Source organism: Lepisma saccharinum, chromosome 13 (genome assembly GCF_977018435.1).
Source record: "Lepisma saccharinum chromosome 13, izLepSacc3.1, whole genome shotgun sequence".
NCBI lineage: Eukaryota > Metazoa > Arthropoda > Insecta > Zygentoma > Lepismatidae > Lepisma > Lepisma saccharinum.
Window position 1 is genome coordinate 82,386,068 of NC_139241.1, and position 72,089 is coordinate 82,458,156.

The 72,089-nt window shown below is 38.4% G+C and overlaps 3 protein-coding genes across 5 annotated transcripts in view; all 3 read left to right on the forward strand.

Moving 5' to 3' along the window:
* Positions 1 to 1,667: 1,667 nt before the first annotated feature.
* Positions 1,668 to 45,638, forward strand: LOC145997088 (uncharacterized). 3 transcript variants are annotated; one of them, XM_083133708.1, is made up of 11 exons: positions 1,668 to 1,885; positions 15,797 to 15,863; positions 17,053 to 17,181; positions 29,846 to 29,881; positions 30,320 to 30,376; positions 31,594 to 31,659; positions 34,124 to 34,195; positions 37,161 to 37,211; positions 38,224 to 38,346; positions 42,037 to 42,546; positions 45,392 to 45,638. In XM_083133708.1, the coding sequence occupies exons 1-11, from the start codon at positions 1,880 to 1,882 to the stop codon at positions 45,421 to 45,423; spliced, it is 1,149 nt and encodes a 382-aa protein (XP_082989834.1). In that variant the 5' UTR covers positions 1,668 to 1,879; the 3' UTR covers positions 45,424 to 45,638. The 3 variants fall into 3 exon arrangements, with proteins under 3 accessions (XP_082989834.1, XP_082989835.1, XP_082989833.1); XM_083133707.1 differs by having other exon boundaries at positions 1,670 to 1,885; positions 30,320 to 30,403; XM_083133709.1 differs by lacking the exon at positions 31,594 to 31,659 and having other exon boundaries at positions 1,669 to 1,885; positions 30,320 to 30,403.
* Positions 45,639 to 52,105: 6,467 nt separating this feature from the next.
* On the forward strand, positions 52,106 to 59,287 carry LOC145997089 (uncharacterized). The gene is made up of 3 exons (XM_083133710.1): positions 52,106 to 52,149; positions 52,965 to 53,022; positions 58,313 to 59,287. The coding sequence occupies exons 1-3, from the start codon at positions 52,141 to 52,143 to the stop codon at positions 59,020 to 59,022; spliced, it is 777 nt and encodes a 258-aa protein (XP_082989836.1). The 5' UTR covers positions 52,106 to 52,140; the 3' UTR covers positions 59,023 to 59,287.
* A 5,732-nt stretch (positions 59,288 to 65,019) lies between these two features.
* Positions 65,020 to 72,089, forward strand: part of LOC145996835 (uncharacterized) — an 11,735-nt gene continuing 4,665 nt past the window's right edge. The window contains exon 1 of the mRNA XM_083133367.1: positions 65,020 to 65,117. Coding sequence (XP_082989493.1) covers positions 65,109 to 65,117 — 9 coding nt within the window. The 5' untranslated portion in view covers positions 65,020 to 65,108. The remainder of the gene's footprint in view (positions 65,118 to 72,089) is intronic.

The following is a 72,089-nucleotide window of genomic DNA, read 5'->3' on the forward strand; positions in this document are numbered from 1 at the left end:
CAAACCCAACGGCCAGTGATCTCCTTTGGCGCACACATACATCTCTCTTTCGTTAAAAAAAATGTTATTAGTTGTATTCTCACCTATACAAAGTTTAATAGACTTATGTAGCCACGAAACCATTGAAAATACGAATGCAGACCACACAAATTTTCACGTGAATGCTCTAGAAGTAATTCCTAGTTTATGTAATTTTTCAGATTTTGGAGTAGCATAGCTGTTTCTCGAAAGGAGAGGAGACGGCCTCAGTGGCGGAGTGGTTACCGCAGCGAGCTACGTCGCCAGGGGTCCCGGGTTCAAATCCTGGCCTATATTCCGTCCCAGCTAACTGTGGAGCAGGCAAACGAAAACAATTCTTTGCGCAAGTAGTGACGCGAGACGGCTCCACCAATGAACACGTGAGAGGGAACGGGATTGCGTGGAGTGGGGGAAAGCGACTAAAGTTACCAGCCATCCTATCTGTGTCTTCTGCTTCGCTCTGGCCAATAGATTTCCCTCGCTTCTCTAACAGATAGCTGGGACAGAGTATAGGCATGAGTGTCCCTTTATCAATTTCATATCATCATTCGTCCTCATCTTCGCGATTAGCCAATTGTGATGGAAAGGGGAAGTAAAGTAAACGAAATAAATCTATCATACATTGACGATGTTGTTAATGGTGATCATGCTTGCAAATAGATGCATAATCTGCCCACCTCTGTGGCGAATGGTTACGCTGCGACGCCAGGGTCCGAAGTTCGAATCACAGCCTGGGCATGGGTGTTCTGTGTGAGTGTTCCTTCATCATATCGTTAGCCAAAACAGGCGGAAAGGATAACCCCTCTGCGCAACAGCCCATTGAGGACCAGAGCCTACGTACCGACTCCCACCGGATCCTACTCACTGACTCAACCTTGGGCCTCCCCGATGGCGTAGTGGTAACGTCGTCTTGTAATGAAGCGGTCCCGGGTATGGTGGTTCGGATCCCACATTAAACTGTAGGTCCAGTCGCGACTAGCCTTTGTGTGCATAAAGTGGACTTTTAAAACCACAATTCAATCACTCTCACTCGAAGTGGGAGATCATCTAATCAGTTACGGGGTGACGTGTGGTCAGCACGAGGAACCCCCAGTCGTTGTTTTCATGATATGGTTACGCTACTCATTCGTAGCTCCCTAATTTCCTCACGATGCTGGGTGGCCACCGGTCCCATACACTGGCCGAAATCTAAGGAGGAACGTTGTTACGCTTCCCCTAAGGAGAATCGAACCCGCGCGTTCCTAGCCGGAGCCCAAAGCATAACGCCTTGGCCACGGTGCGGGATAAAAGTGGCAGAAAAGTAAAAATAAATCAATAACCATTAAATAGAAAACAGCTGCCCAGGTGTCGGCCAAAGGCCCCGCACAGGGAGGTCCCTCAGAGAGCGAAGACGAAAAAGGACAACTTCCTGCAGAAGACGAAATCTTTGCACGGATGGAGACGGGGGTCCTTGAAGAATTGAGCGCACAGATCCGGAAGTGACGCCTGGCTGGTTCTGCAATCGCAGGAGATGCGGCTGGTTTGGCGAATATTCAACCCCAAACCTCCTCGATCAACCCTCCACACCCACCGCCACGACGCTTTCTATCTCGTCTTTATTAGTCTTACCTTCATATAAACAAAACGAGCCATCGACAATTTCACATACGGCACATCTCCCGGCGTAAACTTTCTCTCCCGCGAAGATTAAAGGCAAGGGCCCCCCCGAGGGGGGAAGAGGCTCCCACGTATAAAAGCATGCTTCGGTGGCAAAGTCGTTGCAGACGCGGAACCACGACGTAGGGCATCGCGCTCAAGAGACACGCTGTGGAGGTTTCTGTTCAGAGTTCTTTGACTGAGAGGACGGTTCCAGTTCTGTAACATGCAGGTGAGTACGTTTCAGCTACTGGAAGAACTCCAAATGCATCAAATTAATGTTGATACATTTTTTTTTAACAATTGAACGTGTTGTTTTGGTTTCTTCGAAATTGTTATTCTGACCTGATGCATTTTAAAAGTAGCTTTTGATGTATTTCTGTGTGTGTTTTGATGCACCGAAAATGCACTTTAATGAATTACTGGAGTAAACATATTCGTGTCGTTTGACACGTTCGGGTTTTGTGTATGACTAAACGACAGGTCAGTTTTGACAAATTATGTCTCCCGCAGATAAACTTGATTGTTTTTTGTTTTTGTTACAAGTAAATTTCATTTACAGAAAGTCTAATCGAGACTGCACCTATAGTTTTAAGTGCGATCCGAACCACTCTGTGTGTCCATCGAGTATCGAACCCGGGATCTCTTGATTACAAGGCGACGACGTCACCACTGCGCCATCGGCGAGGCGCGGTCAGGGAGATGATTGATTGGTTGATTTTATTTTACGTCGCTTTTCTCCCCATTTTGGCTAATCACGAAGATGAGAATGAGAGATGATATAAAATAATGGTGAAGGGACATTCATCAAGAACACCCATGCTCGGGCCGGCCGGTATTCGAACCCTGAATCTCTGGGTCTTGGCTTGATGTGCTAACCACTCCGCCACCGAGGTAGGCACTTAGTTGCTTGAGTTTGTGTTTAAGTCCACCTTATGCCGAGAAAGGCTAATCGGGACTGGACCTACAGTTTAGAGCGGGATCCAAGCCAATGTGTGCCTCCACCGAAATTTGAACCCGAAATCCCTTGATTAGATTGTTTGATTTGGTTTACCTTGCTTCGCTTTTCTGCCACTTCTGGCTAATCGCGACGTGCTACGCTAACCACTCCTAATATACATGCATACGAACATACACGGGCGTCCGCAGGATTTTTTTCAGGGGGCTACAAACTAAGCACATTTCTCCCCATAATAGTGTTGTCCCCTCAAAAAAATCATTCATTTTGAATTTATCATGTACATGAAATAATTAACATATTATTGTGGCTGAAATAAAATTATATGTGTGAAATATATAATTTTTGGCTAACTTTCATTTTCCGGGGGGGGATGTCTCCCTCTCGTTGCTAATTTGTGGCTGTTGTAGGAAATTATATGTATAATTTATATATAATATCCTTATCCTTTAAGAGTATTTACTAAAATCCCCCCAGGAAACTTCTATGTGTTCGTGCGTGTGTGTTCGTGTTGCAGAGAACGTGTGAACTGTGGTCCGGATCTCAGGCTCCAACTTGAGAATCTCTGTAATTGTGTATTTTCCTTTGGGAAATTACAAACAGATCATGGACTCCATATCCTTGTGCAAGGATTTAATGTAAGAAGGACACAAGAAACCTTACACGTTTCAATGGTGTACTTTTCTTCAGTCTTCTGGATATTTTGCAGTAAATTTATTAACTTATTGCAAACTTATAGTCAATAATAGCAAGTTATTAATAGTTTCTTGATGAGAAATGGGTAAGTACAGTCAGTTTCGCATTAGTCAAACGTGCTATCATTGATTGCAGTAATGACGTTGCAAAGGAAGTAAAGATCTGCCTCCGTTTGTGAGACGTTGGTGTTGGAATCATGATGGCAGCATCAAGGGTCCCAGGTTCAAATCGTTGCGTCCGAATGGCTAGTGGCTAGCGACTGCTTTAGCAACTTGGGAATTTTACTGTCAGCAGTTATATTATGACGTCACGTATTTGTCTAATGAACGGATTACGCTAACTGTACTAAACCTAACCTACGTAACCTATTAAAGTGTTTATGCGCGTTGGATTCATAGCTACATAAGTAGGTTAGGCAGGTGAGGTTTGGTGCTGTTTTAGCATTTATCTACAAGTTGATATACTGTAGCTGTCGCTAGTGGCTCGCGTCCGCATGGGTGTTCATGTAACTTAACAAATTTCATGTAAACATCAGTCATCATCGTCGTCGCGATAAGCCTAAAGTGGCAGAAAAGCAGACAAGAAAAATAAAAATGCGGGGAGAAAATTGCTACATAAATAACTTTACAATTGTGAATCTATAAAATCATCCCTTTTTCGGATGAAAATATTTCTTTCTTTAATATTTTCGTGTTTCTAAGTAGGTCCGAGGGTTTGTGCTGTTGACAGATCAAGACAAAATAAGTTTAGCAATCATCCTCCTTCCCCCTTAGCGGTTGAATTGAGGGAAATCCATTCGTAGTGGGTACTTACGCCATACTAAGAAGATAGCCCTAAGAGTCAGTGAGTGGAGCACACAGGCACCTTTATTTATTTATTTATTCTAAGCAGTATTTACAGTGTAGTATGCAGAAAATTCCAAAGTACAGCACTTTTAGACGTACACTCATGATAAAATGTCGCAAAGTAAAAGAGGAAAATACAAAATGTTGGACAAGGACAAGAAAGACATAGAAATCTGAACAGAAATTTAAAATAGTTAATGTGTGAATTAAGCTTTTTGCTTCGGAGGGGCTTGCCCACTCAGTGGCGTATTTGTGATTTCATTTCGGGAAATAGTTTTTTTCATATATACTTATGCAAATTTGTGTATATATGTTACCAGTCAGTAATCTAAACTATTGCCTTGCGGTTCCAAGTATCTCAGAACATTGGTTCTAGCCTACGTCATTAAATCTTATGATAACATTCACATGTAATTTAGAAACATTTAGTACAGGGGTTACCAAATTTTTCGTATCACGGCGCCCTCAGTGTTTCAAGATTTTCCTTCGGCGCCCAAGTCAGAATGAAGGCCTATGTAACACTTGCAACGCTCAGTTAGTGTGGTTAGATCGCTTGCCCTAAGTTGAAAAATAAGCACGTATTTCCAATTCAGAAATATTTTACACATAAAAAGTACGAAATAAGCTCATACATTGGGATAATTGTCATTTCTGTGAACACTTCGGGAACCACTGGATATTTACATTCTAAGAAAACCCTAACTCATACACGAAAAGATTTATCGAACCATGAGCACCGAAAACTTGAGCAAATGTCTATTGCCAGGTTCAAACTTAACGTCCACCTAACCAACCAACAAGTTTCTCGTGAACACCTTAATACATGTAAAATACCAGCACTATGCCATGAAAACTTAAGTGGAAAGCAGCCTGCTGTTGTCTCGGCTCGGTGAGGTTGATTCGTTGCAGAATGGTGTCCTTCTTTAATCCACAAGGCTGCATACTTTCCCGCCAGAAAATCTTTGATGACTGGGGCATTAATGGACACCAATATTTTCTACATAGTTAACAAATGGTATACCATACGTTTTCTATTCCATTTTCTTTGCGGGGGATAAAATCATCTCTGGCATGGATAAAAATAATTTTATTTTGCAAGGGATAGAATCTTTTGTGGGTGGAAATCCCCGGCATTTCCCCCACACCACATTGAAACTAAACGCACGACCATGACATTGGGCGGGTGGCAGATGTTCGTGCTGTTACCACGTCGGAGCACAACCCCGGGTGTTCAGAGGTTTAAGAAAATGAAAGATCTTGTTGTATAGTTGGTCTTTGTAATCCATGTGGTATACAAGCTGACAGTATTTGCCAGAAAAGTCAGGGACACAAAAGTGTCCCGGAGAGAGGTCGGTCTGACACTCGAACCGCTATCGGAATAAAAATTATAGATACTCGAGTTTGGATCCCAATTAAAAATTAACCAGTAGACCTACAAAGATACGAGTTACATCAAAATTTAGCTTATTCAATTCTGCGTTAATCTATGCTAAACATTTTTTTTAAGAGTAAGCCTTATATTTTTTATCGCCTTGAGAGCAAAAAAAGGGGGCAGTTTTTTTAGTTTTGCAATCGATCGATCATGATGAAATTTTGGTATGGTGCAGGCAGAAAGGTGTTAAACAAAAACCTTAATTTTCAGATTTTTAAAATTTGTCGATAAACCGTTTTCATCAATTTTGCGAAACAACTTTCTCTTAGTATTGGATAGTCCTACAAATACAATATTGGTCTTGGTTGGAAGCTCTTTGAATATGTTTTGAAAATCCATTATCGTTGTCAATTCACATTGAGAAATCGATTTTATACAGATTTTTATTCAGCGGAGTAAAGATGAGCGCGGAACACGGCAACACGGCACACAGCAATCGTTTGCAAAACTAAAAATAAACGGCCCCTTTTTTGTTCTCACGATGCTGAAAAATAGAAGGAATACTCGAAATAATTTTGGTTTGCATAGATTAACGCAGGATTGAATAAGCTAAATTTTGATGTAACTCGTTTTGTTATAGGTTAACTGGTTAATTTTTAATTGCAGTCTAAACTCGAGTATCTATAATTTTTAATCCGATAGTAGGCAACGGACCACACATTGGGCGGGAACCAGCGACTTTTGTCCCGCCCTCGCTTTGCTTTTCCTACATGTGGCACCAGCGCAATTCCGCCAAGCCGCCTCTTTTCATGGCTGTGTCTTTAGTCCATATATTGACATGGTGTATAAAAGGGGAGAACCCCTGAAAACGCCCAACCTCCACCTGCAAACATTCTTACACCAGGCGTATGCGCTGAATGTCCTGGTGCCTTTAAAATGATCCAGGGCGTCAAATCCACGGAATTTTGGTCCCCCCCCCCCGTTTTACTGGCATCGTTTTTTTCCTTGCAGACCTGGTGCAAGAATGTGCCTTCCTTTAATTCAGTTCGCCAACAAAGATTAGTCCGTTCTATTGTTGTGTCCCTGGGCAAAAAAGAAAAGGTTCTCTGTGCATTGTTGACGTAAGGATCGGGTGTCTTTGGATATTTTCTGACCTTGACCGTGATATGTGGAATCTGTTAAATCAACTGAGCTTTCTGTTTGCTGCCCGACTTTCCATTTCTCCACTTGAACCTCTTCATGTTCGAAAGTTGCCCATTGCTCGCCTAAAGTGTCTCGAATCCCCTGCAAATCATTCTTTGATGCAGGTGACGTGCGCTGATTTGAGAACTGCATAATTTATATTCATGTCCAGAATTATTAAATCAAGAAGACTTAGTTGGGCAAGCCATGTGACACGAATGGGAGAGGAAAGAAGAGTTTACAGGATTCTTGTTGGGAAACCTGATGGTAAGAGACCAGTATCTCAACGATAATGTTGAGATGGACCTAAAGGAAATTGGTAAGGATGGAAAAAGTATATAGATCTTGCTCAGGATAGGGACAGATGGAAGGCCTATGTTGTTTCAACCTTCGTGTTTCAGGATAGTTAGTTAGTTGTGGAGGAGTTAGGGCACAGGTCTTCATGAAATATTATCTCACGTAATTCGTCATCACACGTCCAATATTTTCACTTGATTATGAAGTGTGCGAAATCCTGGGTGGACAGTGGAATTTTCTTCTACCCACAATTCTGTCCAAAATATGCACTCCATCAAAAATTTCCAGAAAAGAGAGTTCCTGTTATAAAAATAAGATAAGCAATTAGTTTTTACTTCAAATATACTTTAGTAAGGGTAATATCGAAAACACACACGAAGGACAATTTCTGTCTTTGTGTGCTTGTGAGTGTGCTCTCTCTCTTTCAAGATACCCTATATATATATATATAGAGCACACTCACAAGCACACAAAGACAGAAATTGTCCTTCGTGTGTGTTTTCGATATTACCCTTACTAAAGTATATATATAATACACGAATAATAATTCATGCACAATAAAAGTAAAGCAAAAGCTGAGTAAAAACTTATACTTACATAATAAATCCATTTCAAATATTTTGTAATTTACTGCCATTTTTAAACAGTTGGTAAAAAATTAGTGTGCTACCTCATAAACACCTGATATAAGTTAAAGTAACAAATACATTTCTTTGAATATACTCAATAGTATATATTTTTAATGTTTATTTATTTAGTTTTTGTAATAACATAATAAATACTTAGGTAATGAATCATATATATATAAATATATATATATATATATATATATATATATATATAAATATATATATATATATATATATATATATATATATATATATATATATATATATATATATATATATATAGTATACATAGTATACATAGCATTATATGAATTCAGTAGTCGCACGCAGCACCAACCTCTGTGGCTGAGTCGCTTGAGATTTCACGAATTCAACGCAGTTATAACTGACGGCACGCTTCTCAACCACCTTACTTAATCGAGCCCTACCCTTCGTCTTCTGACGTCACGCTAAATACATTCGTTGTCAGGTTAAGCACGTTAAGTTTAGGGCTCTTAGCATAAATACACTGCAAATTTTGTGACACCACAAGTCGTTGTACGGAGCTTGATAAAGACGGTGGTTCAGAATTGTGCTATAAGTGAGATCATCGAACGCAGGACTGTCATGCTGCTACGGTTTGAAACGTTGCTGGTGATTGGCTCGTTCCTAAGTGACATGTGTCGCTTCGGTCTGAAATATTCTTAAGAAAAACGATTTAAACCTTAGTTTCCTTTAATGAAAAGTATGGTTTGTAACGATGTCAAAATGTTAATCGCTAAAATTTGTCCGTGATGACAATTGAAGGTGTCATGTCTATGAAGACTACACGAGACGACAACCTCCCGTTAGGTTCATGCTCTTCCCTTTGTCCCGCCATTTTACTGCCACTTGTTTACGTTCCAGAAAGTTTCGTATGATGTCCCCCAAGAGGACGAGATTATGTCCTTATGCAAATTACCGTGAAGCTGCTCCTGGAAGCATGCAGGGTTGAAGGAGCGCTATGCTTTCTGCGGATGAACCAACTGGAAACCTTGGAGATTCGTTATGTACCAAAAATCCTCACGTTTTCCTCCTCCCAACCTTGCATGGCCGCATATACAGGGTGATTCAGTAAATGCGTTAAAAAGGAAACCAGGAATAGGTGATGCACCATTGAACAGTTGGAGATAGAGAACCTATGGACGGCAGATTTTTCTAGTCGATCCACCAGGCGCGAGCAATATCGAACACAACAGTTTTTTATTGCTTTTCATATTTCATAGAGTTACTGTACTGAAATGCATGCATAGTTATTATTCTGTTTTGTTATTACCTCGTTCAAGAAATAGCTTTAGGAAATTTTAATCATAAAATTCACCTATGTTGTTTGAGCTCTTACATAAAACTCTATTTCTTGCAATCCAGTGACGTGCACTGAGGAGTAGCTAGTCTAGCAGAGATAGATCAATCAATCTCACATCTCGAATTTTATTCAAATCACAATATTTATTGTCTTGTTAAAGCCACAGTTCACATGCAACACTTTCTTTTCCACGCGCTTCTCGTCCATCGGTGTGATCTGCGGGCAAAGCTGGCTGGATACCCTAGCTCCCTCTTCCTCCGCCTGACCAGTTTCCAGGTAGAAACGGCCCTCCCAAGGAAAAGGAAGATTTCTACTTCTACCTCCCTTGCCCCCTCGCACCCCGCTGCAATGTTTGAAAAGCCCAGGCTTTCAGGTCCCCTAGTCTATCTCCTATAGGACAGATGGGGGATTGGTTTTTCATAGATTTTTTGTAAATCCTCTAAAGAACTCAGGGTAAAATTTTCTGCAGTACTTATGTTCTCTGTATTTACACAACCTTTTATACGTTGTACAATATGTACGTATGTATAATATGGGATGTAGTTTTATTATTTATGAAATGGGAACGTGTGAAATCAAATCATTGATTGATTGCTCGATTTGGTTTATTTTACTTTGCTTTTCAGCCACTTTTGGCTAATCGCGAAGATGATACGATAAAATTGATGAAGGGACACACATAAAGAATACCCATGGCCAAGCCGAGTTTCGAACCCAGGATCTCTGGCTTAGAGTCAAATCAAATCGTTTTTTATTTTCGAATGTGGGTGGGGATTACGTGTACTTTTTTTAGTACTCATTCATCATTTTGCAATCTTTTCCTGTCTTTGACGTTCTTCTTTTAGGAATACTGGGCCCTAAAGGGGGGAGGGGTGTGACCCACACCAACCCCCCTTGAGCACGCCACTGACTGCTACCCCAAGTGTCGACGTCACCGCACGTCACTGTTGCAATCTTGACAACTGTGTAACCATTTATTCTTTGGATTAAATGATGCAATATGAAAAATACAATCTGGTCTCTGTGTTTTACACTTAATTATTTTCGATTTCAGTTCTGATCAAGTCTTTCTGGGTAGGACACCTAGAGCGCTCGAAATACGTCGTTGATATTTAAATATTTATCTGTTTATCTTATACTTTCTTTCAGGGGAGGGTGGGAGGGAAGGCTACACTGGCCACTTCTAGTCCGCTGCACTTTTTAACTCTTGATGCAGTGCAGGTGTATCCCGGTGTCAGATTGGTGGAAGGAAATGACGTTGAACCAAGTAGACGGAAAGCGGTGTTCAACTTCGGAAGATTCAACGAATGCCTGTGTGCTGATTTAAACGTTCATTTGATTAGTTATCACACACCACGTGACCATACACCACAGATTACACCGCTCCAGAACGTAGTGCAAACGGTGCAGACGCCAAATACACTACTTGATACCAAATCAACGAAGTAGACGAGTCGGTGTTGCACCTTGTAACCAACTAAAGACCGAGTGGCCAAAGAATAAACTTCAGGAAACCCAGACTCTTCGCCTCTAGATGTGGGAGTTTCAAGGGAGGAAAAGCTGTGTTGTTACACGCCTGATTTTTGTCCAGTCGTACTCTTGGGCCTCCCCGATAGCGTAATGGTAGCGTCGTCGCCTTGTAATCAAGGGGTCCCGGGTTCGATACCCGGTGGAGGCACATAGTGGTTCGGATCCCACTTTAAACTGTAGGTACAGTCCACAGCCATCTTTAATAGAGGCCGGAGCCTTGAATTTGGCAACCCTGTAAACCGTGACATCAGCCGGCCGATGTCTCTCGGAAGAAACATTAGAGAATGAAAGTCCAAAAGTAAAAAAAAGTAACAATTTTATGTAGTCTATTCATCCCGTAATAACTTCATTCGCTCAAATTGTATTCGCTAGTGTATTGAACGTTATTTTTCCTACGTAAAGCAATATGTTATCAAGTTGTTAAAAATATACATTACGTGTTTGAGCAGCATATCAGCATTTCATGAGAAAGTGTACTTTCGGCTAACCGGGGAAGACGAAACTTGGGATTCCGGTAGAGCCGGACCTCTTCTTGGAGACGGTAAAATTTCGTAACGATCGAATGAAAAGAAAATACAATGTCCTTCTCGTCCCCTAAGGAGCGCTTCTCGCCCCCTTAGCCATTTTTTTAATTTTCGAGCCAGGGAATCGAAATTCGGCACAAAGGTAGCCCACGTCAAGGGAATAAAAGTTGCGAATGCGATTTTGAGATTTCTCAAAAAACGCGGCCGCCATCTTGGAAAATGGTGGATTTTCGCCCCCGCGAGCTGCACCTCCGCCCCTAACACCAGTCGGGAGCGGCTCCAGCCGCCGGATCGCGCTAACCCCTAACCCAAGGTGAACGGGAAAGGGCCCGGGTAGATAACCTGACGGTAACGTAACCAGGAGGTCGAGTGTTCGAGTCATGGGAAAAGTTGATTCTCCACCTGAAATTCGGAGGAAATGCTAAATCTTAACGGATTTTTAAGTTTGAATAGAAAGTTCAATTTTGGCGGGAAAGTTACAATATCTTGTACGAACCAAGCTGCATCATCATTCGTCTACACGAAAACATGCAGGGCGAGCCAAAAGCAAAGTCGGAAGCGTGACTTTTCTAAGCAAATCCGCGAGCCTGCGTCCTTCTCGCCCCCTAAGAAGCACTTCTCGCCCCCTAAACCGCCATTTCGGATAGAGGCCGAGAAAGTGTACTTTCGGCTAACCGGGGAAGACGAAACTTGGGATTCCGGTAGAGCCGGACCTCTGCTTGGAGACGGTAAAATTTCGTAACGATCGAATGACTTTCCCTCGCGGTACTTGTTCGCTATCGGTCTCGTGGTGATATTTAGCCTTAGGAGGAATCTACCTCCCACTTAGGGATGCATTCCAGAGCATCCCGAATCCTATGGAAGGCGCCCAGCCCGACTCGGCAAGGCGGGTGTTCGGTTCGCACGGGCCTAGCACCCTCTGTGGGATGTTGGTCCTTTCAAGAACCTACAGCCGAGCGGGATTTACGGACGCTCCCTTCCACCAAATCGCATATCAGAATTTCATGGAGCATTCCGTACGTTTCACATGTGGTGAATCATCGAATATAATAAATATCCCATATTGATGTCATTAATATTCTTAATTATCATGTGCAAAATAAATTAGCGACGTCGAAGAGCTATAACGATGACATAGAGGCTTAAAACATGTTTACGCAAAAAGCAAATTCCACGCTGACGCTGAGAAAAGTTGTGTGCATGAGGCACCACACGCTAAGCTTTTACTTGTATTAAGTACAAGGGTTAAACAACAACACTCAAACAAGAATTCGGGAAACAATACAGAGTCAAACAAACCTCTAAGAGCATAAAATTGCCTAACGTAACAAAAACTGCAGATCAGAAAATCACTAATTCCTTCACTGTAACATATCTCCGCAAGAGAAAAACAACGGAAATGTAGCACCTTCTAATTTCTAAACCATGCAAAATTATCCACTTTCTTGCAGGGACTAGATAGTCACCAGCAGTCGGCATTATTTTAGCCTTGTACATACATCGGCTATATGCAAACAAAACAAATATTTGTACATATGCACATCGTAATTACAATGTACTGTCTGTTGAACAACATCTTGGCAATTAAATCATGGACTGCTAAAATGATGACGTTATACAGAAATATGTAGGCTACATAAGATTTATTTAAACTCTGAATGTAACACTCGTTCATGCTGGTTTATCACATCCACAACTACTTTGTACGTATTACTTTTAGAACTTTAAGTCCAGTGTGCTAGATCTTCCATCATTTAAATATTTAGTTGTTAGATTCGAATGTCATTCCGAAATGCTAGCAAATTAAATCAGGGCAAGCTACACATTATTGGAAAGTTCCATACTTGATACTGCGTATGAAATGCAAAGTTGGCATTGTATTTTCTGCTAATTTCAAGTTATTTAACGGCAAATTTATATTTCAGTTGTTAATGTATGTTTTCCACTTACATCGTAATGTCAATCTTCTGTTCAGATTTGGAAAAAGGAAAACATTTTACACAGATTCCCGTGTTTCTTTAAGAGTCAACATCAATTTTGCTATTCGCGCCCATGCTATGTAGCTGGATGTTTACATCGTTGCCACATTTCAGTATTCCGGCCTTTATAATGCAGGCCGTGTCCAGTCCCGATTAGCCTTTTTGTGCATAAAGTGGACTTAAAGCAGCAAATCGATCAATCAATCAACGACACCTCTTCACCTCTTGTTGTCAACATGCACTCTTCGCTTGCTACGCGGCGGCAACCATTAGGCTTCGCCGTGCTTGGCCTTGTTGAGGGTGACACCTGTTTCAGAAACGACCCGAAACGAAAAATTTGGCAACGCAGACCACCATGAAAATTTCCTCTCACCACGGCAACTGGACAAAGTCGATTGGTTCAGCGGTTCATGTGACCCTCTCTGGCTTTCAACGGGAAAGACAAAACTAGAAGTTTGAAGTTTGTTCTTTCGCCGAACAGGCTTTAGACGAGTGAGTGCAGACGCAGAGTCTAAAAGTGTAGCGAATTAGATGGGCTACTAAAGAAAGCAAATTTGAATTAACGCACTGCTCCACAACAATCTCACGTCTTCCAAAGAATAGGCCATCTTTTTTCACAATGGAGCAGTCCGTAAGATCTCTTGAAAAAAAAAATTCCTTTGAGAGAGAAGATGACCATGAACCAAAACGTACCTCAAGCGGTTCCCTAACGATATGACGTGTCTGTCGTTCGCATGGGAAGACATCGCACTGCATTGTCACGTCAGTTCTTTTGTTGGGCTCTTATCTCGCCATTATTGAATGCTAAGCACGATGGCGGTACAAGGCGCATTGCTGCGGGATTTTTATTTTCTAGGCCGACCGTGTCATTACAAGCAAAAGGATACAAGTTGGTTCGCAGTGTATTGTGGGAATTGAGTTGCAACACGTGGTACTTGACAAGGATATTTTGATGTGACAACTTTATGATCGTTAATGGCTTTTTATCCACGAAAGCGAGTTCTATGCCAATATTGAATTCATTACGGATTTAGTTTGAATTTGAATGAGACCATGATGTGAATAGTAGTATATTATTTACATGCACTTGTAAGATATATTTTTATACACAGTCAACGGCAAATATAATGGTAGGCACAGTGCCGCATCTACAGTCTTGCAGCCCCCTGCAAAATATTATCAAAGGCCCCCTCTACTTACCCCACACAGACCCACCCAACTCAAAACTTTTAAAATGGGAAGGAGGTTATGTGATATATATAGTACACTGTTTTCTCACACCTGGAAAATGATACATTTGGTACAAGAATGCAGTCGTAACTTTTCCTGATTAAAGATAGGTTGAAGAAACCTTCACCACTGCATTTCTCGTGAAATTCTAGCCTCATTTGATTCTAGTCTGACTGCCACGCGGGAAATCTGGGGTGGGTGAATAAGGTCGGAATTTTTCCGGCTTTGTCTCCACATAAAACGGAGGTCCCATCCAGCCTCAAAACAAATGGTATCGGGGGGTTAAGGCGACCGCAGCGTGGTGCTGATCACATCACATCCAAGATGACCGACACTGAAATATGTGGGGCCCCACCCCCACATTCCCTAAATGTGCCTTCATGGTACGGTGCTATGTGCACATGGAATTTAACTTTTCATTTACCTGTATATATTGTATTCGTTCCTGTACTCCTGAGTAACTAAGTTTGTTTCTACTATTACGTCGTCAATGGCTTAGGGCCCCCTAAAGGTTTACTTATCTCCGAGCCCCCCTTCCCCCCGCACTGCGGGGTTTTGCGGCTTGTAGATCCCGCACTGGGTAAGCAAATTGTCCACCGCTATTTTCATTACTTTTTTATTATACATACTGTGTTGTAGGAATGAAACTATGTTGGTTCGAAGCAGGCATTGCCCTCTGCTTACTGACGTCATTATTTCAATTAATTATCAGCACATTGTGTAATATAGATCGAATGAAAATGGTGATGGATTATTCGCCTGCTGTTTCTTTAGCCGTTGGGTGCACATCTTTTTTTCATTCTCCACACCATATCTCACTTTGGAACCTTGAAATGACTTAGATCAATAGAAACTTACGGATAGCAGTTATAATTAATAATAGTTAATCTTTATAATTCTTAATACATAGATTTAGAGTTTTTCTATGATAGTGATAATATATTTTCGTAAATTTAAATAAACTTGATCATTGATTGTGACAAAACAAAACTAAGTATATTGGGGCTTCATTTGTGTACGAAAATTGTTTTCCTTTTTATTTGCATGGGTTATTATTGTATTACGCATAATGTATCAAATCGTGTTTGCAATTTCTATGATAATTATCTGACTGATATAGTTCACTGATTATAATCAGTCAATAAATTATATCATTTTTAAATATGTGTTTTATCTTTTATTGACGAGATGAAGAAAATATTTATGAACGAATTATACAAAATGTATAATAAATAATAATTCGTTGTGAAACAATTTTATGAAAATGATTGAGTTGCTTATATGTGCAGCTTGTAATGCATATTTTGCTTGTAATGCTGAATAATAGTAACACATTTTGTGCAATTACTAACTTGAAGTACATGCTTTCAATTTATGTTACTTGCATCATATCAAGTACATAATAATATATTTATTATAAAGGTTAATCTTTTGAGGCTTCTTGCAATGCATAAGTTGTTGCAATACAACACAGTCAAAATTTTACAGCGTCTACATAGCAGTCTATTTGGGCATAAAGTGCACTTAAAAAAAAACTTCAAATTTGCTAGTTTTTACTGATTTTTCTTCCTTCACAGGCTGCCGTGTTGGCGCTACTGCTAGTCAGTTCCTTGAGCAATGTTTTAGCTGAACCACCGGCTGCGGGTAAGTTCTCATTTTTGTTACTCTAAGCAATAATTATTCGTTTCAATACAATGTAATGAGATCCTTCCACTCTACATCCAATGTCAGTTATAACTTTTAGTCCAATGTTGACGCACGGTTAGGTATATTCTTATATTTTTACTGCCTTTATTACAAGTGATTGTTAAGGAAAAATCTATGGAGACAATTTGGTGAACTGAAACTTGAAAGTAGTTCAACAGTTTAATTTTTTCTTTGAGAATTGACGTGGAATAATTCCAAACATTGTTTAATGAGAAGGTAAGAAATTATCTTCAGAATAGATTTAGTTAATCTTCAGGATAGTTAACCTTTGTTTTTGCTTATGAATTAAATATAGCAAATTTTGTTCCTGATGTGAAGTGGAACACTTCGGCACAGAGAAAAATCAATTCTGAATAAAGTAGTTCGTTTTCAAATATTTGAAAGAGAGAACACAATAACCATTGCATAGAGAGAGTACAAATAAGATTATGATAATTTGGAGTATGAATTAAGGTAGACTACCATTCCTTTCCTAAATATTGGAACACTTTTTCCACTTCGTATGCATTAAAAAGGCTAGGATCGTGTTTGCAGACGGACCATCTACTCCCTCGGTGAGTGCCTACTTAAATAGTGGACACATGTCCACGTTTTGGTAAGAATAAAATGGAGTACGTTTTCAGAAATCGCATGGTCACTAACTGCAAGGGCTGGGCCCTCCGATGTGTCGTGTCTGTAATGTCATTTTATGTTTTCGACATATTCTCATTATGCCGATTTTGTTTGCATCAGGCAAGACTTTTTTTAACCTTCCCAACTGATTTTCATCTTTGTTGGGAGATGAGCCAGTGTTTTAACATTTTTTTTTAGCTTTTTGAGAAGAGCTGGTCTCTTCCACTGTCTATGAGGAAGTTCTTAGTGTTTTTTTTACATTTTTATGTTTTTTTTGTTTGTCGTGTGCAGGTCCCTTAGAAACCTTGCACTTTTAGCTTTTCCAAGGGACTTTTATAGCCCTTTTTTAACTCTTAGGTAAGGATTTTAGATAAGAGGATATTTCCTTGTATACATTGAAGGTGCAAAATGGCCACAACACTACACACAACAATTTTACTTAATTAATTAATTCAGAAATCTATAATTTTAAACCAGCAACAATGTTACGAAAGGTTTCCTCCTTTTCTTCCAGGAGGCTACGGTGGCGGCCATTTTGGAGGAGGGGGAGGAGGAAGCCACCACGGAGGGAAGCAGCCCCACCACGGTGGTGGTCATCATGGAGGAGGGGGTGGCAGCTATTCAGGGGGTGGAGGGAGCTTCGGTAAGTATCTTTCATGGACCTTAATTTTTATATTAAAAGGAGTGTGTGGTGAATCGGGACTTGTTTATCCCGTTTCGCCACATTCTTCGGCCCACCAGGGACGGCGACAGGGGTGGGCACGGGTGGGCAAGCGCCCACCCAAAAATTTCTGTGCCCACCCGATTGCCCACCCAATCAAATTCAATAAGTACATATACTTGGGGATATGTGAATGACTCAATACATAAGTGTATTCTGGTGTTCATAACATGTATATTTTACTAGTGAATATTATTTATGCTAGAAATATTCACATATTATCAACCCATAAAAGGCCAATTTTGCCATTAGAAAGTGAAAGAGCTATTGAAAAAAAAAACTGATCAAATTAATACTTCTATGATTGAAAGCAGCTAGTAGGCTTAAGAAAACTCAACATTATGCAGGGTATGATCAAGATTAGAACAGAATTTAGGGTGAACTTGAGGACTGAAGCTCCAGGTCTTCACTGGAAAAGACTGCTTTGAAAAGTACCACATAATTAAAAAAAAAAAAAAAAAAAGAATGTACTTCGGATGTTGTCAGGAATACAATAACAAACCACACCATGTAACTTGGCGAGAAGTTATAACTGAAACTGTGTAGAGGGGATTTGAGTGAGGTCTTGGTGCTGTAAGCTCAGGGCCTCCACATACGTACATAAATCGCGGCCTGAGTATGACTAAAATAATCTCCAATTAAACAAATAAAAACATCATCTTAGCGTTACTCCCTCCAACAACACAATAAATTATTTAGATTTTTAAATTATTATTAGAATAATTCAATCAAGAAGACTTAGATGGGAAAGTCATGTGACACGAATGGCAGAGGAAAGAATAGTTTACAGGATTCTTGTTGGGAAACCTGATGGTAAGAGACCAGTAGGAAGGCCAAAACGAAGATGGAGGGATAACGTTGAGATGGACCTAATGGAAATTAGCTCTGCATTGAAATTCCAGAAGTGTCCCTTTCTTTATTTCATTACAACTTTTATATACCTGTCATCTTCAAATACCAATATGGTATGTGAAATATCAACTTTATATTCGTTCTATTAGTAAGAAGTAATCACAATAATCACTACAATACCGAAGTGAATAAATTTTGATAAACCAGTTATGTATGGAAAAAGCTGCAGAATTATTCAATTGCTATTGAGTGGCTTATCATATTTAGAAATCCTAGTTCGACACATGAATTTTGCCACATGAACCATTCGAAAATATCGACAGAATCTGTAGATGCAGCTGAAGTAAAGGAAAAAGTTGTGTCACGAAATATCCAGAAGACGTTTTTGTGATTTTGTTTTTAAGCCCACTTTTATGCTCAGATAGGCTAATCGGTACTAAACCTACAGTTTAACGTGTAGTCCGAACCAGTGTGCATTGTGCTTCCACCAGAGGAGAGGGTGGTGAACACAGGACCTCTTCATTATAATGCGACAACTTTATGCCATTGGAGAAAAAATATACAGAAAGAACTCGCGACATTTTACCACCACAGAAGATGAGTCTATTTTAAGAGCGTGTATTGCCTGAGACAAATATTTGAGACTTTTAGAAAAGAACGTCATTGTTCACGGAATTAGCTGCCTTGATCTAATAATAAACACTGATGCCTCATTAGTAGAAACTACCACCTCAACTTTCTAAGAGCTATGAACTAATGAAACTCCATTTTTGGAAGAGTAAGTTGTGGATGATTTGTTTTATTTTAAGTCATCTTTCTGCTAATTTTGATAATGACGACGATAAAGTTCAATGGCGAAGGGGCAAAAACACACACACGTGGACACTCAAAATACAAACCCCCATAAATTATTATTTCGACTGTGGTTCCAGGCGCCAGGGACTCGTTGCCCTGCAAGAATAAAGTTTGCAGGGTATGCTGTACATACAACCCAAGTCATATATGAGAAATAGATGGATTATTCCTGGTACGGTGATCAACTTCGATGAATTACTTGTGTCCGAAATAATTTTGTTACCTCAAAAAATATGTTAATGTAACCATACATGTATTTCTTCTCCCGCATGAGTAACATGACTTAGTTCAGAAAAGTACTATCATAGAATAGTTAGGTAATATTAACTTAGGTAATAATCTCTTCAATTCTGAACAGATTTCTCAATCTTACCTGCTTATTTCTTATGGGTGATATTTTGTCAAAATTGCCTTTCATTAGCCTAGGAATACTTCATGGATAATGAACAAAGAATTGGTTTTCCGTGTGTGTTTTAAATCATTCCTAATAAAACGTTAATTTTAATCCAAACATTCAGTGGCGGCGATTAGAGGGAGCGGGAGGTGCGGGATGCAGTCCCCCCCGGCACATTTTCCGACTTTTTGCCATTTTTTGTCCCCGCACTATGACCTCTTTATGCTAAGCCTTCTCTACAAAAATAAAGTATGATGCCCCTCAAATGTTGGCACCCAATCGCCCCTACTGCAAACATTCAGATAGATTTGTCAGTTGTACAAACCTTGTAAGCTAAGAAAATTGACCCCCAAGGAGTAAGAAAACTCTTTCAGTCAAAAACTCATACGATGAAAATACTATGCTCAGGAACATGCCTTTAAATTACGAGAAACATGACAATTGTCTACCATCGCACTTTCTATCACTGTCGCCGAATACATAAAATCAAGTATGTGCCTTATTTTTTGTTCTCGAAGGGCAAAATGTTATGCAACACAAGCTTAAACCCAATTCACATTTATTTCATTATATTAACATGTATGAAAGAATGTGACTGTGAATGTATGGCTGCGCATGGATAAACACTTCGTTGAAATAATTGTCATCAGAGACAACGCGAAAGGAAATAGAACAAGTTGCGAGAATAGATTAGAAAAGAATGAAGAGGAAAACAAGAAAATGAAAGGGAGAAGAAGCAAGAAGAAAATCGGGAGTGTAAGAGGGAGAGAGGGATACATATACGTCTTACGTGCACATATATGTGGTCTTAAAATTATACTGCCCACCCTAATCTATCAATATGGAACTTCTGCCCACGCTGTCGAAAATTTCTGGCGCCGCCCCTGCGGCCCACCCTGTATACAGGAATTGGACCCGATGCGTGGGATTGTCAGTTCGCGGAGAAACTTCGTTTGTTTCCCAAGAGACTCGCATGGGGGCGACGAGACTGCCACCTAGCGAGCTTCTCGGGGTTCACGTTTTCCTTGTTGAGCGAACCAGTGTTCTCTCCCAGCCGTTCCCGATAACATCAACTCCAGCAACGGTGCTCCACGACGTGATAGCCGCCTCAATGTGGGCGTGACTCAGCACATATCTTCCCGTACACCTGGGACCTAGTAGAACGTGGAACCTTTGTGGACATGGAGTTAAGTATTTTTTTTTTTTTTTTTAAAAAAAAGGGTTTAGTTTACCGCGTTACTTAATTGATAATTTTGAATCTTTCACCTCCTCTTCCCCCTTTTTTTTACTTAAAAGTCTAGAAAAGTTCGTGACTTCAGTTGCAAATAATTTTTCTATCGCCGGGCCTAATTCCTGCAGAAAATATGTAAGTTAAGTTAAAAGAAGGAATGATTATGGACATAGTTTTTGTAAGCACAAGTGTGGTAAGAGATAGTGGGAACAAAAAAAGGTAAATGAAATAAATGGTCGACGTTGATAGTCATTGTAAATGTTTTTGGTAAAAATCTGTCAAGGGGGGTAATTGCTAAGAGATTTCTGTGTGAGGCCACCAATTTATAGAGAACACGTTGTTATTATTGTTGTAAGAAGTTAAATACACTGCACTTGTTAAGGAAATAAAACCATCATTGAAAAAATACCCAATCTTACTGTTCACGTAATTAAGCAGAGCGCTGGGCGCCCTTTACGATAAGTTCACCCTTCCCCCATATAATTTCTTGGGTAGCAGATATATATATATATATATATATATATATATATATATATATATATATATATATATATATATATATATATATTTGGAAGCCCAAAAAAAAACAAAAAAAACAAGCAGTTGGATGTTTTCAGTCATATACACGTTAGTTCGTCGGGAGTGGGACTAGACGAGCCCGCTACAAAACTCCGGACCAGCTGGCGGTATATGCGAGAAGGCTTGGAGCGACGCACAATTTAATACCTTAAAATAAACTGGGATTTAGTAGTTTTGACTTTTGCCCATTTTGACTGTTTGATCCTTGGTTTTTTCTCCCTACAGGACGCGAACCACCTGTGATAGAGTTTGGTTTGTTTGAGTTGAGTTGGTGTTTTAAGTCCACTTTATGCACAGTAAGGCTAATCGGGACTGGACCTACAGTTTAAAGTGGGATCCGAACCACTTGTGCCTCCACCGGGTATCGAACCCGGGACCCCTTGATTACAAGGCAAGCCTGTGATAGAGAAACTAAACATATATATATATATACATATGTATTTTGGGGGGGGGGATTGTGTTGTTCAGTGGCGTGGCGTGGGATTTTTAAAAGTGTTACCGGTTATCAGTAGGACATTTAAGGGAGGAGCCGTAAGACTTGGGCGCCTCCCCACCTCATCCCCCCCCCCATGTCTTCCAAGTAGTTCATATAATATTAATCTGGCACGTCTGCAATTCAGTACTAGATTTTGGTAAAGTTATTAATCAGGAGAAAAAAAATGTTGACATAAGGACTGAAGTGAAATCGTAAACATTGGTTGTTGACACAATAATACGTAATTTGATACTTACAGAAACATCGAAGGCTACTTATAGAGCAGATCAATCCGACGAATCTTCTTTGAAAATAGTTATATGATGCTGTGGTCCCAGGTTCGAATCCTTGCTTAGACATGGGCGTTTGTGATGTCTATTCATCAATTTCATCATATCATCACTCATCCCCATCTTCGCAAATTAGCCAAAAGTGGCACAAGCGAAACAAAATCAATCAAATCAAATCAAAAAAGTTCTATGATATCCACAGACGACTTGGTTTTTAAATAGTTCAAAATAGGCTTTGGCCTCCCTTTCGCCACAATTTCGCTTTATTCTGCAAAAGAACGAACCAAAAGATTGCTTCAAAATATCTTCTATCGCACAATTACACACACTGTTCAGATAGGACGAACCCGCCACCTCGGAACTCGGAGCAAGCTCCATTCCACTTGTTAATTAATTGACAACGCCCGAAAACAACATAAAGACGAAAGACACCACTCACAAAACTCGCACTGCACAGTCCCTCCCGCCAACAGTTGTTTACTTTTGTAACACGTGAAGCACCCTCCTTGCCCCCTCCCCTCTCAGCATCGGCGCTTCCCCAATATTTCCTTCGGAACCTGCAAGAAGTCCAGTTCTACTACTGTTGCCATCTTAGTTCTTTTGAAACCAGATTTGCCCAAATGGCGAAACTTTTCGTTTCAAATAAGACGTATGTATGTAGAGTACATGTAGTCTTCATCTGTTTCCTAACTACTCCCACTCCCATGTTTCGCTAAATCCACTGAAATCTCATTTCTGACACCACTACTATTTCGTATATTTTACGTCCCTTGCTACCTTTAAGGCTTTCGCTTTATAGGATAATCGTGACGATGAGGATGCATGGTGAATTATTGAAATAAAATTATTATTTCTTTGTGTATGTAATTATTAATTTTTATAATTATGTAAGTAAAATAATAACAACAAACATTGAAATAACCATTTCTTGCTGAGGATTCGAACCTGCGACACCTGACACTTCAGAGCGTGCTAAGATAACAATCGGGAAATTATGCTTGTAAGTAATGTTTTCACCCAAAAGCAGTTCTACCACCTCAAAAACATTGCTTCAATCCGAAATTATCGCATTCCTGCGACAACGTATGTCAATCTCAAGCGGCCCTTTCAACAATTATCACAAATTCCTGTAACCGAAATAATATTATATGTGTGAAATATAGAATTTTAGGTTGACATTTTAGAAGGACAGCAGACCCCTTGATCATACCCATCCCTCTCCTCTCCTTCTCGCCCATGATGTCGAAGAAGGACAAAGAGGACTTTCGTAATCGCTGATATTTAGAGTAAATACAAAATATCACTTGGTAGTTTGATTTTCCACCAGTGTGATTTGATTTTTTTAATTTTGATTTGGCGATTTAAGTCCACTCATGCACAGTAATGTTAATCGGGACAGTTTAAAGTGGGATCCGAACCACTTGTGCCTCCACCGGGTATCGAACCCGGGATCCCTTGATTACAAGGCGGCGACGCTACCACTGCGGCATCGTTCCCCAGTGTGACTGGACACCTTCAGAGTAAGATAGAACCGATTAGGCGACTTAGCTCTTTTCTGTCAATTGAATATGTCAACACTGGTATGTTTCCGGTAAGTATCACCGGCAACTGCGGCGGCTAAACAGTCATGCCTCCTCCTCCCGCCGAAACAGTCTTTGCCGCGACGGAAAGTCTTCCTTGCGTGGGCTCAGGGCCCTTTCCTCATGTTGCCTGTGGAGGGTACCGGATCAGTCCTCCTCTTCGCTTTTGCCGGTGTCAGAAAAAATGTCAGTCTGCAATGTTTACTTTACGACAATATTACCAGTTTATGTACGTAATAATATTTTAAGACAGGTTCTTCAATTCTTTATATTTTGGTGTTACCTGCGGTAACAGCGGCTACATGCACGCCACGCCTCTGATGTTGTTCCTTTATTTTTTTTATTACAGGGGGATAACCAAGGAAAATGCACGTACTTCCAAAATAATAAAAAATGGGTTGTGACGGATTGTCAAGGACAACATCGAATTTGAACAAGACGTCACAAATGCCAGAAGTTCAGTAGTTCTATTCTGTTATAAAGTTTTTATTTTTATATATTTATTCTTATTTTCATTTCGACGTTATTTATCAGTAGAAACAGAATTATTCTATATTTTTATAACTCATGGATTAGGTTGCTCGTATTGAAAAACAGAATTAAAGAACATACGCCATTAAGGATAGGCAGTATACGAAATTCTCTCTCCTCTCGAAAAACTGCTAGGTATGGTATTGCAAAAATCTGAATAATTAGATCTGCTTAGAACTCCTTCCAGAATATTCACGTGAAATTTTATGTGGTTTATGCTGTATTACCAACCACGGTAATATAATAATGTACGCAGGTATGATTTTATATAAAACAAGAATTCAATTCATACCTGGGAAACGTACAGTGGGATCCATGAGTATTACCGTGCAAATTGTCCATGACTATTTTCATTAATTTTTCTCTTGCATCCTATGTGTTTTTAAGCGACGGATTTTTATGTATGCTGGTGCAGAAGTTGCCAACAGTTTGTTTTGAGTTTTCTTTAAATTCTTGAAGCTCTTATTGGGTCAAATAAAGAGCACGAACATGGTGATGGACAATTTGCAGGGTAATACTCATGGATCCCACTGTACAACTTTACATATCTCCATACTTAACGAGATCATCTACATTCAAAGATATTATAACATTCTACATGTTTCACAATCGGTCTGGTTTGGGTACCCTTGACCATCTATGTATAACTCCCTCTATAAAGTGAAATATTTGGCATGGTTTATGAAGATTATGTTGTTTATGAAAGTTTTCAGTAGTTTTTAGCTCGCGAAAAGTGTTACTTGTTTTGAATTTTCTTTTAATTCTTGAAGCTCTTATTGGGTCAAATAAAGTGCACGAACATGGTGATGGACAATTTGCACGGTAATACTAATGGATCCCACTGTACGTCTGTTACCTTAGCGTGTTACCTTACCGTGAAGCAGAACAGCCCGAAGGCTTGACGCAAGTGAATATATAGTACCCAACACTATGTTCCACAACAGCAACTATAATTTTACGTCGTTAGGTTTGAAGTTGATAGCAATTTCCGACGTGTTCCTTCGCTATTTGAATGTACATACAAACGTTTTTTATTAATAAAAATCGGAAGTACTCCGTGATTGCAGGTTTTTAACTTACGTGGATCTCTTACTCGAGATCAAATATCTCCGTTGTTTGTGTTTTCCGTGCGCTGAAACCAATTTTATATTACGCAAATAATCGAAATCTGTCAATTTGTTAAAAAAAATCAACATAATTCTCGAGGGGATTCAGTGGGTCAACGGGCTAGTTCGCTTTCGCTGTTGTCTGTAGATGTGTTTCACCTCACATACTGTTGCATTGTGGGATCGAGCAGCCATGATTGTGGCGGGTTATGAGATTTCATCCTTATTTACGATGGTATACTTTGTGCAATAGTAGGTTGTTTAGGTCTAACAGGCACTCACGATTATCGTAGAATTTTCCGAGAAAGAACAGAAGGTGCAATTCACGGCACAGAATTTTTCGATTGTTTATTAGAATACGCCGTCATGGCGAGAATAAATCGTGCCACCATTAATGAACAAAACAAATAGTACAGAGCGGTGGTGTGAACATTTGTTTTCAAGTAAGTTCATATATCGCATTTCTCTGTGACTTTTAGTACAAATGGATTGAACTGGGTTTTTTTTTATCATACTTGCAAGTAGCGTTTCCTTGTTATTATTATATTTGTAGATAGGTAATGATAATTTTGACGATGAAAATTACAACATTCAACATCTTGATAATTGCAAGCTTGTACTTGATTATTTATATTTCATTCATTAACACAAACTGTTATTAATTGTTATCCTATTCATGAGAAAAGGTGTCGGTAGTAGGTTTTGCGTACTGTCAGAAAAAAAGCACTGCTTGGTTAAACATGTTAATGATATATCAAAGTATCTCAAATTGATTGATTTATTTGGTTTATTTTACTTCGTTTTTCTGCTATATTTGGCTAGTCGAGATCAGTCATGCCCAGGCCGAGATTCGAATCCGTGATCCCTAGCATCGTAGTGCGTTGTGCTAACCACTCCGTCACTGAGGCCTGCATACCCCAAGTTGTTAAAGCAAGGAGTGAAATTACTGTTTTCGAACAACTCAACATTTCAAATTAATGCGCTCGAACAAACGTTAAAAGGAAACATAGAAGATAATGGCCTAGTCTTGGAATTTCCATTTAATCTGTACTGTTACCGACATTTTACACACTACTAACAACAAACGCGCACTTCGCGCAGGTGTAACAAACGCTGCGCATTGGGTACTTCCTTGCAGACGACAAACAGCTTTGCCGCAAACATGGCGGCGGTGCGAATCCTGACGTCACATGAAACCCACCTATATATTCGGATTGGTTTCGTGGTTACACTCCTGCATATATCTAGACAACAGCGATATAAGATAATGGCGGAATTTTTTCAGGAAATAGAAAACTTCCACCGTCATTTTCCAACGGACAAGAGAAATGTGTGAATGTGTTTCTAGCATCTGTTTTAATTGTGAGAACTTTATAAATAATTGCAAGGCCGTTGAGTGACGTAGCGGCATTGGATGCCATGGTGCTTGAGTGAAAGCTATTGTTACTGTTATCAGATACGAAACTGGAAGTTCTTTCACATCAATAAGTCACTTGTATGTGACTTGAGATCTATTCTCCCACGCCACAATCTGGTCAAGGTTAGAACGGTGAAAGGATTTTCTGACCTTGAAATATCTAAGTAGCGTTCTGACTTCATCTTTCTGTGTTTATATCTCAGGAAATACAAACAATAATTCACTAATGAGTGGAAAATGTCATAATTAGTGGGTGTTGACATATATACTTGTCAAAGATCAGAATATGTTCTTACGAAAGATTCAAGATAATATGCATATTTAAGCTGGTCTTTTTTCAACCTACAAAGCAGAGGAAAATTATATTATGTCAACAAAACGTATTGTGGTTGTGAGAACAGCATTGCAACAGGACCATTTTTCATAGAGGTAATGTACTGATGGAGCCACTGGCGTACGCTGAGGGGGAGGGGACTGATGGGGCTACAGCCCCACCGAAATTTTGAGAAAATCAACATTTTCAAATAAAAGCCGTAAAGAACTCGAGAAAAAAGGAAGTGGTAAACCGAACCCCCTCTTAAAATTTCCCCCGATTTCCATTTTTGGGAGTGGAATGTTTTAAAAATACGAAATATCTTGTGTATTTTTCTCCCCATAGAAAGCATGTACGTACTGTACTACACCTTTACAATTCCAGCCCACACCGAAAGAAGTTCCTGCGTACGCCAGTGAATGAAACATTACACATGGGAACCACTGAACCAACAGTGTTTCTTTTTACATCGCTTTTCTAGTAACTATATTCAAGAAGATGTTACTGTATTGTTTTATTATTTGTTATTTTTACTCCCTGTTGATAAGTAGGCTAATTTCGAAGTACCGTTTCGAATGGGACAGATTAGTGTGAATCAATAGTGCAGATCGGGTTCGATACCCGGTGGAGGCACACTGCACGATGGTTCGGGTCCCACGTTAAACTGTAGGCCCAGTCCCGATTAGCCTAACTGTGCATAAAGTGGACTTAAACAACAATTCAACAATAGTGCATATATTTTAACAAAGGTTGTTAATTTACGTATTTTATTGTAGTTACTTCATGCAAAATGTATCCTTAAAGTGAATTATAAAATAAGGAACATTGTGATAAGGTGGTAAGAATATTTCATCAGTGCATAGGAAAATTGTATCTTGAAAGACACCAATGGCATCTTCCGCTTCCGTCAATGCACAATGAAAACAAGTGACTAAATAATTATGGTGTTACATTTGTATTGAAATAATACAAACGAACTATTGACCAAATACCGGCTGACAGTCGACCCGGGTTTTAGCAAGAGAAGTGTTGCACATACATTACTCTGTAAGAACACGATATTAAGTCAAGGGCTCAATGGTGCCTATACTTACAAAGAAAAACGTCAAGAAATAGCTAGAGTTGGCATTTCTAGGGATCTAGGTTAGTAGTAACCGCAAGGATTAGTATGAAATGATAAAATAAATGATGGGACAAACAGACATCCATGATTCGTAGCAATTTCAGTGAGAAATGTAGGCTCGACCAGGGCTCGAACTCGGTTTCTGACATGCCGTGCCATTGCTCTACCAACTGAGCCACGTTCCTCATTTCGAACGTAGAATCCCTGCTGTTCTAGCGCGGTACGTTAACCACTCATAAAGGCCTCTTTGATTGATTTCTGTAACTAAGGTCTTTCCTCTAGAGAGAAAATTGAATCGAACATAATAGAAAATGCCACATTCTCACACAAGTTATATCCTACGAAAATGGTCGTCTTCTCGATATGGCACTACACTGATCATGGTCGGATTTAAACTTTCCCCGCCTATAGGTCACCCTTCGTACAGTTCTTTCTATGAAATTGTTGTGCATTATAGACATATTGATTCATAGCACTTCACTAAAGTTCAAATCACCAAGCCTGAGACCATCCGTAAACAAAACCACGTGCATGCAGAAAGCATTGCAAACTCATAGAAGTAAAATAATCCACACGAAAATCCAGTGTTGTTACAGGATTCATTACGTAAGGTAAAACAACGGCCAATTTGTAGTATGGGATACGCTGCCGCAAATGACGTCTCACTTTAAACCCAATGCTCTTTCTTTTGTACTTATTGCTTCACCTTTATGGTTAACTCTTTGCACCAGTAATCATTTGCCATAAATTTGGCTTCTTTCTTGCATGCGAATTGAATATGTTTTACTTGCATTTTTTTAGACAAAATGAAATAACATGGTAATGTATATTTCTAAGGTTTGATATAGATATGAGTGTATTTGAAATGTGTTTCTAGATGTTATGTAAAGTGTATCTTATGTAAATAAAATGTATAATGGGCATAAACAGCCATATGCTTTGCTGTTAAGTCCAATAAATGAATTGATGATGATGATCAAAACAAGACATAGAAAGTTCGTAAATTTATTGTGGTTGGAAACTTTGACAAGCATCCTAATAACGATTTTTGTTCCGCCAAATATAGTGCACTTCGTAAAATAACTTGGTGACATGGTAAGGCAAGATAAATGTGAACATTTTGTAGTAATATGCATTGTAACTTTCAATGAGCTTAGAGATTTGTGTACATAACAATATTTTCTAACATTGGTTATTTTCTACAAATAATCATGTGAACAGCAAGGAAGTAGTGCCACTTTCAACATGGCGAGTTCTATGCATGCGGGAAGGTCTCCGTGATCAGTGATACACCGAATCGGTGAGATGGTTTGTTTACAGAAGGTCTCAGGGTTGGTGATTTACACTTTAGTTGCAAGTTGTTTAAATTGTGTGTGAGTGTTTTAATTTAATTTGGTTTCTGTGGGTTGAGGTGCACGTTCAAACCATTACAAGTAAATTTCAAGACAATACATTTGCATATACTTATCGTGTTTTGAGGACCTCCACAATGTTTAATGTAGTGCAACAATCTGTAAATTTATAATTATTTTCCTCTCGTTATTTCAGAAAATATTAACTAAGCAGGCAAGAACTTGTGGTATTTTGGATGGCTGGCAAATGATCCTTCTCACCTTTAAAGTGGTGGCTTATGGTACACATGCTTCTTTCACTTAACTTAATCAAGATATTAGTGGCCTGCAGCGATAAAACGAATGGGATATTAAATTACTTGCCATAATATTTTTTGATTGTTGGTATGTAGGACTGGTGTATCCTTTCTTTGTGAAAGTTATAGTTTATTTTCCATTGCTTGACATGTACTTTAAAATAATAATAGATTCTTTTTTGTTTCTTTCAGGTAGTTATGGTGGAGGTGTAAGCAGCAGCCACGGAGGTAATAATTAAACTTATCTTTCCAATTGACTTAGTTAATAGTAAGAAGGAGGAAAAACTAATTGTATAACTTTACACGCACCAACCGGCGTGCCTAAAGTTTGTATAAGTTTTTAATATGCAATGTTCCTCTCCTGCAATCGGACTTCTCAGATTCTGGCAACAAGGACACTATTCCACTTAACATCACCATTAATGCTTGTAGGAAATCTTATATTTTATCATCATTAGCTCGTGCTGAGTTTTTCTTATTCACATGACATAATGTTACTTCTCAAGTTCCAAATATCAGCCTTCAAGCGCGGTTCATATTTTATTCTCTTATTATTTATGAAATGTGAACACATTTTGATATTTCAGTCTTTCGATTTCCCCAAGTTTATGCTATGGAATACTATGATCCTTCGGTGACGTTAATTTAGTTTATTTTTATTTCTAGGAGGTTACAGTGGGGGAGGTGGTAGCCGGTACCCAAGCAATTCTTACGGCGCACCCGGTGGGTACTCGGGAGGTGGATTTGGCGGTGAGTATTTAAACTGTAGTTTCACTTTGTAACACCATGATTTTCTCTAATCTTGAAAACCACATTGGCGTCACGAGTGTGTAGAACAGTACTATGTTACATCGCAATTATTATTGTATGTACGTAGATGACAAGGTTAAATGTTTCCTTTGCAACAAACGATCCTAGAGAAACAATTAACAGAAGTCGTAACAGAGATATAAGTTACCATGGTTACAATTACCAACGAAAAATAATAATAAAGGAATAGGTATTACAAGCTGAAAGGGGCCACATGTTCCCAGTTCAAGGTATTGTTTTATGAAGATAGGCAGTAAGTTTTAGTTATGCAGTGGTTTCCAACTAACTTCAGGACAATCTCGTCAAAGAAAGAAACAACGAAAGCGAGACATGAAGTCGGAGGATCATTATTTCTATGATGTTCGGGAAAAAGCACTAAAGTCAAAAAATGCAATTTTACAGCAGGCAGTTATTTATGTTTTTTTCTTTTCATAGCAAACATGATATACATGTTGCCCCAATATAAAATTATATTTATATCTTCTAGATTTGTCCTGCATTGCGGAGATTGATTTGATTTGATGTTTATTATTTAGCGTCGTTTTTTCCCCCCACTTGTTTCTAATCGCGACGATTAGATGATTGATGGATGACATGATGAAGGGACGCAAGGAACATCCATCATGCCTAGGCCGGAATTGGAACCCGGACCCCTGGCCTCGTAGCGTGCCGAGGTAGGCTATTATGAGGGTTGATGAATGTTGTTTGTAGGAATTTCTCCGATTACATGATGTGTGGGTGTTGCCACAATAAGTATTATAAATTGCCATATAATTGTAGAAACGCGTAAATTTCAATACAAACCCTTCGCAGTAGGAAAGTGGTGCTGGACATATCACCTCCCTCCACTTAGGGTCGGCATTGTGCATGTGTGGTGCCTTAGAAATTCGCAGAACGTAGCTTCGTACTTATATGTAGTGTGCGTGTGTGTGTGTGTGTGTAGAGTGTGCAAATAGCATCTACTTAAATTTGAAGTTATGACATGTACAAAACTATGTGTAGTCAATGTCCTACAAAGATGGTTGATACCTTGAAATGCGGGTAAGGTAACTTAGAAATCTCTGTGTGATCCCTTGAGGTGAACACAATTGAGTGTAATGATTCTTGTATTGAAAACGCTGTTGTTGCAGATGGAGCAAGTGATAAGGTGGGCCACGGAGACACAGGACATGACTCATTTGGAAGTGGCTCTAGTGGTAAGAGGTCAACTACAGTATTTCCCATGCGATAGGGTGAAGGACATTTAGACGCTTCGCTTCCATCACTAGCGCTTAATAGAAATGTTATGCTGTTATATATCTACATAGGAAAAACTTATTCATGAAGCAAGAAATACGAATAATAGGAATATTCGCTTGCTACATTGAATATTTTGGAACGCTTTGGCATATGTATAGAGAAAAATGAATTCCCCAATTTGATTTATGTATGTAATGCAACATATTTGAAAAGCTGAATATAATTCTGAGTTTTGCACATAGCTGATTTGTAAATAGCGTCAATACATTCCATAACAGTGAGTTAACTAGTAAATATGCAACGCCTCCAATCGCATGCGCTTCTGAAAAAGTCATAGAAGGTTTAAAGACAATGGCTTTCCTAGCAGCAAGTACAGAGTATTATACACAGATTGAAAATTTTAATATTTTTACCCAACTTGACGTGAGTTCAACAATTCTACCTCGTCTAATCCTTTCATGTCGTTAGAATCGTGGAACGCCCACTTTGACTACTTAAAATTCTTACAGAATGACGTAGAATATTATTCATTCCTCTTCAAAACTTTCTTCTGATATTCCTTTTAAAAATGAAAAGCACGTTTATCTTGACTTGAATGGAAAATATTATTTTTTAAGAGAAGGGAAAGGGGACAACCGCTGAAACATATTTTGAATGCAATTACGAAAAGGAAAATAGAGTGAAATTATTAAATTACTATGTTTCTTAAGGAATTATGACTGCCATAATTGCTGTTCGTGTGCTTATGAGAGTAGATGATCTATTCATTTATAAATGAAACTTCAAACGAGTGAGAAGTTCGTCTATATAGTGAATTAGTGACTCCAAAGTAAACTTATTTATGTGGAAAAGGTTTTGGAATGCACATTATGCCTCGATGAAACAATGTTCTGTGGAATAAGCAACTTCACAGATTTACATGGCATTCTTTTGTTCTAATTGCATCACTTGTAGTCATTGCCAGGATAAATAAAAACGTGAAAACATACACAGAACGAAAGTGGACGACAGAGCGTTAAATTAACTTGAAAACAATAATTGTGTTCGGTACAAATCAACGGATTTGGAGTTCACGTTTCGAGTACAACTAAAACTTGTAATGAGACTTTCTGCAAATAAACCATCAGAATACCATATAAATAACGATACATAATGAAACACAGACTTTTATAGATTGTTTTTAGGGCATACATATCAAGGAATCGGAACGATACAGACTGGCTTCCATTTCTCACAAGTTCTTTCTTTATTGTTTCAATCTTCCCTTTCTTAGCATCTTGCACTTCGTAGAACTAGTACGTAAAGACTAGTAGAATAGAATGGCTAGCAGCCTTACTTGACATTGCTTGACATTGCTTGACAGTTCATATAGTATTGCAATTGCATTATAGTGAGTAGAGCATAAATCTAACTACAAATATGTGTATAGAAAATAAATGTATAGTATCTTATCCTTACACAATGTACAATTTAGCACCAATTCTCAAGAAATCAAATCCAATATATCTAAAAATATGAAAACACAATCTAATTAATACACATTGATTTACACTGAAATTATATGAATGTGTTCAAATTTAAAATGATTATTTACAGTGATAAATTTGGGGAAAATTTATAACTTTTCCTTCACATTGGAGGTTTCAAAATTGCTGATATATTAAAAGTGATATTATTTATAAACCAACTAGTTGATTCCCGTCCAATGAATACGGTGAAATAGAAATGTTATGCAGACTAAGTTAGTTATTGGGGATTTTGTAAAAGTTTTTGCCTGGTAAGAATATTAATAAACTTTTATTTGTACTGTCTTATTTTCTTTAAATCTTCGCCTCCCAATTTTTTTTTGGGTTTGGTCATAGTTGTTCACAATGCAGTAGTTTAAGACAAGGATGGGGAAATGTCGGAATGTTTAAAGAAATGGACTGGATAACATATTCTTTCTCTGTAATTTGGTCCGGGAAGTTATCTTCCTCACGCTCTCTGAAAATGTGTTTACCTAATGTTATCTATACTTATTCTCTATGCTTTATGCATAGAGTTTCCTTTCAATTTATCTTTGTCATAGGCTATCAACTTGATCCTTTTCTTTACCCTCATACATCTTTGTACACACCAATAGAATCTTGTTCACTTTCCATAGTCTTATTTATATTCAGTCACTAAGACTGTTACTTTCATCTTTGGTCAGACTTAACTTTCCCAAATACAACACCCCTCGTTTTATCATTCCTAACTACACTTCACAAACTCAACAAGAATTGTAAAAATTACATAAACATGTCTTCACTATATTTAGGTAGGAAGAATAGATAACAAACAATTGATCTTTCATAATTATTGGCAACAATGCGAACTGTTGCTGAGAAAGGCTACTTGCTCTATCTTTGTCTCTGATACAGTTTTTTATTTCTCTTCCAGGAGGCTACAACAAAGGGGGCGGAGGGGGATTTAGGCCCGGAGGAAGTTATGGAGGCAGCTCTTTTGGTGGGGGTGAGTATTGTCTGTATAAGAGTATTGCTTGTTCAATTTGAGTAAGAGAGTGTAACAGGCCTTGGCAGCCAAAAGCTAGCCAGCCATCTTGGTAAAGTTTAATCTTTCTTAGATTGTCTTGTATGAAATGCAAAGAGGAATTACTAAATATCACTAAATTGAGTGGTTAGCACAGATTTACTTACCTTGCTGGAAAGAAGAAAACTAAAATAAATCATGTTGTGCATAAGATTTTATCTTTAAAAGCAGATACTGGATATTTCTTAATTATATTTAGTAATATAGCTTTCCAAATAACTAAATAGAAATGAATCAGTTCTAACGTCCTTGTGAAGTGTTAGGAGTCTAGTGACAGATCTTGTTGAAACACTATAATTTGAAATGTAATATAAATATAATATATTTATGTTGCTCTTACAATACTATCTTATATCTTTTATATTTTGTGTTTTTATTTGACTTAGTTATTAAGTATTCGTATTGTGACTCTCGTTGCCTAGTAAATACAAACTTTAGTATTATTAACAATAGAAATACTGATTCGAAAATTGCAGGTTATGACGTAAGTGACGAGCAAAATATTTTTAGGAAATAGCATTAGCCTACTAACACATAGCAAAAACCAATCTTTCATAGAAATGACCTGTAATAATGATAATGATTTACAAAATATCTTTCAAACTTAAAAAAAATTATGTAGCTCTTAATTAGATTTTTTAATTTTTCATATTTCTGCTGTTATTAAATAACAGGGTGTATCGTAAAATATTGACTTCTTAATTTGCTCAAAAGACAAATAACACATAGCAATAATTCAAGTGGTTTTTATGTATCATATATGAAGAGAGATGGTTGCAAAAAAAAAAATGAATTTGTGTATGGAGTAAAATGATTATATTATGGTTCAAATCAGGATTATAAAGCTAAATAACTCTCTAGCCTTCTTAAATCCGAAGGTTCATGACTGCAGCAATACAGGCCTTCTGTTCTGGGCAAGATCAATCCAATGTTTTCCATCCTTACCGATTTCCTTTAGGTCCATCTCAACGTTATCCCTCCATCTACGTCTTAGCCTTCCTGCAAGTCTCTTACCAACAAATTTCCCAAGAAGAATCCTGTAAACTCTTTCTTCTCCCATTCGTGCCACCTAAGTCTTCTTGATATAATTATTCTAATAATATCTGGACATGAATACAAGTTATGAATTTCTACATTATGTAACGTTCTTCAATCACCTGTCCCCTCATCCCTTTTAGATCCAAATATTTTCCTAAGGATTTTATTTTCAAATACTCTTAATTTATGATTCTCTTTTAATGTAAGGGATCAAGTTTGGCCGGGGCTTATTTTTTAAAGAATTTAAAATATAATGACAATTCACATGAATTACAAAAAATAGGTATTTTTTTCTTCTAGACTACAAAACTGGACTTACTTTTTTGAAAGAATTTAAAATATAATGACAATTCACATGATTACAAAAGAAACAGGTATTGTTATGAAACATACCTTTCTACGAACGTTGACTCCTGTTCTTCTGCTTAGCAAATTTTGTTATTACTTTTTCGTTGAAGCCCTCTATGTTGGAAATGTATTCTATCTCTATTGTAAGCAAGTGCCAAGGCATTTGGTCTGTCTTGTCCCATTGCATTTCTTAAGCAGGTTTTAATACGCTTCAATGTGCTGAAACATCGTTCAGATTCAGCTGTTGCCACTGGGGTTATTAAAACTATGTTTGTGATTTTTACTGTTTCTGAAAAGGTTCCCTCTAAATAATTTTAAATAAAAAATGAATGCAATATACTGATAGAGTTTATGTTTTTCTTCACTACAATAAAGAACACGAAGTTCCCTCTTTAGTTTTCCCTCTTCTATGAAGGGATAATAAATCTGGGAAGATGCCTCTGTTTAAAGATTGTTCTCTTTCATTATGTCCTCGTAGAGCAAGTTCCATGTCGACCACAGAATTTTAAGCAATCGATAATTCTATTAAATATATGCCTATTTTTCCTGACAAATTCATTGTGTCTTGTAATTGACAGCCTATGTCCTTCATCAATTTGTGTTCGAACATCTACCCTGCCAAACTCACTCAAACATAGCAAATGAAAGCCACCAAAACACTACAGAACAACATGCGAGATCGAATGCGACGCAACGGAACTAGCCCCGAATCAGCACTCAAATCCATTGCACTCTCCCCTCCTCTCTCTGCTAGCATGTGACCTTCACTGTAGCGTAGGTGGGTGTAGGTCACGCCTTCCTTTGCGACGTGCCCCGGAAAGCGATAATTGACATCAACGCCGCTAGGAGCGCTGTCGTATCCATTGCAACAGACGATGAATTTACGTGGGTAAAAATCGCCTTTTAAAAGACTGTGTGATAGTTATGCGTTATGGTGATTGATAATTACGTGAATACGTCCGTTTTTCTTTAGGGGCTAAGCCCCTGAAGCCCCAAGGGACGAGACGCCACTGCTGTTTTGTATATTTTAACTTTTAGTTTCTTAGATATTACATGCCAGTTCTTTAATGAGATAGAGAGAGAGGTGTGAGGAGAGAGAGAGAGAGAGAGAGAGAGAGGAGATATGCGCCCCCCCAACACGTACAGAGGGAGTGCGTGTTGGGGGGGTACCATCCGAATGAAATCACAGTTGGTTCTACCACATTATTCGTGCAAGTAACGAGTTATGATCATAATTATTTGATTTGAGTTTTGTTATTTAGCGACGCTTTTCTGCCACTTTTGGCTAATCACAATATGATGAGAATGAGGGATAATATGATGAAATTATGAAAGGACACTCACAAAGAACACCCATGCTCAGACCATGATTCGAACTCCGGACCAAGATAATGTTTAATCTATTTTAAGAACAGAATGGTATCATTAATGACATCATTAAATGTATGGTCACCCGTGCTTGTTTATTTATGTGTATTAATTTTTTTTTGTTTTCCGCAAGGTGGCTACAGCGGAAACAGAGGTGGTTACTCAGGCAGTTCCTTCGGAGGAGGTAAGTGGATTGTAGATTATTTTTAAGTATGGATTGGACACTGTTGCATCTCACCTCTTTTGTAGCTAGATCTGGTCCTCAAGAAGCTCGAAAAGTGCTGCAATGAGTCTTTTTTTAGTTCCACGACTTAAAACTAGCTAAATTTGGTCCTTTTAGTGCAGCCACAAAAAACGTGTTTCTAGTCAATAAAGCACTCGCAAATTTAGGTGTAGTATTTGTAATTTTATGTCTGGAATGGTAGCAGCATGTTGTTGCTGTCATGTTCTTTTTAAACTCAAAGATCAAATATAGAATTGTGAAAAACATATCCTTGGAAATATTGTATGCATGTTCGTTTGGCCATTACAATTTTGTTATTGGAATACATTTTACTAGTGTTGTATTATTATTTTTTGTTTGTTCATAACATGATAGAAAGTGTCGAAATCAACGATACAGAACCAATTCGTCAAATTCAATCAGGTTCTCAAGATAGAATGAATGAGTAGCACACAATTATGAAGCATTAGTTGATTACAATATCAGTTGGTATTTGAAATTAGAATTCATTAGAATAAGAAGCTGTGTTACATAGTGTGTGTATGCAGATCTTCGCAAAACACAACCATATTGAGTTGTGTAATACACACAGTACAATCTGTTGAGGACCTTTGTTTGTAAAATAACTATTTTCACGTTTCCAAGTTCAGAGCTTGGGTTGTAAATGTATCAACATTTTAAAAAGTTAATCCCTGTTTCCTCTTTGGTGGGTGCTTACGTCACAAGAGGAAGATACACCTAAATTGTCAGATTTCTAGGTCCAGAGGTTTGGCTGTGCGTTGATGAGTAATTGATTAAGGACCAAAGATTTTTTTTTACTCTTTTGGTAGGTATAACGCATCGAGCAATATTATATATTGTCTGTGAGAGATTTTTAGATGGTTATAATATATAAAATAAAATATTTGAAGGGACTGGCTTCATTTCAGAATCGTTTTTACAAAAATAATGTGTATATTCTTCCATTTCCCAGGAAGTAGTTACAGCAAAGGAGGAAGCTACAGTGGAAGTGGTGGGCATAGAGGAGGAGGAGGAGGAGGCTACTATGATGACGTAGGAAGCTATAGTAGCCATAGCAATGGTTACAGCAGTGGAGGTAAGAAGTGCTCAAAAATGGCATTACTAAACTATTGGAGTGATACTCGAATTGCATGTACATTACATTACTACGTGATCATTATAAAGTTTTTCTAAGTCTTGAAAAAAGATTAATATTACTACGTGCTTGGATATTGTTTAATGCCGATGCTCCACATCTGTATTCTGTATTCTCCTTCCTCTGTATAGAATCTACAAGTAGCCGGTAGCTTGTAAGGTTCTTATTTTCACGTCTTTCCCTTTCGATATCTGTTCAATTATTATCCCAAAAGCTTTAGCACATGAAATAACAACATGACATATTATGAGTGCACGTTCAGAAAAATTACTAGCATCTTGTATGACAGCAGATTGTGCTCTAGCTAGGACATATACTACAACTACTTCTCTGCTTCTCTGTGGAACTCTCTGTCTTTGTGGTTCTTAGTCAAAAGTCGCTCATATGTGGGTTATAGATAATTTCTAGCGTACTTGACTTACGCTAACTTACAGTGAGAATTAGTATTTCATATCTACCAGAATGACAACTGGAGTCTTTACTAACTAGAAGAAGATAAAGAAATGACAAGCTGCAGTAGTGAAATGTCAAAGAGCCTACTTCATAAGCTCAACACTGTTTTCCCGGTTTCGTCTAAAGTAACTTGACACACTATTAATAATTCATATACTTCACTCTAAACTATCTTCCAAAATTCAACTGAGGAAGTGTGGAACTACTTATTTACACATAATGTCCTTCATGGCATCATTTTGGACTCAACTGAAGAAGTTGACCGGCAGACCTGCTTGCTGCACTTCTGCTTAAACACACCTTCTCAATCTGAGAAGACTTTACAGACTACGTATATTTTCTAATCTTACACTTAAGGATATCTCCTCAAGTGTGCTCTTTTTGACAAATCCTTTCCTGTTGGATACATAGAAATTTCGCGTTATTTTGTAATCTCTATAACTTGGCATATGATTGCTGTGTTTCATCAATATTTTAATCTATTTCTGATTATGTCAGATAATAGTGACTTCTCTGTACATGTACACCTTGAGAAGTCGGTTGCAATATGGATTAAAATGTTGTTTTGTTTTGTTTTTGGGTTTTGGTTGAGTTGAGAAAAAGGGAAAAGCATGATTTATGTTGAGAAAACTTGAGAAGTTTTAATTCAGCACAAACAGTCGGTATTATACTTATTCTGATCCTCTTCTACCGATTGGTGTCGAGGTTTTACAGAAAGCTCGCCATCTGTCACGATCTTCTACCAACTTCCTTCCTTCACTCCACGAGATGTTCCTCCTACTCAAGATATCCTTCATTCCCTCATTCCATGAGCTACTTGGTCTTCCTTTCGGTCTCTTCACATCCAATCCTCCCGTTCTTGCCTCCCATACCTGTTTAGGTATTCGATGTTCAGGCATTATGCCGAGGTGTCCAAACCATCTGAGTTGTTCTTGCTCAACATCCTGGTATATTAGTTTTGTGTTTAATGTTATTCTGATTGTTTGATTTCTGATTTTGTCCCTTCTGGTCTTTCCCACTGTTCTCCTCAAATATTTCATTTCTACCGTTTGTAAGTTTTGTTTTTGTTTTTCATTAATTATCCAGTATTCACTTCCATATATCAATGTTGGTACATACGTTGATTTGTAAACAAGCATTTTTGTTTTTTGGCTTATTTCCTTTTTCCCTAAAAATCCTATGTTTATGGCATAATATAAACTGTTTGTATTCTTCATTGGAGTGTTTAATTCTTCATCTATTTTTCTATTAGTATTGATTATAACACCTAGATACTTGAAACTTTGTACTTGTTTTAGCTCTGAATCTTCAAGGCTTATTATGCAGGGTTTATCTATTCTCCCTATCCGTAACACAGTTGTTTGGTCCTTGTTTATTTTCATATATTACTTTGACATATTGCCATTTATTATTTCTAAATTTCTTTTTAGGTTTGCTCTTGAATTTGCAAACAATACAATATAATCTGCATATAAAAGTGCATACAGTTACAGTTTTCAGTTTCCAATTTCCTACCTGAATTTTCTCATGTTTGGTTTTATTTCTTTCAGAACGTCATCCATCAGAATGATAAATAAGTATGGTGACAAAATATCACCTTGCCTTACTCCTGTTGTTGTTATGAATTCCTCTGATCTGTTATTGCCAGTTCTGACATGGCATCTGTTTGTCTTGTAGAAACTTTGTATTGCTTCTATTAATTCTTTGTTTACGTTGTTTTTATTTAGTGTTTTCCATAGCTCTTGCCATGGCACCCTATCGAAAACCTTTTCCAAGTATATGAAGCATAGGTATATTTAGCTATTGTATTCTACAACTTTCTCTATTATTTGTCTTTTAGTAAATAGGCTATGTGATATTGGACACCTATACCTGGTTTGAATCCACTCTGTGTCTCCTCTAATTTATCCTCTATTTCTTGTCTTAGCCTATTTTCCAAAATTCGTGAATAGACTTTCCCAGGCACACTGAGTAGTGAAATACCTCTGTGATTTTCGCATTCCCTGTTATCTCCTTTCATATGTATGGGTATTAGTATTGATGCTTCCCAATCCTTCACTATCTTCTTTTCCTTCCATGCCACATTTACTATTCTGAGCAACAGATCTTCTCCTTCCTTTCCCATATACTTGATCATTTCTGGCGCAGTGCCATCATGACCAGCTGTCTTTCCTAGTTTCATTCTACCAATAGCTTTCTTTAACTCTTCCCACTTAATTGCTTCTTGTTCTACATCTAGAATATCTTGTTCTTCAGGCCTTCTCTCCTCCTCATCATCATCATTTGGTACATTTCTTGTTTCATTTTCATTTAATAATTTTTGGAAGTAGTTTTTCCATCTTTTCATTATTTCTTCAGAATTATACACATATACATATAAGTATTTTGCTTATCAAGAAGTGAAATATTATTTATTTAAATTCGTCAAAACTTGAATTTGATTTCATATAACGACGAATGAAGAAGTATTACCCATATCCTGAGTGCAAAGTAGTTGAAGCTGTGTATTCTAATGTGAATATATTCTTGTGTGTGTGTTTGTTAAATAAGGTTCTTTTGTTTAAGAAAATATCATTCCATATCGAGCTGTATAAGATAGCAAACTGAAAACTAAAACTATTTCTAGCTCCTCTATAATGAATCCTTACTAGCATAACAACTGGACACAACACCTGATTAATATATACAACAATATAAGTTTTATAACCTATTATACACACACCTACAATTCATATCCAAGATAAGCCCAATACAAATTATGAGTATTTATTTCCCTCTTATCCTTAGAAAGCTTACCCCACCTTATTAGGATTCTTAACTTAAGCAGCTCCAAACAACTACCGACAATTATCATTTTAATTACAGTAGCCCAATCAACTCTATATTGTAACCTTCCATTCTCATTCACAGCTGTCATGATTAAACGTAAATCCAACCCATGATGTACATACTTAGAGGTATCTTAATATAACAATAGAACAAATACGATCAATATTTATATTTTTTGCAATATTCAGACCAATTTTAATATTCCTTCATCACAATTTATTAAGGTCTTAAGTTCATATAAACTGTCAAGGAAATTAATAAAGAGCAAAATGATAAACGTTTGAAATGTGAATATCTGAGTAAGTGTCGAGCACATGTCTAAGTTTGATTTAACTTGTTGCTTCGCAGGTGGCCATGGAAGTTTCGGAAAAGGCGGTTACGGAGGAGGAGGAGGCGGTAGCCACCACGGTGGCGGAGGAGGTCACGGAGGCAGCGGGCTCGGATTCTACGGAGGAGGCGGAAGCAGCTACAGCAAGGGCCACGGCAGTTTCAGCAGCGGAGGAGGCTACTCGGGTGGCGGGGGTGGAGGCTACGGGGGAGGATTCGGCTCCAGCGGTGGAGGCTACCAGAGCGCCGAGTCCAGTTACGGGAAGGGTGGTGGAGGAGGGTTCGGCAGTCACGGAGGAAGCTACGCGGGAGGGAGTGGTGGGTACAGCAAGGGTGGATCGTTCGGCGGTGGAAGCGGAGGGTACAGTAAGGGTGGGTCATTCGGCGGTGGGAACGGAGGGTACAGCAAGGGTGGATCATTCGGCGGAGGCTATGGGAAGCCCAGCGGGGGCGGATACAGCAAGGGGGGCAGTTTCGGAGGAGGCTACAACAAGGGCAGTAGCTTTGGCGGCGGATACAATGGAGGAGGCGGTGAGTAAAAGCCACAATGTTGAAAAACATTCATCCATTGGTATTTAAAAGTTTGTTGGAGATTATTAACTCATATAATTTATTCCGATTCAGTTCCCAACTCAGGAGCTATGGAAGTTCCAATGAAAATAGTGGTCAGGAATTGGTCTTGACCAGTTGGATATTTCAGTAAAATGTCTTCCCAACACAAGAAGTGCTACTAGTTGCCTCGGGGAAGGACGAATTGGCGTTTGAAATAGTTGGAATTAAGCATACCTGTGTAACTGCTCACCTAACCTACAAGCAAAGGATTTGCAGTATACTTAAAAAATATTATAGCATAGTAAAGCATAGTACTTTTTCTGCCAAGAAATATTCTGTAAATATATATATTTGTTAGCCTTATTCTGCCAATCACGTTTCCATATTATTTTAATATTGATTTCATCATCAACACCTCTGGTCCTACAGCACACCTCGGAGCACTAGCCTGCTTCTTTCAGTCTACCCTTCATTTTTTCGTATTTTCCTTGCAGTTGTCAACTTCAGACATTCTTTGCTGCAGGGCATATTCCTTTTTTTCATCTATGTGATGGGTGTCCGTTAGGTCAATAGTTGAACATCTTTCGCCCCAGAAATTTTCTTGGAATCCTTGTTCTATTTGAATTCTATGTCCTGCCCATTGCTGCAGTTTTCTAAGTTTGAGTTCTGATGCGACATCTATACTAATAAGCTTGCAATATCCAATCATTTCCTTCTCTTCCATGTCCAAATAACTTCTTCATCATTTTCTTCCTCAATTGAGTTTACTTTTTTCATTTCTTTAAAATATCAAAATGCTGACCATGGTAAAATTTATAGTACAAAAATATACACTAAAAACGTAACGTTTCCATCTTCTAACAGGGTCTTCTTCAGACTAATATTCACACTAAAAACACAAACACATTTCTTCGTTAAAGAGTTGTCAGTATTGGTTTCCCCATCCTTTTTTACAACATCAACGTTACAATTTTGTGCACTATGTTCAGAAAATACACTTATTAATTAGCATGGAATGTTAATTGGACATTATCCATTGTCTAGTGCATTTACTTATTCTTATGCTAACTCTACGTTTTCCTTACCGCCTCTTCCCTCTTATTCAGGTAAAAGTAGTGTTAGAATAAGTATAGGTAAATGCACTAAACAATACATAATGTCCAATTAACTGTGCATGCTAATAAAGAACCATTGTCACTAACATTCACTAACAAATGATTCAATTAGGTTTACAATATCAAGATATCAATATCAAGATAACATATAATCTTTCTTGATCATCATACTAAAGTAGTACGGTATCAGTAATGATTAGCTAATCGTTAATAATTGATTCACTTATAGAGATATAATATTTGTTGCTAAGCATATAATGTTCAATGACAACAGAAATGTGGAAGATTACAATTAAATTTCCAAATTAATTAATGGAAAACTTGATGTACCATATTTATTATCTAAAATTACACTAAAGACACGTCATTGTGTATTCCGAAACAACTGCTCTGCAATTTCTGTCATTTCTTATTTTAGACATAATAGGTATTTTAATTTTCTTATATCCCAATACGGTCATAATCCATTGGAGCCTAGTAACCTTTTATTGTGATAATAACATGTGTAATTTTACTTTTAACTGTTTTTTTAACATATGTGATTACATTGTACTTTTCAAATTTGTATTTTTTTATTTTAACGAAATTGGTCTTCTCACTATATTTTTTCATGTGTACACATTTTTTAATTTTTTTTTATTTTTAATTCTAATATTGTGTATATGTCATATGTCATCACAAACTGCTGTATTAGGCATGTACGCTGTTTTTCAGCAGTAAAATCAAATAAATCAAATCAAATGGCTCTGTTTGGCCTGAAACTTCGCCATTTAAAATAAGACATTAATAACAAAATATCAGTTTGAACAACAATTAACTGCATTAGGTTTTATCAAAGATTTTGGGATACAGCTTGTATACTTAAGTTTAAACTGGAAGTATACTCATCAAGTTTGTATGCTATTGTTTCTCAATTCATATTATTTAACTTCTTAATAATAACATTTCCTCCGCCCGACCCTGTGGCCGAGTGGTTAGCACATCGCGCTGCGACGCCAAGGGTCCCGGGTTCGAATCCCGGTCGGGCTTGGTTGTTTGTGAATGTCCATTCATCAATTTCATCACTCATCCCCATCTTCGCAAATTAGCCAAGAGGCACAAAACGCGAAGTAAAATAAACTAAATCAAATCAAAATAACATTTCCTCCAAAGGATCCCGTGTTCGATTCCCGGTGGAGGCACATTGTACCTGTACAGTGGTTCGGATCCCACTTTAAACTGCAGATCCAGTCCCGATTAGCCTTTCTGTCCATAAAATGGACTTAAAACAACAATTCAACTAAACAATCAATAACATTTCCTGAATTTATTAATAAAGAAAATAATTTCCGGATTGTTTCTATCATGAGAGCGTGTTAATATGTCACTAATGAAAATTGTATTATATTATTTACACTATGTGTATTCCATACAGTGCCCTGTGACTTCCGGCAGCCATTTATATTTTGCTGTCTAATTCGTTGAATGATGAAGCTTTGATACATGTTTTGTATTATTTATGCTATCTGTAAAATAAAAGAAGTACATGAAAAAATAATTATAATATAGCTTTTATATATTCATATCTATTGTCATAATATATAATGACACACACACATATAGGCTATATATATAAATAAGAGAAATGTTTTCACTTACATTATAATGTATTTTATTTATACCTTTTCGCGTATATTCTGGTGATTAATATAAAAAATTTACATTTCAAGGTGGCTTTGGAAAAGGCGGGAGTTACTATTAACTGGTTGCTTTGAAACAATACATAAGTTATTGGATGTGCCCGTGGAAGCGGTCAGCATCTGTCATCGTTGCCATCTCATTGCCAGTCATGACAGGAAGAAAGATTGCAGATCTGTACACCTCAGAGAATCACTTCATATATCAAGATGGTGTATATTTATTGTTGATGGGAATTTGTACCTATTTTTGTAAAAATACATGCACTGTGTGATTGTTTTTCTGGTGTGTCTCAATGTAGCTCCTACCTAAACCCAAACCGATTAGATCCTAACCAAAGTGGTTCATCCTCTACTTTTGGAAAATTTTCGTCAGTTCAGGCTTTAATTCTTTGCGGCTTCAATTCGGGAAATTTTCACAGTTGCGGGACACTGATGCACAATCAATGTACATCACTCATAATATGATTTTTTCCCCTTCGAAACCGAGCGTTTCATTCACTCAATCACCTTGCTGTATAGGCCTGAACACGGGGGAGGGGCAAGGAGGGACGATTGCCCCCCCCCCCCCGCCCTAATCACGGACGTTCGCAGATTTTTCCCACGAAGGGACAAGCAAGGTATTTTTCCAAGAGTAGCAGGACAAAAGGATACTCAAGATGGAATTAGTTTTCACGTCTTTCTTGCATTATTTCTTCCAGATGGCCAGAAGACCTGCAGGGGAACACAGAGAGGCAATGGCCCCCCTCGACTTCAAGTTTTATACAAATAAAAATACATTTCGTAAACTTTTCTTGCTCGCATCGCTCGCAATGTCTGCTTTTCTTAGTCTTGTCAGGTTCATAGCCGTAGCTAGGGGGTGGCGGGGGTTGTCCCTGGGCGCCGAACAATCTGAATGAGAAAAACTGTAAAAGAGAATGCCATGGCGTCCCATGAATATTTTGCGTCCTATTAAATCAAAGCTGTTATAAATTTGCAAAAATTTGGATCAAAAAATTTTCTTCCTCGCTTCGCTCGCAGTTCCTTTTTTGTAATGCATTGTAATTTGCCAGAGAGAAATAAGAACGACTAAGTACTTCATACAGTTGCTGCTGTAACAGTTTAGTTTCGAGGAAAAGGAGAGCGCACATTTCAGAGACAATTTATATTATTCTTGATGTTGGTTTGTTATGGGGCGGATGAATTGATTAATGTATTTAAATATATATATACACACAGACACATACATATATACCCATCAATGTAATGAAACTAAAACAGTGAGATAAAATGAGATTTTCTTTCCTGACTACTTTCAAGGCTTTTGCCCCCCTAATCAGAGGGTCTGCGTACGCCTATGGTGTAGTTCCGACAACTGCCGCTAGGTGCCAGTTATATGTAGGAGGCTCTGCACACTTCCCGTCTAAGTGTGTGTACTTCATTGTGTGGGTTATTTGTTAAGATGCACTCCTAATTTCATAATCCTAAACTACTTCATTAGCATCGTAAAAATATGCATTCGTAGAATGTGTGAATATATTATCGTACGCAATGAGAAGTTTGTAAGTGTTGTTTTGGCCAATAAGTAACAAGACTAATTTTGCATCCCTGTGCAACAGGGGAGGGTGTTCTTTAGCCATGGTCTGTGAGGAACTAGGATTTAATTTTTTTATTCGAATGTATCTTGAAAGTTTAGCATTTCAAAATTTAGATTTAATTCTTCAAAATGAGCTGATGTATAGTAATATAATATATAACAATATTCTCCATTATGTATTATCTAGTGGCGTACCTAGGATTTTCAAAAGAGGTTAGGTATACTTTTCTACAAAGCCAGCAGTAATTTTGCCATATAGCCCTGCCTTTAACATCCAAAATTTTAAGAATAATACTTTTTTTAATATACATTATTGTTTTACTCAAACATATCATCACATATCAAACATATCCCCCTTCTTATTTCATAGTAGTTGTAGTATGAAGACAAAACCAAACTTGTCAAATTTATTGAAAAAATGTATGTTTAATTCAGGCAATATTATAGTTTGGACCTTTCAATATTATATGTTACACGTCAGCACTTTTCCAGTCACATCGACATCTCTTGCAGTTCGTACTTCAAAATTTCCATAAATGTTGTATAGTACATAAATAAATGTCCCGATCTCAGTCAGTTAATTAACACAATTACATTTATTGTACTCAAACATGATAAAACCATGATTCGTGTGTCTTGAATTGAGCAATGGATCTGTATGAGTCACCAACTGTTAGCAAGTTTATATCGACACCAATCAATTCAGCCATTCAAGACTGTTCTTCTCTCTAGGAAGAAGATCAGTATTGTATAATGATAACTTCGTAATATTTGGACATGTGAATTGCCCACTTTTCATCAAACTTTCTAATATTATGGTGTACTTGTGTCAAAGTCATTATTAGTTTCCATGGATGCATTAAAGTACTTCTTTTACAGCAACAATATTTAAGGCAAACTGTTAATGGAATACAGATCAAACACTAACACTCGTGTGGTACATCCAACGTGAAGAGAAAGAACAAGAAATATATTATATTTTACGCATGTTTACGTTCATTCGATTCAACAAGATCAATGTTTTAATGACAGTAACATTCATATTTCTTTTATAGTTGATTGGCTGATTGAAATTAAAAGTGTAGGTGCGTCACCACTGAGGCTACTTGCCCCGTCAAATTATATGGGGCCTCCTCGATGGCGCAGTGGTAGCGTCGTCGCCTTGCAATCAAGGGGTCCCGGGTTCGATACCCGGTGGAGGTACATAGTGGTTCGGATCCCACTTTAAACTGTAGGTCCAGTCCCGATTAGCCTTACTGTGCATAAAGTGGACTTAAAACACCAAATCAACAACAACAACAAATTATATGGGGTCAAGCCCCTGATCATAACTAATCACCACGTCTCTCTGAGAACTAAGATCTTCCAGGTTAAACTGACGCAGCACACATAAGGACAAAACACATCCCTATACAGGATTATACTGGCAGTGGGTACAGATGCCAAATCCTCTTTGATCTACAGGACTTCAGTCACCATTTGTACTTTGTGGAAATGAGGTTCACTTCTCGAAACGTCACCCACCCCTTCTTTACATACTTCCTTATAGTTACATAGCATTGTTTGAACTGGGCTTGCATAGTGAGTTAACAGCAAACATGAAGATCAGGAACGAGCTGGAGTAAAATTTTGTTCTGGTATTTTTGTTAATTCAGCCCATCACCAGAACGTAGAAACATATAACCAATTTAATCATTTCATGTTTTCTTACAAAATTCCTTTGTCTCTGGAGAAGAAGGAGCTAAGTATGATAAACAGCTGCTCTTCTCAATCCCTATATGTTATAGATTACCTGTTATGATATTTCCTTTAACAAATAAAGCAAGTAAATTACTCTTTGCAAATTCACTGAAGTTCCTTGTGGGAGTCATATTTCTTTCTATTTGACTTTCACTGAATAAAGGGGTAAATTGCTTAAGCAAGATGGAAACACTTGGGAACTTTGCTCCCTCTAAAGCAGCGGTGGCCAACATTTTTTGGTTTGAGGGCTAATTTACATTTCAAGAATCACTGGCGGTCTACTTATCTTATTAGACCTAACAACGAGAGCCTAAAAAAGGAAGCAAAGGGCCAATACCATAAAATTCACATTGATTATGTTATTTGATTTTATGTATTTATTTATTTATTAAATAAGTGTTGGCTTCAGTACAGTGGGTCTGGCACCTGTTTTATGCCGTATCTACCCAGTTCATCATTAGCATCTTTTCATCATTTTAATGAGAAGGTATTTTATTTTACATAAACATAATTACTACAATTTTATTCTTTCATAAACACTCATTTTAACAAAAGTATTCCACTTGTTGCTGGGCATCAGTAAAAAAATTACACAACTATTTTGTACTTTTCAGCAGTCAGTTCACTTGTGTCCAGACACTTTATGACGTTACTGCTACTCTCAAGCAGGAAATCAAGTGATCATCAGTAAATCGATTCCTCGCCTTTGATTTTATCGCATTCATTGTAGAGAACGCTGACTCACATAGATATGTAGATCCGAAAAATGCAGTCAAATGCCACTTTGCGAATATTTGGATAGAAGTCTTCACACAATAGTTTTCAGATTTCTGATACGTTGCTACCAGTTGCTCTTGCTTTCAAGTAAATGTCGCAGCGCAACTTCACTATTTCTTCTTCTACTTTACTGGGGGCTCCTTCCGCTAATTGCGATATTTGAGAACAGAGTTATCCACACATTCAATTTTCATTTCCTGAAATGGGAAGGCCATGAAAGTTACAACGTCTTCTAACTGGAAGAACTCCGTAAATCTTCGTTCAAATTCCGTGCGCAAATCATCTAGTTGCGTTGCAAAAGACTCGAAACTGGGAAATGTTTTACCCCTGCACTCATCTTCCATACAACTGAAGTTTTTCAAATCACCCTTCTTTAGCTGAGTAGCAAACATCGTAATCAGAAAGAAATTAACTGTTACAACAAAGCTATTTTCCTGATACAACAGTTGAAAATACAGAGAGGCAAATAATAAAAATAATAAAATGTTTTGTGACTATGCATAATAAAATCCGTATAATATGACAGAGCACAACAGGCTACCTCTCGCGGCTTTCCGGTCGACTGGTAGCGTTGGCCACCCCTGCCCTAAAGGGTTGTAATCCAAAATTTAGATTCCTCCTAATTTGTTATAGGTCAAGTCAAGACCTCTTTTCCGAGCTACATGAGCCGTCCTCCGTGGCGGAGTGGTTAGCACAGACCACCACGATGCCAGGGGCCCCCCGTTCGAATCCCGGCCCGGACATTGGTGTTCTTTGTAAGTGTCCCTTCTTCAATTTCATCATATTTTCACGTGCCAGTTCCGACGACACAATGAGAAATGCAAGGAAGAAATGTTTCCCGAGAGCGACGATAGATGGCAGCGCGCCATAAGAAGAAGAGCAGAGTTCATTGTAGGAACTAGGAGCGGAGAATAGTGATTATATATATTATAGTAAATGCAAAATACATAAAGGAAGAGTATAAAAATTATAGAAGGAGTGGATACAATGTTGTAAATAGCCAATTAAGATAATTAAGAATATGCTCGTATATGAAACAATTAGGAAAGTTAATAAGCGAGCAAATGAATTCAGAAATGTATCCTTTCGATCCTAGTGATCAAAATTTGATTTAATACCTCTGACGAGGAGAAGATCGTCAGCTTTTGTGGTTTTCTGTCCCTCGCTGGTGTTGTGTCCAGTTAGACCCCCCGAAGCACTTACGGTTGCGCTCCTTATTAAACGCACTGGCCCATACGCAGCGCTTGCTGTTAGCGATCCTGGGCTATTCCCCTTTTTGGTCGTTACATAGGAGGTGGCGCTATAGTCAGTTTAGACGCCCCTAATCTTTCTATAAGTATACGTTGTGTTGTTTGTATAATGCCAAAGAAGCGGGGAAAGCGAGTGCATGTATATGTAATAAATAAGATTACGCTTTAAAAGGAAAGAAAATAAATTAGAATAAAGAAAAGAAGGAGAAGCCTTTTCACTAATCAACGATAGAAAGGAAGAAGAAGCCTTTCCTAAAATAGACGGAAGAAAAGAAGGAGGAGCCTTTTCACTAATCAACGATAGAAAAGAAGAAGAAGCCTTTTCCCAAAACAGAAGGAAGAAAAGAAGAAGACACCTTTCTTATTGGAAGGATAATCCATTTCTATTTGAAGAAGATTTCCTTTCAATGATACACACACACATATATATAAGAAGAATATAACCGATGCAATTTTTGAATCAACATATATATATATATATGCCATTGTACATACAAGCTTCGATATATATTTTCTCTGTATTGTGTACAGTTTTCAGAATATAGATCCGCATTTAACTATATCCTCTTGGCTATAAAACGCTTTCTTATTTGGGATTCTCGAATAAAGAACGTATCCCCTGAGATTAAGATATTTCTATAGCCGTGGTAAATAACATTTTTAAGTACGTACCCCCAGGGTCGTATCAATATCATCACTCATCTTCATATTCCCGATTAGCAGAAAATCTACGCTAAATATAAAAATCAAATCAAATCGAGCTATAGGTATGTATAATATCTTGTTCACAAAAGAAACTGTAGCTTTACCTGAATGATGAGTGGTAAAACTCCACATTTATAATGACCCACATGAAACAAGTATGTGATAGGAAAATCGTATACATGACACCAAACCCGAATTTCAATGTAAATTTATATTTAGTGATTTTGTACCTTTAATTTTACACATCTTCTGATTACGTCATTACAGGGAACCAACAATATCTTTAGGCTCTTTTATGAAATTGAGGTCCACACGAGTCAAATACTTCAACAAAACAAAACAAAAGGAAGAGAACGAACCAAAAATTGAGACACGGCTTCCTCTGGCGAATCCGCGTCATTTGAATAATCATTGTTGTCAAAATTCGCAAACGCTTGTTCTTGTGTGGCATTGTTTGTTTTGTGTCTTGTCGTCCAATAAAAATCGGCACTTGTTAAGAGTGAGACAATTTTGGGCCATATAACAATTAATTTTATGCCCAGCATTTACTGCTTTCTCGTTCAAATGTGCACCCAAAGAATGGAATGAGTTTTGTGCTCTGCATCATCGTCCTGCAGCACATTGTCAAGGCCTTTCACATCCGTAACGTGCAGAAAACTTTGTATAAAAAGAATTTGCTCATGTTCAAATGTATTAGATCTGTATAGAGGCTGTCAGTGAAGAACTTTCTGGATATGGATAAGGTGAGTTGAACTCCTTACATCCAGTTGTACAAGTAAAAACTTTATGACTGGCGTATGTGGAAACATTGTAGTTGCGTCTTAGAAGTTCAAGCAAATATTTATAATACGCAAATACATAGAAGGAGCTTTACAACGATTAGGTTGATTGATTGATTTGGTTTCTTTTACTTAACCACTTTGGTTAATCGCGAAGATGAAGATGAATGATGATATGATGGCATTGATGAAAGGACACTCTCAAAGATCACCCATGCTCAGGCTAGGAATTTTAGTGCGAGATCCAAATATTCTGTGTTCACCCATTATGTAGTAGTGAAGAATTGTGGGCCGTTAATTGACACTCGCCGATCTTCGTGGATGAGTGGTTAGCACATCACGCTACGATGCAAGTGATCCAGGGTTCGAATGCCGGCCTGGACATGGGTGTTCTTTGTAAGTGTCCCTTCATCAATTCCATCATATCACAACTAATTCATCGTCGCGATTAGGCACAGACGAAGAAAAGTGACACTAAATAACAAAAATCAAATCAAACCACAATTTTGACTTTTCGAAAACAAATTAGAGATATGACTTATTTTACTTATGCAATTTTTATTTGTACTTAGTTCTTTTAAAAGTGCACAATTCCATGTAAAATTAAAGTTAAAATATATTTTAATAAGAGAAAATGGATTCAGTTAAGAAGCCATTTATACATGAAATTCGTTAAACAAGCACGCTGTCAAATTTTAGGCCTCCATTCATTAGTATTAATGGTATCAATAATGAATTTAGGACCACTTCATCATTTTTTACTTACGTTTTATTCTCAGGTTACGGGATTTGTTCTCTTCGGAGTGATCTTTGCTTTGTTCGACCAACACATAACAGGTATGATAAATTTTAATTTTGAATAACGGAAGAATAAGTATAGTTAATTCTATTAAGCAAAGCCAATTTTCTCTTAATAAACTTTATATCTTCTCGTGTAATATTAACGACCTAATGATCACAAAGCAGCAATCTTACTGATAGTATTTAAGGAAGGGTGCAAAACGTTGTACCTTGCACTAGAGCAGGAAGATAACCAAAGATATTCTGACAAGTGGTGTTTGATTAGAAGCTACTGTAGACATGTAGGTTATATTTCATGGGCTGAAGGAAGTATCAATTTAGCCTAGGAAATGGAAATAAACAATGATGAATATACCTAAAGTCGTCCGTCTCTTAGTCTTCCAGTGAGGTCAAACAACTGACAAACAACTAACAATCGGCAATATCATATTGAGCTATATGACCCTATCTCAGGAACAACGCAGAATGTAAATATGTTATATTGTGGAGTGAAATACGAGATTTTAATTTGAAGGTTAATTCCATCGATCCATTACAAATATAAATGTTTGTGTAAGGAAACTAGTATCATTTGAGAAGTTAGTACAATAAACATTAATTTTATTAGTTTGTACGTATATCTCTAACTAGTAATATTTGGATATGGAAGGTTCTGGTTAGTTACCTTGGATAATATCTTGTTTAGAGGGTAAATACAATTTCAACTTGTTATATTAATATCAATAACTCATAAATGCAAAAACTCACCAATAAATGTACTATAGATATGTAGTTGTATTCTTGCTGCAAGCTACCAATATTTAGATTTTTCACTTCCACTTGACAAGTATAAAAGAATAATAACCTCAGTACTCTAAAGAAGAAGAAAATACGACATACTGATAGAATATGGATTGTTAAGTATCAATGTTAATATGTTACATTACCAGTGTGAAATACACATAGATTATTATAAACTTTCTGCCTATAATAATGTATAGCCGTGTGTTTTCATGTGTTATGTGTGTATGTATATATGCATGTACCAGGTGGTTATAATTAAAGTGACGGTGTTCAGAGTGGTACAGCACGGGCTGTAATGAGAGTAGCAGTCTGAAACTTCGTAGATATGCTAATGAAGCAATGCGATCGCGAATTATGAAAAAAAGTTCCAATTCTCGCCACCAGGGCGACATTGCCTATTGGTGAGCCCAACTTAAGAGTTCAGTATGGGGCTTATGGGGACAGTGTTGCCGCATGGTGCGCAGTGGAAGAAGGCTCCGGCGTGCATCGAACTTCTGCTGTAGTACACGCCGCAACAAAAGTTAGTGATTAACGGAAACGGGTACTGTTCAATACAAGAATACAAATCCTTTCGCCATGATTTGATGGGAAGCTGTTCTTTCATACGGCTGTGGTACAGAGTAATGACGGCCCATGGAGGGAGATTTGCAAATAACTGTTCCCGAATATACTTCTCATACGTCTTGCTGTCCATTTCATCGTGTACGTTGGCCGTGTTTTTTTCCTTTAAGTCCACTTTTTGCACAGAAAGGCTAATCGGGACTGGACCTACAGTTTAAACTGGGATCCGAACCACTATATGCCTCCAAAGGGTATCAAACCAGGACGTTACCACTGTGCCATCGGGGAGGCCTGTTTCACATTTATCGGCACACTGTCTTGTTTGAGACAAAACCGTGTTCATTACCGGCATGCACCAAAGCAAATCTCTCCCCCCGACCTGTAAGTGCTCGCAAACAACTCGTAAGGCCGCACAGAAAGTCTTGTTGTGTCTTTATTGTTTTGTCCCTCTATTCGTTTTGCACAGCAGCAGCTCGACAATTATAGGCGGGTCTAGATTATTTTTTTCTGGGACGTGCACAGAATATGCTGTAAGCATTACGTAATATTGGAAATTTAATGTGCAGATTTGCAACTTATTCGACACATCAAAGAGTGCCCTTATATCAGTGTTGTGCCCAGTGTTTTCGAAGGGGGAGGGGGGTAGTACGTATACTTTTTAGTAGCTGGTCCTCATATGCCATCTTCTCCTGCTGTTGACCCTCTTCTTTTAGGAATACTTATCCAAGGAGGGTCCTCCTCCGTAGCCGAGCGGGTTAAGGCGTTCACTCGTCTTGAGATCGTTCGCTTCGGGACGGAATTTATTCGGAAATTGGGGAGCTCCGAGTGAGTGAGCGTAATCCGGTCACGGAGACCTACTATAACGGCTGGGGATACGTCGGGCTGACCCCCCGACTATTGCAATACTGGTTGAAGATCTCCATGCTTAGAGGTGACGAAGGAAAGCGTGGGAGGGAGACCGGCAGTCGGTAGGTATGCCTAGGCCCTTCATGGGCTGTTGCGCGACGGATTATTATTATTATCCAAGGAGGAGTTATGACCAGCATATACGCCCATTGGACACGTCACGTCATTCACATCAATATAATTGCAAGGGTTCGTTCTAGGTGTAATTTGTGGTCAGATGAACTAATCGGAACTGAGCCTTCAATGTATAAGTCATCCTAGAATGTACCTCCACCAGGAAACTGAACCCAGGGTCCTTCGATTATAAGGGGATATCATTAGCAGAATTTCCGTCGTCGCATTATAATCAAGTGATCCAGGGTTCGATACCTGCTGGAGGCACATAGTACTTCGTATCTCACATAAAACTGTTGGTCCAGTCCCAACTAACCTATCTGCGCATAAAATCGGACTTAAAACTCAATCAATCAATTATTAGTAGAGGTGTGAAATAAAAGGAGTTCTATTGTATTTTTACTCATATGAAGGATAATTACAAAAAGGAGACTGACATTCTTTTAACTATCTAGGAAAAATGGCTCGATCATTTTTTTTATCTTTTAACATAACGCTCTCAATACTTTTCATAATACTTAGTCATCATTTTGGGAGGGGCAAGTGAACCTCCTCCCGAAAAATCCGGCAATGTATTATATACAATGTGCCTGGGAAGTTTCGCCGCACATCGCCTCGTATTAAAGTTATATTCCAAGTCGTTGGATTTTGCGTACCTCTTGAGACGTTTTTTGTGCTCGTTTGGTTGCAAGACGACCTTTAATCGCTTCGCTATTAATTTTGTAAACAGTTTTGAACGAAATTCCAGTCGTTTCAGCATTTTCGCTTGCAGTCCAACTAACACTTTTACCGGGATTTTTCTGCTTGAAGTATATTTATATTTATTACAATTTGTCTCTCTTTACTTGTAAGACTCTGGACACTTTTATGCTTGATAATACCACCCCTTGCCATTTTTCTGTTGTAGAATAATTATAATAATAAATTCCTTCAAGAAATACCCAAAATGAGAAAGCGCGTACTCAAACAACAAACCACTTAACCCCCGACAGGAGCCCCATATTCACGAACTTTTGCCTGGCCATTCCCCGCCCCCTTCCCTCTTCCCAACACGTGTTTGCAGCAAGTGGCAACCGTCGGACAGCTGTTAGTTTTAACTCCCCAAATCGCGGTAAACACAAGAAAGGAAAACGTCTTTTTTTGATGGTCCGAATTGCAAAAGAAGGTGTAAACCATCAAAGCCTTACATTTCCTCTGGTTTTTGCTTATTTATTATTTTCTCTTCGAATGATAACGACTTTTGTTTCTGACAGAAACACACTTGTTTAGGGGTGGTGATCTCAAAAGTAAAAGCCCATAAGGGCCCATACTGAACTCTTAACTTGGGCTCCACTATAACTATTGTGTGAGCTCCCTGGTTGTTGTTGGTGACGCTTGTTGCTTTTTTCCCTTTAGTGATGTGAATGTTCGCCGAACATTAAAAGTTTGAATTTTTCAGTGTAAAAAGAAATGGCTATTCGAAGAAAGACCGTGCACTGCTAGTGAAGTTGTTTTACCAGAATGGGAGCAATAGCAACGCTGCACTGCGGAAATATCGCCAACAGAAAGGGCTGAGAAGAGGGCCCATGTCAATTAATGGGCTGAAGAACAAGATGAAGAAATTCGAGAAAACAGGTGAATTGGGTGTTGCACCAGGGAGATGAAGGCGGCCCATCCTCGTGGAAGTTGTGGACGAAGTTGCTGTAGCTGTAGCTGACCGTGCAGCACATGCCTCAACTTCTGCAACCAGTGCTAGAGCTGTGGCACGTGAATTGTCACTCCCCTGGTCAACAGTTCGCAAGGTTTTGCGGTGCATTTTACACTGGTATCCCCTACAAGATTCAAACTGTGCACCAATTGAAACCCCAAGATATTCCACAACGCCGTGAGTTTGCCCATCGGTTATTGGCACGCATGGAAGTGGATGACATGTGGCCGGGGAATATTCTGTGGACTGACGAGGCGCATTTTACTCTGGACGGTGCAGTGAATACTCAGAACTGTCGCATATGGGGTTCCACTCGTCCACATGTTGTGCAGAAACAACCATTCCACTCAGTTTACGTGACTGCTTGGTGTGGGTTCACTAGCTCCTTCATTCTTGGTCCGTTTTTCTTTGAGGAGATGACACCTCGAGGACCTGTTAGGTGTACAGTGACATCTGCACGTTATAGGGACCTCCTTGTGCAACACGTGATTCCAGCTTTGCAAGAACGGAACTGTGAACACACCACCATTTTCATGCAAGATGGGGCAACACCACATGTCGCTCGCCACGTGAAAGATTTGCTGCGAGAAACCTTCACTAATGACCGCATCATCTCTAGGCAGTTTCCAGATGCATGGGCTTCCACATCCCCCGACCTTAATCCATGTGACTTCTGGCTGTGGGGATATTTAAAAGATCGTGTCTATCAGGGACATGTCCGGTCTCTGCCTGATCTGAAGGCTAGCATACAACGACATGTCGCTCAGATTTCACCAGACATGCTGCGAGCAACCGTCGACCATGCCGTGTTACGAATGCAGCATGTTGCTTAATTGGGAGGCAATATTGAAAAGTTCTTGTAACCATAGTTTCTAATAAACATGCCAGAACTATTGTTCTCATGTGTTTGATCTTTCCTGCCTTTTTCCTGTAACTATACCACGATTTGACTGCTTACAGCGCCATTTTGTACCCTGGTGGCGAGAATTGGAACTATTTTTTTCCCTCCATAATTCGCGAGCGCATTGCTTCATTAGCATATCTACGAAGTTTCAGACTGCTACTCTCATTACAGCCCGTGCTGTACCACTCTGAACACCGTCACTTTAATTATAACCATCTGGTTTATTTGCATATAAATCTAATTGAATCGACAAAACTCAGCCTACGCCTTCTGTAATTGGAGATTTAAGAAATGAAATGAAAAGACACGAGTAAAAATTGTGTGCAAGTATTGAGTAAAATAATGTATATGGTCGTTAATCATTTTTACAGTGTTGGGCCAAAACTTCAAGACAGCATCGGGAAATCAACGAAGTGGATTTGGTGCCAACCCGTCTTGGGACTTCACAAGGAACGCCACTCTACCAGGAAGATACAACGCGAATACTTCGTGGCATAGGATTCCTGCAGCCGACAGAGCATCATACGATATAGAAAAAGTGGAAATTCGAGAAGTGACCGACGGAAAACCAATCGGCCTGACTGACGGGAGGAACGCAGAGGTGTACAAGGTGATCAACGACGACAGAAGCAGATGGAACGGAAGGGAGGTGGTGATCGGCAGACCGAACGTCGAGTACGCCAAGGGTGGAGTGTTCGGAGGGTACAGAGAGGAGGACGCCAGGAGGGATAACGTCGAGAGGGTGCGCGTGGTCACTTCGGCGAGGGACGAGCTTCCTTACGTGACTGACGTCAGGAGGGACAGCGACAGGGGCTACTACAGGAGATACGAATCCTTTCCCCCTGAGTTCGATTCCTTGACAGACTACAGGGTCTGCACCGACTATGTCCGCCGTACTTGCGATTGCAAGGATATGGCTGTGCATCCTAGGGAAATAGAAAGGATCGTTAGGACCTATTCCTCTGCACCAGAAAGTAGCGCCTACCGAAGATATCCCAGCCGTGACGACATAAGGGTTGAGAACACAGGGAAAATTATTCGTGAATTTAGGTCCGCTGACAAATCTTCCAAAAATGAATAGATGAATCACAGGGTTCCCCCATCAACAAAATTGTCTTAAAAATCCACCTCCAAAAATTTCAGGGAGAGAGTGCTTTTCTTATACCAATAAGATAAGCAATTAGTTTTGACTTCAAATATACTTTACTAAGGATAATATCGAAAGCACAAACATAGAACGAAGGATAATGTATACGTCTTTGTGTGCTTGAGAGTATGTTCTCTCTCTCTCTCTCTCTCTCTCTCTCTGTACCAATAACAATATATGCATAATAAAAGTAAAATAGTAACGCAAGACAAACATGAATATGAAATCTAATTTGTTTGTATCAAACTTTATACATAATAAAACCATTTCACCTATTTGGTAATTAATTGACATTTTTAACCAGTTGGTAAAAAATGAAATCATTTATATACAGATATGTGATAAATAATATATATTTTTAAATATATAATGATTTACTTCTATATGTAATAGCATAATAAGATTCTACATCATATAATAATCCATTTATATGTATGCATGTGTGTAATTGTAAGACGTTCCAACTCGCTATCAGTTTTCGATGATTTCGTAAAACACGTTCTAAAATTAAAATAATAACATAAAGACTGTTTTGCAGTTTGGATGTCTGACAAATATTGACATTAATTGAGAAGAAGTATATTTGAAGATAGGCTGTGTCGGTAGAGATTGTGTATTGTTGTTGATTACGTTACTTGTGGGTTTTTGTAACGTGTAGTGTAAATAAATAACACCAAAATAAATTGTAGCAAACGTCATTTACGTCAAAGCTCAACTTCTAACTTCAATATTATTTATCAGCACTCCATGCTACAGAAATCCACAAGCAACATAATCAGTAATGAAACACAACCTCTACCAACACAGAATATATTCACATTTACTTCTTCTTCTTCTCAACTTGTTACATACATGCAACTTAGTGTTTTTCTTTTTGCCTTTCTGAAGTTTTCATGATTTGGATAAGTGCATGATTATGTGCCTAGCAGTGCACATGAAAGGAATATCCTTGACACATGCATACATGCATGTTGGCATTGGGAAAGTATCATGTGCGAGAGGAGGGTTCATATACGCAGCAGAGAGAAAGAGAGATATGTTTTTTTTTTCAATACAATATAAGAGTCTCCTTTGGGTTACGTGCACTCAATATGTAATTGCTATCCGCCACTTCTGTAACTCTCCATTAACTAAGATAGCAAGGATCAACGGTGCAACAATATGTAGTAGGAATTACAAACAATGAATTATACTTTATTGATGTGGAGATGCTGTTGTCGTTGATATAATAACTACCATGTATGTTGTATCGGTTTAAAGGATATTAAAACTGTAACCAGAATGTGTTTGCTACTTTATACAATATCATATAGTGTATACTGAATACCATTTAAAGGTTGTATACCAATTCTCAACCTCCTACAATTGCTTCAGTTTACATACATTTGTTTTTAAAGTTTTGTATTAGCCATGTATGTTGTTAATGCTAAATAAAAGTTTGTTCCTATTTCTAGCATATCTTATTGTCCTTCTATCGTGTTCAGAGGCGTAACTTGGGAAGACCAGTGGGGCACTCGCCTCCACAAAATTAATTAAATGTTCTAGAAAAGGACTTCAAAATTAATTCTTTTACAGAATGCTTGAAAATTACGTTAGGTATAATGAGGTAAAGGTAGAGGTATCCAGTGGCTGATAGCACACAGGGTATGCCCATAGTAGAGGTGATGTAATCAGCAACATACTCTAGCCGCCTTTACCCATGAAGGTTGTTCCCAAGGACACTTTGAAGATAAAAGCTTAATCTCATTGATAATAAAAGAGCCACGAATTTGTGAAAATAGTTGAGTAATTCGACCCCCATACATGTTGAATGCTTCAAACTACTGGATTTGATTGATTGATTTGGTGTTTCTAGTCCACTTTATGTACAGTAAGGCTAATCGGGACTGGACCTACAGTTTAAAGTGGGATCCGAACCACTATGTGCCTCCACCGGGTATCGAACCCGGGACCCCTTGATTACAAGGCGACGACGCTATCAAACTACTGGAGATAAGTTTAAACTTAGAAGGAAGTGCTATAACATGTTTTATTTAGAGCTACCTGCATGGTTAAATCTTCAATTTCTTTATGTGTTGTTATCTGCCGCCAGGCACCAAGAAGATGATGCACTCTCTCTCTCCCTTCTCTCTCTTTCTTTCTCTCTCTCTCTGTCTGTCTGTCTCTCTATGTCTGAATATGTGGGTATTTGAGGTTTCACCCAAGGCTTTGCAGTTCCATTTATGCACCGGGATAGGACCTATATTTTAGAGTGTAATCCAAAGCATTATGTGCCTCTACTGGGTATAGATCCTGTGACCCCTTGATTGTAAGGCGATGTCGCTACCACCACGCACGGCGTGAAACTTACACAGAAGTAAAAGGTTAGAATCCCATGAGGAATTTTGGGGAAAGGAAATACGGCAAGACAAACAAAAACAACCTCCTGGAAAAGAAATATAAAGATCCAATAACCAGTAGTACGCTGACCTTCGTGGCGGATTGGTTATCACAGCGCGTAACGACGCCAGGGGTCCCGGGTTCGGATAGCAACCTGGGCATGGTTGTTCTATCTGAAAGCCATTTCATCCATTTCATCATATCTTCACTCATCCTCATCTTCGCGACTAGCCAAAAGTGGCAGAAGAGCAAAGTAAAATAAACCTTAGGTAGGTTTCACAACGAAGCCACACGCGGCACATGCCGTTTGGGTACGAGCCAATCAACAGCTGCCCCTTCTCATACCTCCAAGATCGAGTGTTCTCAGCTTTTTCCTCTCCATCGTTCGATATAGAGTGCCTGCCCTGAGACACCTGCCTAAGAGAGATCTGCTTCTAAACTTAAACATAAATACTCAAGAATCACGTAGATACGTTGCAGATATGAAATGACTACATAAGATCATTAATGGAAACCTAAGATGCAGCATCCCACTCCACGAACTCTCCCTCAGAGTGCCTAGACACAAAACACGGAGCAAGGAAACTGTCCACATTGCAACTCCCAGACTCTCACTCATACAACGTTGACTATTTCATAGACTACCAAATCAGTTCAATGTCATCTCAAACCAAATCGATATATTCAGTTCATATCCATCTTTTATCACCAACAGAAAAAAATGTATATAAGTAATGCTTTTGTGAAGTACATCTGTTTACCTTTGTACTGTCTTGACTTGTTTATGTTTATATTTTGTTTATTTTAGTTTATCTTGTTTCGTGTGTTCATTTTAACACTAGTATACTGTTTACTGTTGTTTCTTTCTGGTTTAAAATGGCTTCTGCTGTACCGGAAATTTCAATAAATAAATAAACGTTACACACCGTGGCGGCGTGACAAATGGGCAGGCCTGCGTACGATTGGTGAAATCCTCAAGTCACACCTGTCGCTCGTCCCTTAATTCTCTTTCAATACTCACCGCCCGTCACTGGGCCTTCCGATCCGATTATCATTCTTGGATAAACGGCCTGTTGTCGTGGCCGCCACACGCAATGCCGTTTTCCCATGCTTCTGCCTAGAAGGACTCCTTCGCGTGACGAACCTCACAGCTCTTGTTCTTCAGACAATCATCACAATTTCCGTCTCAAGGACGTTGACTGAACTAATACCTGGGTACGTTCTTGCATTTTGTTTAGTTTACGTTACTTTTCTTCCCCCCCTCAGGTTAAACGTGACGTCAGGATTATTGGTGGTGAGAAACTCGTGCAAGGGGACAAGCACAAAGGAATACTCGTGCCCACGTCAGGGCACGAACCGAAAGCCTTGGACGGTTCACATTTGGGCCATGCAATGAAGAACAAGTAGCATCAAATTTAATGGCATCGTGAGGTCCGAGTCTACCCAATAATCGGGGAATTGTTGTCGAAGTAGTTGAGGGATGTAAAGTGTGTAAAATGTGTCAATCTCACTTCCACGTAGTGCTACGCTTACCGTACGTCCGGGATTAACCGGGACAGTCCTGGTTTTTTAGTGCTGTCCGGGATTGCAAAATGCCCGGGGTTTTGAGAATCTGAACATGAAATTAGCTACCGGTATTGAATATTCACGACCAATTTTTAAGGTGTTTCAAAAGACTGATATTTCATGTACCAACATTTCTAAAATGGTTGAGTTTGCTATGTCTTTGCCTGGAACGTTTGCTCCAGTTGAGAGAGTATTTTCAAATATGGGGAATATTTGGTCTGCAGAAAGAGGTAGACTTCTAGTATCCACTGTTAAACATCTGCTGAATGTTAAAATTAATTCAGAACTTTCATGTTGTGAATTTTATGATGTTATTAAAACAAACAAGCCATTTCTGAAAAAAGTCATGTCTAGTGAAAAGTTCAACTGAGTCAACTAACAGAACAGAGAACAGAGAGGCTTCCTAAACATCAGACAATGTATTATTCAATTAAACATTTGAAAATTAATTGATGATTTTAGAAAATAATTTTAATATTTTTTCTGGTACAATTTATAGTTTAATGTTCCAATAAAATGTTAAGGCTTTTAAGTAATTTCAGTTTATTTTTGTAAAGAAAACTGAAATTCAGCAGTAACGAGTTGATCGCAAATATGTCCTGGGTTGGACCCCAAAAAATATGGTAAGCCTACGTAGTGCACACTGGACTGCATTTTGCAGACTAGCAAGGCTGTGGCGTCTGAACTCTGACAGTATAATCCTTTGTTGTCAAGTTGTCCATGCATGTTTGTGATTGTCACTTCATCCATCTCATGCTATCACCATTCATCCCCATAGTCGCGATGAGCAAAAGTGGCAGAAATGCGACGATAAGTAAATAACAATCAATCAATTGATCCAAGTACTTGTTTGGTTCGTTGAATTAGGTTATTTTTACGTCGCTTTGCTGCTTATTTTGGCTAATCGCAACCATGAGAATCAAGTACGATGTTATGAAATTAATAAAGGGACACTCACGAAGAAAACCCTCGCCCAGACCGGGATTCGAACCCGGGACCCTTGCGTCGTAGCGTGCTGTACTAACCTGGTACTCCCTCGAAACGTAGTGTTAGAATAATGATAATACAGGGTTATCCATTTGGGTATGGATAAAATAAAACCTTAATAGAAACGTAAATGCGATAGTAGGAACATTTTCGTGTTGGTGTTTTCGTGCGTGAAACATGGGAGTTTTGCTGCAATGTGTTGGCAACAATGAAGTTTGAACTGATTCGTGTCCCTAGATTTAACCCCTCCAGACTTCTTCGTCTGGGGTTTCGTTAAAGACACTGTCTAATCACAGAAACCCTCAGACATTGATGATTTGAAACTGAAAATCACACATGCTTTCGACAGAATCACCCCAGAGGTGTTACACCAGACGTGGAAACTGATAATTGTACCAAACTGTTAGTAGTGTATGTATAAAAATGAAAACTCCCACCTTTCAGTCTTTTATATACAATATTTCAGGTAATTACATTTCACCAAAAAAAAAAAAAAATCACAACCACTTTGTTTTATCCATATTCAAACAGATCACCTTGTAGTTTACTTCACTAGACAGTGGATAATGTCTAATTTATATTGCATGATCCTGTATATCCATTTTCACTAACATTCAGAGAATTAATGTGTAAAATAGAAAACTAACTACATGTTTTGCTCTGTAATTGTCCTTTCACCCACACTATCAAGATAATTCGTCTACTCATGTCGCATTATAAATAACTGACATAAAAACGAAAATAAAGATCCATCTCAACGTTCAAATGGTTTGCGTGCGTTGCAGGTTGTCGAAGGCACCAGAACAGAAGCGGTAACCACGTAAGTGATACAATTATTGGAGGTTCTGTTGACCCTTTTCTCGGAAAACCTCAATGGAGAGTGCCCTCCCCCCTTAACATTTCGGACATGGGCACCCAGGAGCATGTTGCAACGACCTTTCCCTTCGCCAAACAATTTAACCTCGAAGCCTGTCAAATGCCGTGACACGCTAGAACAGTGCGTGTGCTATTTGCAATTCGTATGTTCGTTCCACTTCTACATCTCCCTGCGTCTCCTACAGACCGAAGATTATCTTCAGAAGGGCACCATGCACCAGGTAGGATCTCTCATAATTTCTAGCATTAACTGAAACAAAAAATGTATAGAATTATTTCGATTCTATACAATTGTAATTAAAATTAACAACAGTTATATCTACAGTTATATATATTACTTTCTATATTAATTCAAGTAGCCAACCTTAAACAAATAATAATAATTTTAATTTTAATTAGTATATATTGCCAGAGGTCCCGGGTTCCAATCCCGGCCTGGGCATGGATATTCTTTGTGAGTGTCCCTTCATCAATTTCATCATACCATCACTCATCCTCATCTTCGCGATTAGCCGAAAGTGGCAGAAAAAGGGAAGTAAAATAAACCAAATCAATCCTTAAATTTTTTTTTCATCATTATTATTATAACTTTATTCAATAATATTCGTTTTTCAAGATAGTGCTAGAGTGTGTGTTAGCAATATTCAAAGTTTCACTCACCGGCAATAAAACATGTGACACCTAGATCCTGAAATACTGGCTTCCCTGCAAGGCGTTATGTGTGTTGCCTAACTCAGAAGTTGGCATTTAAAATTTGCTGTTAAAATCCACGCACCGCCGTTGAGTTAGGCAACACACATTAGGCCTTCCAGGGAAGCGAGCTTTTCAGGATCTACTACCGGATTAAAAATTATAGATACTCGAGTTTGGACTCCAATTAAAAATTAACAAGTAAACCTACATAAAAACGAGTTACATCAAAATTTAGCTTATTCAATTCTGCGTTATTCTATGCTATACAATTTTTTTTCAAGTGGCACTTATATCTTTTATCGTCGTGAAAACAAAAAAAGGCCGTTTTTTTTTTAGTTTTGCAAACGATCGCTCTTTTTGAAAATATATAAATCAAAAACGGGTTGTCCGATCATAATGAAATTTTGGTATGGTGCAGGCAGAAAGGTTCCAAACATAAATCTTAATTTTCAGATTTTTAAAATTTGTCAAAAAACAGTTATCATCAATTTTGCGAATCAACTTTTTCTTAGTATTGGGTAGTTCTACAAATACAATATTCATCTTGTTTGGAAGCTCTTTAAATCTGTTTTTAAAATCCATTCTCGTTGTTAATTCACAGTGAGAAACTGATTTTATACAGATTTTTATTCAGCGGAGTAAAGCTGTACGCGAAACGTGGCACACAGCGATATCCGTTATATCGTGGAACTTGCAGACTGTCACTGTGAGCGGTGTTCCCATGTTCCGCGTACAGCTTTACTCCGCTGAAAAAAATCTGTATAGAATCTGTTTCTCAGTGTGAATTGACGACGAGAATGGATTTTAAAAACAGTTTTAAAGAGCTTCCAAACAAAGACCAATATTGTTTTGTATTTCTACCCAATACTAAGAAAAAGTTGATTCGCAAAAATTGATGATAACGGTTTAACTAACTAACTAACTAACTAACTCTCTAGCCTTCTTAAACCCGAAGGTTCATGGCTGCAGCAACACAGGCCTTCCATGTTTCCCTATCTTGAGCAAGATCTATATACTCTTTTCCATCCCTACCCTACCGATTTCCCTTAGGTCCATCTCAACGTTGTCCCTCCATCTTCGTCTTGGCCTTCCTACTGGTCTCTTACCATCAGGTTTCCCAACAAGAATCCTGTAAACTCCTCTTTCCTCTCCCATTCGTGCCACATGGCCTGCCCACCTAAGTCTTCTTGATTTAATCATTCTAATAATATCTGGACTTGAATACACATTATGTAGTTCTAAATTATGTAACCTTCTCCACTCACCTGTCTCCTCATCCCTTTTAGGTCCAAATATTTTCCTAAGGATCTTATTTTCAAATACTCTCAAGTTATGTTCCTCTTTCAATGTAAAGGACCAAGTTTCACATCCATATAATACTACAGGCAAAATTACTGTTTTGTATATGATAACGGTTTCCTTGACAAATTTAAAAAATCTAAAAATTAAGATTTAAGTTTGAAATCTTACTGACTGCACCATACCAAAATTTCATCACGATCGGACAATCCGTTTATGATCTATAGAATTTGAAAAAGAGCGGTCATTTGCAAACCGCCAAAAAAACGGCCCTCTTTTGTTCTCACGACGATAATAAATATAAGGGCAACTCGAAAAAAAATTGCTTAGCATGGATTAACGCAGAATTGAATAAGCTAAATTTTTATGTAACTCGTATGTTCGTAGATCTACTGGTAAATTCTTAATCGCAGTCCAAACTCGACTATTTGTAATTTTTAATCTGGTGGTAAGTGTTCAATTTTTATTGTAGCATTGCTGTGTTTTAACGAGTATTTTTAGCTTACAATGTTTGTGAAGAACCTTTAGTCTACCCTGACTTATCTAATGTGTCGTGTACAGTGGGATCCACGAGTATTACCGTGCAAATTGTCAGTGACTCTTACATCCTGTGTGTTTTTAAGTGATGGATTTTTATGTATGCTGGTGGTGTTTTTGTCAACAGCTTGTTTGAGTTTTCTTTAATTCTTGAAGCTCTTATGGGGTCAAATAAAATGAACGAACATGGTGATGGACAATTTGCACGGTAATACTCATGCATTCTACTGTACGTCTTGGGCAGACCCCTTTACAATCTTGCACTCTTAACCATTCCCGGGGCTCCTTTTACACCCATTTTTCCTCGTATACTTTGAAGGGTGCAAATTGCCCATACGTGCTTAAAAATGTTATTCCCCTTCCACGTAGTATACCCTGAACTGCATCTTGCAGTCTATCGGAGCCCTGGACTTAGCCAGCTACAATCCTCGGTGGGGCTCATTTTGTGGTCGTGCACATATGTTTGTGATTATCCCTTCATCCATCTCAACGAATCATCACTTCGCGATTAGCCAAGAGTGGCAGAAAAACGAAGTAAAATAAACTAACTAACTCTCTAGCCTTCTTAAACCCGAAGGTTCATGGCTGCAGCATCACAGGCCTTCCATCTGTCTATATCTTGAACAAGATCTTTATACTCTTTTCCATCCCTGCCAATTTCCGTTAGGCCCATCTCAACATTATACCTCCATCTTCGTCTTGGCCTTCCTACTGGTCTCTTACCATCAGGTTTCCGAACAGGAATCCTGTAAACTCCTCTTTCCCCTCCCATTCGTGCCAAATGGCCTGCCCACCTAAGTCTTCTTGATTTAATCATTCTAATAATATCTGGACATGAATACAAATTATGTAGTTCTAAATTATGTAACCTTCTCCACTCACCTGTCTCCTCATCCCTTTTAGGTCCAAAGATTTTCCTAAGGATCTTATTTTCAAATACTCTCAATTTATGTTCCTCTTTCAATGTAAGGGACCAAGTTTCACATCCTTATAATACTACAGGCAAAATTACTGTTTTGTATATTTTAACTTTTAGTTTCTTAGATATTAAACGAGAAGACAAAAGTTTGTGAAGAGAAAAGTAACATTACTTCCTGAAGTAAAATAAAGTAAAGCCAAGAGATAAATAAAACTCCTTTTAATTTATTTATATCTTCCGTTAAATATATATAAATTGATTGATTGATTGATTTGTTGTTTTAAGTCCACTTTATGCACAGTAAGGCTAATCGGGACTGGACCTACAGTTTAAAGTGGGATCCGAACCACTTGTGCCTCCACCGGGTATCGAACCCGGAACCCCTTGATTTCAAGGCAACAACGCTCCCACTGCGCCATCGGGGAGGCCGTAAATATATATAAAGTCATGCATTTTAAAGTTAGTTAAGCTTGAGAATAACTGAGCGAGTTGAGTGGCCAATCTACAACATCTCTACCGAAGGTTCCAGGTTTGATCCCCGACATGGGTATCAGTGACCTTTTGTCACGTATACAGTATAGTCCCGATAATCCGAAGAAATAACCAAACCGAAATTTATATTTATCAACGTTATATAGCAATAATACAACTGATAAAGTAATTGACAGTATAATGTTTTAATTGGAATTATGGAAAAAATTATAATAGATGCCCATGATTCAAGGGTTGGCTCTAGAATTACAGATCCTGGATTGAAATGTTGAAAGGTTCTTCATTAGGAAATTTAAGTATTAGATTTTGTCAGGCCTCACCTTTGGTGCTGCAAAGGTAGAAATGCAGAGTAAAATAAAATAAGAAGTAAATATGAATCCACCTGCGGAAATTGTTTTCCATTGGCAGTAGCTTTGCCCTAGATTCAGCTCTCAGGAGTATAATTTGAACATGTGTTATCTCGGATTACCAGGCAGGTTAAATCGGCGTTACCGTCCAACCTTCGAAACTTATACATTGCTCTCATCTACAGGGAATGAATTGTGAAGATTTATCTGAAGGTGAGAGCAATGTATACGCTCCAAACATTGGACATTAACGGAGAATTAACCTGGCTGGTAACCTGAGAATAATTGTTCGAATCCCGTCGGCAGGAAAGCCACAGTTCCTAGAGATATAATTCTTCATGGTTGAAGATTTTTACGTTATGATGGGATACATTTTGCATTCAGAAGAGCATAATAGATTAGCAGTTCGTGCAAATGTATTGGCAGCTATATAATTTTCCGCTTAGCGTGATCTGACGTAAGTTGGTTTACGCTTGTCTTTTCCAAAAATAAGTTACGAGAGCCTTGACATACCGACATATTCCAGGAAAGACTCTTAGGTGTCCACTTTTCGTTGGAAAAATTGGCCAATCTGTGCAAATCAGTGTCGTGTGACGCGAAATGTGCGTTGTTGAATTTTTCCTTACACATCGAAAGAAGGAAACAACACAGAACTTCAGGAAACGAATCCTGTGTAATCCAAGCGCTGCCTATGGCCCAGTGCGTCTAATAAGGAGCGCAACCGTAAGTGCTTCGGGGCGTCTAATTTGACACAGCGCCACCGAGGGACGGACAAACACAAAAGATGACGATGTTCTCCTCGTCAGAGGTATTAAATCAAATTTTGATCACTAGGATCAAAAAGGAGATACATTTCTGAATTCATTTGCTCACTTATTAACTTTCATAATTGTTTCATATACGAGCATATTCTTATTTATCTTAATTGGCTATATACAACATTTTATTCACTCCTTCTATAATTTTTATACTCTTCCTTTATATATTTTGCATTTACTATAATATACATAATGGCTCTTCTCCGCTCCTAGTTTCTACAATGAACTCTGCTCTTCTTTTTTTTGACGCGCTGCCATCTATCGTTGCTTTCGGGAAACAGTTCTTCCTTGCATTTTTCATTGTGTCATCGGAATTGGCACGTGACATCTTGAAATGTAATATTAATAAATAAATTATGGCATAATTATAGAGAATATTAGTTCGATTATGCCTACGCTTGTTGACAAATAACTGGATCTAATGGAATATTTTAGCTTCTTCTGGTCAATATCATTAAATTAATTTAGTAAGTTCTGATTTTCATTTACATGTTCCATTTCGGACACCAAAAAATTCATCAGAATCTTTCCACTTTAATAGATGTGTTAATGAAAATTGCTGCGCAAACTAAATTGACCGTAGTGCTCCCCCCCCCCTTTTCCCAGTTAGATCGTTTGATCTCTCACCGCTACTGTCGCGAAAGCATTTTCTGTTATCGCAGTGAAAACCAGAACCAAAACCATCTTTATAGGCGGTTGCCAGATCAGGCTGCAAGTCATGGTGTAATCCCTCTGGGACCTCATGAAGCTTTGAACTTTTTTTCCCACTGCAATATATTTGTTTCTGATTGCATTATTGATTGCTTATTATTTGTACATCCTCATTATTCTCCTTCCGTTGAGAACGAAATATTATTACTCTGCAATCGGTAGCCAGTGGCGGCGATTGGGTTCCAAAACTGGGGGGGGGGGGGGGCAAGCTGTCAAAACTAGGGGGGCAAGGACAGTTTATTTTCCCTTGGTACATAAGGTTTAGCACAGTGCGATAGCAAAAAGCGAGGGAGCAACTGCCCTCCACGCCCCCTCAAATCGCCGCCACTGTCAGTGGTGTGGGGTGACTTTATGAAACTTGTAACTCTTAGAATAGCACGTGAGGAAATAGGTCTTTAAGTAGGCACATTCAGTCAGTAAGTGTCCTATGGAAATCCGCGGAGTTCAGGGGTTCATCTAGGTTTTTCCTTTTGGGGATATAAGGGTATATTTAGTGCCAAAAGAACCATAAAAATGGACCTTTGTGATTCTTTTTTTATGGGGTCTTGAAGAGCGTTCGGAGTGTGCTGGGTTGTGTGGATAAATCACTTGTGGAGTTGAAGCATGATTTCCCCAAAAGTTAAACTCGCACATTAAAAGAGAGACAGACCCGTCTGCAACCACTTATTCCTTTGCCTGGATTCGAATAAACCTATCAGTAATATCTTGTTCTGTAGGTACAAAATGGTCACCTCCACCGAGAGGTCATCCTATGTCCTTACTGGTGCATTGCGTGCGGCATTGATTGGTGCTGGAAGGTTCGGTGTTTCCCCTCGGGTGCAATTTCTGCATATTGTATGAAGAATGTTAAGTGGATCAGTGTTATAGAGAACCGCGTCACGCACCTGATCTTCCACTAAAGGCGAATCCTTCCCCGTTATGCAAGATACCACACGCAACGCGTTCCCCTTCAAGGAGCATGAAAGTGGAATTATGAAGACAACATCGTTTGTGCGAATTGTCCCCCCTTGAAATACTGGACAAACTTCTTTCAACGAGGAAATTAAAGAAATCCCATTATCGCGAAAAGTTCCACGGGTAATAATCAAGTGGTATATTATCTGATTCACAAGTGCAAACAACAGAGAAGCGTATTGTAAACAGATATTGAACTCAGTAGGCAAACCGTCTGAGCTATGAAGTACTGTCTGCAAGAAGTTCTGGAATTGTCCGCTGGGAGGCACTACTCTCACTGTGTGCAAACTGAGTGTCTTCCCCGTGTGGTGGTGTAAAAAATCAAAGTGAAAAGACCTAGAGTTTAAATTGATTGGTTGATTTAGTTTATTTTACTTCGCTTTTCTGCCACTTTTGGCTGCAATCGCACTTATTAGGATTTGA

Bases quoted from the DNA above. Each gene is read 5' to 3' on its own strand.
- LOC145997088 (XM_083133707.1), top strand. The intron at 15,864-17,052 runs GTAAGTTCTCAT...CTTTTCTTCCAG, and splicing joins AGCTGAACCACCGGCTGCGG to GAGGCTACGGTGGCGGCCAT. The intron at 17,182-29,845 runs GTAAGTATCTTT...TGTTTCTTTCAG, and splicing joins AGGGGGTGGAGGGAGCTTCG to GTAGTTATGGTGGAGGTGTA.
- LOC145997089 (XM_083133710.1), top strand. The intron at 53,023-58,312 runs GTATGATAAATT...TCATTTTTACAG, and splicing joins GTTCGACCAACACATAACAG to TGTTGGGCCAAAACTTCAAG.